Here is a 72,089-nt window from a genome sequence, read left to right as displayed (position 1 = left end):
CTCTCCCTGACACTCAATTTCTTGCTCCTGTCATTCACTCTCTCTTGCCTGACATCGTTGCTCACACTCTCTCTTTTTATCTCATTCCCTCTTTTTTTCTTGAAGCCCCCCCTCTTTCTGACTCCTCTCTTTTCGCTTCTTTCTCTTTTTTGCTGTCTCTTTCCTCGATACCCTCTTGTCTCTCACTTCACTCACTCTATCTTCTGCTCCAATAAGGGGCATTGTAGTGACAGAAGGGGGGTGGCTCTAATACATAATATCTGGTGGGAACCATAAACAGTGGAGTAGGACCCCAACTTTATAAAGTGAGGGTCCCCAGGACCCACATATTTTTTTCACTGAGTGCAATCACTGGTTGTGTATTCTTCAATGAATTAGGCCCAGAGTTTATTATATTGTGCCAGTGGAATGTAGTATTTATAATGTGGTACAAAATAAATGCTGCATGAACACAGGGCCTGATACTGGTTCACTTGCAAAAGCAAATTCTCCCTTAATGGCAAAAACCATATGCACTGCAGGTGGGGCTGATGTAACATGTGCAGAGTTAAATGTGGGTGGGGTTTGAACTTCAAAATGATATCTAAATTGCAGTGTAAAAATAAAGCCCCCATGGTGACATTTAATATGAGGTGATTTTTTTTCTTTTGCGATTTTTAGTTAAAAAAAACGGCCAAATTCGCACGTTTTCCACACCACATTGCACCATATAGCATTTTCCAGCCTCAAATTCGCATACCATTATATAGTTAATTTTTTTTTTATTGCAATTTGAAAAAAATGCAATAAGGTGCGATTTCAGAACTTTACAAAAAATTGCATCCTATTAAATGTCACTCCCAGTATTTACCCTGCAAAGAAACAAAATAACTCACCCAAATCTAACTCTCTCATCAGCCCCACCTGAAGTGCACATGGATTTGTCCGGAATCAGTCCCACTTTGTAAAACATCTTTTTTTCACCAGGGGAGGAATACATTAAAATGTCTGTTAATTAACACAACATCCTCTCATTTTCAGCTTGAGAACAGGACTAATGAGCGTTTTTCCAGTCTTAATCTCATGTGGAGTTGTCCTAGGAAAAGCGAATCCACTACAGTTGGTAGTTATGACTGTCCTGGAATTACCTGTATTCACTGCAAGCAGATACATTATGACAACATATCTTATGGTAAGAATGGTTAGAATCACAGAAAGAGCCATGCTGATAAAATACACCAAACTGAAATAGTTTATTTCAGTTGACAAAAGTCAAAACATTATTGGAAACCAATGTAATTTCTTTTAGAATTAAGTAACTGTTCAGTAGTACAGTATTATAATCCACCTATGTTACATACCTGGAATCTAGCTTAAGCAACGTACGCACTATGGAATAATCAGGCCTTACATAAAGTTTTCGTCTGTTTGGTCCGATCCATTGCACAGTGGACTTGATTTAGATGTGGTTGGAATGAACATTGCTGCTGCTTACTTGGAAGTTCAGATATGGTACTACAGATATGTTAATGCAGCAGAAGACATTTGCTATAAGTAGTAGCCTCCTGCATGCTTTTGTGATCCTGTGCTAAATCCTAGGATGTGACATTGGATCACTTGCAACACCAAAGACCAGCTGAGTGACTCATGGGGTCACCCATGACCGCCGCCACAGCTTTCTGGCCTCTGTACTCCCACCAGAAGTTGGCTGCCTACTCCCTGTCCTCAATATCTTAATTTTTGTTTGAAAATATGTCAGATCTGCTTATCTGATCTGGTCTACTGCATTACATTTGTTGGTACTGTAATGATGAGAACTTATTGGGCTGTAATTGTAGCATGTATGTGATTGGTCTGACTTTTATGCACAATGGTTCATTATAAAACATCACCTTTGAAGAGTAGAGCATACACTGGAAACTGGATGTTCTTGTTTCATCTTTCAGTAAAAATAAATTGTGGATAATTTCTCAAATCTTTCAGGTGCGTACCTAGTTTAAGAGAGAGCAGTACATACAGGTGTTTATACTACACTGATCACAACTGCTTTCCATCATCGTGCAAAATGGACTTTCAGACAAGGGAGTAAAGTTACTAAACATCAGTTCTGCAGGTGTTTGCAAACTGATAGATTGGCATTGGATACATATATATCAATGTTTTCCTTTGACCTTGTCAAAAGAATCAAGCTGATCCTTGTCCGTTTGTAATGCCCTGTACTTCCGTAATTCTACTAATATAATACAAAAATAAAAGGTATGAAAGCAAGAACAGGCCTCTAAGCTAAAGCTGGGACTGAAAAAATAAGTGGGACAAAGAGTGTAGGGTTATATATAAATATATATATATATATATATATATATATATATATATATGTGTGTGTGTGTATATATATATATATATATATATATATATATATAAAATATATATATATATATATTTATATATATATATATATATATATATATATATATCGAAAAGGCTGGAGATGCGCTAGTCTTTTTAGCTTGTAAATGTTTTTGTACCACTACACCTGAGTGTTAGGGAGAAGATAGAGGTCACAGTCCTTTTCAGGTATCTGCTCCGCGGGGCACACTAGATCCTTACAATCTTTAGGACCGCTGCTTTCCAACTAATATGGGAATCCCTGGATCCGTAGGGATTAAGACAATCTGTAGGAAAATGTAGAAGGAAGCGCTTCTTAGTGTATTAACGTTTTATTAAAAGGCAATCTGCCACTTTGTAAAAGTTTAAAAAGAATTACAAAGACTCGTACCACACAATACATCAGTGTGGGCTTAAATACCACATGATATAAAAACACAATTTCCAAACGACACACGTCACCGTCAAAGATGTGGGGCTGGGGAACTCTCGCTGGTCACAGCGCGCTGGATCTGTAGGCTGGCTGCCACGATTTTTTCAGGTCACAGCAGCTCTCCCTCTCCCGTGCAGTGATCAATGTGCAGGTAAGCGTCTGGTGAGGCACGCCCAAACGCGTTTCGTCATGGACTTCGTCAGTGGGCTGTCTCACCAGACGCAAGCTTCCCTTTTTATGCTACCCTCCTTCATTAATTAGTACAATTTAATACCAACAGCTGTTTCTAGTGTCTCACCCATTGAGGCACATCAGCTTCGTTACATTCCAGTCATTAGTCCTATTGCACGTATCAAAAGCACGCAAAGAGTACAAGCACTCACTATAATACATTAACAGTTATGGCACACAAAACACAACAAAAAACCTAAAAAAGATCATACATAAATATGAAAACGTTTATCGCAACTGTGCAGATAATGCGTCTCGGCAGATAGAAGGTGTACTCCTTTCTTTCTAAATGTCCGCCAATTGAGATTTTTAGTCAATTTAACACAGTAATTCAGTCTGTGAACGAGAGAGAATAATTAGTAGCAAGTCAATATTTTTACCGACATTCCGTTTTTAAGCAGATCAAAGCCTGGGTGTATCAATGGGTGAGATTCACACTTTATGTCACTCCACAAAAACCTTTCAAAGATCGCATCTCTCAAACAAATGATTGTATTAGAAAAACTTTTGTATAGTACTGCACAAAACCTACATACAACTCCCGTGTCCCAATTAGCTACAGGTCTTTTCTAACAGGAAACTATTTTTCTCTTTCCAATCACCCCGCAATAGGCATAATTAGTTATTAGATAATTTTAGACATCTCTGGTAGTTTTTAGGCTAGGGCATGCGGAGGCTGTAAAGAACAACTTTCAGGTAACATCCACAATTAATACGCTCTTTTTTATATAGCTTTGTCCACTATATCGACATCTCAGGGTTCTGTCAACATAGCGCATGTCGACCCTGAATCCCTATCACAGTTATGTGAATTGAAAGTGATATTCCAGTTTTCCATATGGCAAGGCATTTCCTAGAACATACAAAGTTGGTCCAAGCCGGCTTTTACTAATTTGAATGTGTATTAGACAGATCTTATTTCTCAACGATATTTTTTTCAAAATAACCACAATCGCCACTTTTTTAGTGCTATCAATACTAGGGGCTGTTTTGGTGACTTTTTTTAGGTGTTATTAATAAATGGGGTAATCTCAAAATTTTCATTTAACCCGTTCGGGATTACAGTGTCCAATGTCAGGATCCACTGTGTCTCCCTCCTGGTCAGCTGCTTTTCTCTATCACCACCCCTCTTATCCTGCGGGACAAACTCTATTCCCTTGAATCTAAGACCACTTGTATCTCCATTATGATGTTCCAGGAAATGTCTTGGAATGCTGTGATTAGAAATCTTGTTTTTTATGTTACGTGTATGTTCCAAAATCCTAAGTTTTAAAACTCGCTTTGTCTTTCCTATATACATGTAGCCACAAGGGCATGTTAACATGTATACAATATATTTGGAATTACAATTTATGAAGGTTTTTATCGGGAATTTTTTCCCTTTTTTGTCACTAAATTCTTTTGCTCCCTTTTCGCCTAGCGGACATATTTTACAGTTTCCACAGGGATAAAATCCTGTGATCCCTCCAGGTATTCTACTCGGTTCTCTAGATATTAGGGGTTCTAGTTTGCTTCGTGAGACCATAGATTTAAGGTTTTTCGCTCTTTTAAAAATCAAGTCTGGTCTATCTGGCAGTTCCTTACTTAGCACCGGATCGAGCTTTAGGATATGCCAATTTTTTCTAAGTACCTCTTTGATCTCTCTATCCGCAGCATTATATTGTGTAACAAACGGGCAAAATATTTTATTAGTGTCCTTATTCGGTTGCTGTTTATCTTTATATGTTAGGAGTTCTTCCCTTGGTCTGACCAGAGCTCGCCCTTTTGATGACTCTATAAGGGATTGGGGATAACCTCTCTCAGTGAATCTATTTTCGTAGATTTTTGATTGTTCTTCGAATTTGGTAACACTACTACAATTTCGTCTCAGACGTGAAAATTGAGAGAAAGGGATGTTATGTTTCCAGGAGGGGAGGTGGCAGCTGTTATATTCTAAGTAGCTATTAGCATCTACCGTTTTAAAATGGGTGCTTGTTTCAATTTGACCCTCCTCACTTTTAAGGCATAGGTCCAAAAATTCAAGACAGGTTTCATTTATCGTATAGGTGAATTCCAAATTATACACATTTTTGTTAATTTCACCCATAAATATCTCAAAATCTGCTGCAGTGCCATCCCACACCACCAGCATATCATCTATATAACGTCTGAGGGTAATGATGCGGGGATCCTTATGTCTCTCTAGCATCTCTGTCTCCCACTGGCCCATGTACAGGTTTGCGAGACTCGGAGCACATATACTGCCCATCGCAGTCCCGCAAACCTGCACATACCAGTCATCCAGGAACATGAAATAGTTACACTTCAAAACAAATTCTAAACACCTACAAATAAAATCAGTTTTCTCTTTGGTCACCTCCATATCTGCTTCAAGAATCCGCCTAATGGCGTCTATGCCTCTCTCGTGCGGAATAGCGGTATATAGAGATTTCACATCTATCGAACACCACTTATAGGTACATTTCCACTCCAATGTTTCCACAAACTGTAATACCTGCGTAGAGTCCTGTATATAAGACTTGAGCAGGGGAACATATTTTTTTATTTGACTATCTACATATTCCGAAATCCTGGCTGTCAGTGATCCAATACCACTGACAATTGGTCGACCTGGGGGGTGGGATACGTTCTTATGGATCTTGGGTATATGGTAGAATACTGCTATCCTCGGTGTTTTATTTAAGAGATAGGCGAATTCTTCCCTGGAAATAGATTTATCTTTTAGACCCACACAGAGTAGTTGTTCAAGAATTTTTACATATTCTTCTGTTGGGTCCCCCTCAAGTTTACGGTATGACACTCCGTCATGTAACAGGTTATACGCCTCTTTCTCATAATAATCCCGATCCATAAGAACTATCCCACCCCCCTTGTCAGCATTTTTTATTACCAACTCTTTATTGTCTGCCAGTCCCTTTAAAGCCCTGCGTTCAGCTAGGGTTAGATTTTGTTTAACATTGGTTGCATCTATTTTTTCAAAATCATTCTTCACCATTTTGGCGAAAGATTCTATAAATGGACCTTTTGACTCGATAGGGAAATATGTCGACTTTAATTTTAGCCCCGAGGTGTTGGGAGTGTTATTATTTTCCCAATTTTTCTCTATCGCATCTGATTTTCTCAAATAATGGCGCTTCAGTGTAAGATTGCGCACATATAGATTTAAATCGATGTATAGATTAACCTTATTCAGGGGTGCAGTCGGGGCATAGGATAAACCCTTATTTAGTACTCTAGTCTCTTCTTTGGACAGTGTAAACCTGGATAGATTGTAAATGCCTTTTTGGGGAACTACTATTTCATGGTCCTTAGTTTTGCCTCTCTGTTTGGAGCCTCGTTTTCCTCTCTGTCTTGTCGCCTTCTTTTTATTCCTAGGGGTGTTAGGTTTGGGTCCTGTGAGCCCCCCCCCCTGGGAGGTCCTCCTTGGTCTAAAAAAACCTCCTGGTCATTTTGCGATCTCAGCCTTTCATATCTATTAGTGTGTACATAATTCCTGTGTGTTTCCCTACTCTGATCTCTACGAAAGAATTTCTTTGGGTTTTGCCAGCCTGAGTTTTGGGGATTTTTTCTATTCTGAGAGTACGTGCGCCTATGGGCAGCAAAATTCTCTCTTCTATAATTATCACTTTCACGGATATGGGATTTCTTCCTCATCCTATATTGTTGGTCTGGTCCTTGATATTGTGTCTCAGTTTGGCGTGACCAATTGCGTATATTGCCACGTTCATAATCAATACGGTCCCTCTGGTATTTTCTCATTTTGGTATCTATAATTTTGTCCTCAACTTTTTGGACTTTATTATTAATTTCTTTAACCCGAACCTGAAAATTTTCTGTATCTTTGATAGCACTCAGATCTACCTCTAGTTTGTTGATAAGGGACTCTGTCTCTTTAAGGACTTTTTTCTTTTCTAGTATCAATAGCTTGATTAGTTCAAAAGAGCATTTGTCTAGGATCTTATCCCATGCCTCCTTGAACTCAGTATTATCCTGCCCTATGGTGGGGTTTTTTATAATCCTCAGACCCCTAGGGATACGTCCACATTTAAGGTAATTTTCGAGCCCCATCACATCCCACCAAGCTTTAGTTTCTTTTACCAGTAACCGTTCAAGTTTCTGGAACGCCTCCTCATTATTCGTTATTTCTATATTTTGTGCCATAGGTTGGGTATTTGCACTACTACTCTCTCCAAAGATCCTCGCACACTCCTGATCTCTCTTGCTGTGAAAATCACCGTTTCTAAACATAGTGACGCTTTTTAGCACAACACGTAGTCAAGCTAATCAGCTGGGTTCTAATCAGTGCGCAGACACCACAATTTCCCTAAAACCACAGAATGAATGGCCGGGGTATGCAATAGCACTAAAGGTCATACACAGATAAATATAAAATGACACTCAACAAAAATAATAAAATAAATAAACAATGTCCCAACTAATAGACAATGTTACAAACCACACAAAACATAATACACAATGACATAGATACTCCTTGAGCTGCGAATGAACAATGCAATATCACAATGACATGAAACTTATAAAATAAGCAAAGACCGAGCAGCAATCTCTCAAATGGATCCACATCAAAATAACATCGAAAAGGCTGGAGATGCGCTAGTCTTTTTAGCTTGTAAATGTTTTTGTACCACTACACCTGAGTGTTAGGGAGAAGATAGAGGTCACAGTCCTTTTCAGGTATCTGCTCCGCGGGGCACACTAGATCCTTACAATCTTTAGGACCGCTGCTTTCCAACTAATATGGGAATCCCTGGATCCGTAGGGATTAAGACAATCTGTAGGAAAATGTAGAAGGAAGCGCTTCTTAGTGTATTAACGTTTTATTAAAAGGCAATCTGCCACTTTGTAAAAGTTTAAAAAGAATTACCCAGGTCGACCAATTGTCAGTGGTATTGGATCACTGACAGCCAGGATTTCGGAATATGTAGATAGTCAAATAAAAAAATATGTTCCCCTGCTCAAGTCTTATATACAGGACTCTACGCAGGTATTACAGTTTGTGGAAACATTGGAGTGGAAATGTACCTATAAGTGGTGTTCGATAGATGTGAAATCTCTATATACCGCTATTCCGCACGAGAGAGGCATAGACGCCATTAGGCGGATTCTTGAAGCAGATATGGAGGTGACCAAAGAGAAAACTGATTTTATTTGTAGGTGTTTAGAATTTGTTTTGAAGTGTAACTATTTCATGTTCCTGGATGACTGGTATGTGCAGGTTTGCGGGACTGCGATGGGCAGTATATGTGCTCCGAGTCTCGCAAACCTGTACATGGGCCAGTGGGAGACAGAGATGCTAGAGAGACATAAGGATCCCCGCATCATTACCCTCAGACGTTATATAGATGATATGCTGGTGGTGTGGGATGGCACTGCAGCAGATTTTGAGATATTTATGGGTGAAATTAACAAAAATGTGTATAATTTGGAATTCACCTATACGATAAATGAAACCTGTCTTGAATTTTTGGACCTATGCCTTAAAAGTGAGGAGGGTCAAATTGAAACAAGCACCCATTTTAAAACGGTAGATGCTAATAGCTACTTAGAATATAACAGCTGCCACCTCCCCTCCTGGAAACATAACATCCCTTTCTCTCAATTTTCACGTCTGAGACGAAATTGTAGTAGTGTTACCAAATTCGAAGAACAATCAAAAATCTACGAAAATAGATTCACTGAGAGAGGTTATCCCCAATCCCTTATAGAGTCATCAAAAGGGCGAGCTCTGGTCAGACCAAGGGAAGAACTCCTAACATATAAAGATAAACAGCAACCGAATAAGGACACTAATAAAATATTTTGCCCGTTTGTTACACAATATAATGCTGCGGATAGAGAGATCAAAGAGGTACTTAGAAAAAATTGGCATATCCTAAAGCTCGATCCGGTGCTAAGTAAGGAACTGCCAGATAGACCAGACTTGATTTTAAAAAGAGCGAAAAACCTTAAATCTATGGTCTCACGAAGCAAACTAGAACCCCTAATATCTAGAGAACCGAGTAGAATACCTGGAGGGATCACAGGATTTTATCCCTGTGGAAACTGTAAAATATGTCCGCTAGGCGAAAAGGGAGCAAAAGAATTTAGTGACAAAAAAGGGAAAAAATTCCCGATAAAAACCTTCATAAATTGTAATTCCAAATATATTGTATACATGTTAACATGCCCTTGTGGCTACATGTATATAGGAAAGACAAAGCGAGTTTTAAAACTTAGGATTTTGGAACATACACGTAACATAAAAAACAAGATTTCTAATCACAGCATTCCAAGACATTTCCTGGAACATCATAATGGAGATACAAGTGGTCTTAGATTCAAGGGAATAGAGTTTGGTGATAGAATAGAGTTTGGTGATAGAGAAAAGCAGCTGACCAGGAGGGAGACACAGTGGATCCTGACATTGGACACTGTAATCCCGAACGGGTTAAATGAAAATTTTGAGATTACCCCATTTATTAATAACACCTAAAAAAAGTCACCAAAACAGCCCCTAGTATTGATAGCACTAAAAAAGTGGCGATTGTGGTTATTTTGAAAAAAATATCGTTGAGAAATAAGATCTGTCTAATACACATTCAAATTAGTAAAAGCCGGCTTGGACCAACTTTGTATGTTCTAGGAAATGCCTTGCCATATGGAAAACTGGAATATCACTTTCAATTCACATAACTGTGATAGGGATTCAGGGTCGACATGCGCTATGTTGACAGAACCCTGAGATGTCGATATAGTGGACAAAGCTATATAAAAAAGAGCGTATTAATTGTGGATGTTACCTGAAAGTTGTTCTTTACAGCCTCCGCATGCCCTAGCCTAAAAACTACCAGAGATGTCTAAAATTATCTAATAACTAATTATGCCTATTGCGGGGTGATTGGAAAGAGAAAAATAGTTTCCTGTTAGAAAAGACCTGTAGCTAATTGGGACACGGGAGTTGTATGTAGGTTTTGTGCAGTACTATACAAAAGTTTTTCTAATACAATCATTTGTTTGAGAGATGCGATCTTTGAAAGGTTTTTGTGGAGTGACATAAAGTGTGAATCTCACCCATTGATACACCCAGGCTTTGATCTGCTTAAAAACGGAATGTCGGTAAAAATATTGACTTGCTACTAATTATTCTCTCTCGTTCACAGACTGAATTACTGTGTTAAATTGACTAAAAATCTCAATTGGCGGACATTTAGAAAGAAAGGAGTACACCTTCTATCTGCCGAGACGCATTATCTGCACAGTTGCGATAAACGTTTTCATATTTATGTATGATCTTTTTTAGGTTTTTTGTTGTGTTTTGTGTGCCATAACTGTTAATGTATTATAGTGAGTGCTTGTACTCTTTGCGTGCTTTTGATACGTGCAATAGGACTAATGACTGGAATGTAACGAAGCTGATGTGCCTCAATGGGTGAGACACTAGAAACAGCTGTTGGTATTAAATTGTACTAATTAATGAAGGAGGGTAGCATAAAAAGGGAAGCTTGCGTCTGGTGAGACAGCCCACTGACGAAGTCCATGACGAAACGCGTTTGGGCGTGCCTCACCAGACGCTTACCTGCACATTGATCACTGCACGGGAGAGGGAGAGCTGCTGTGACCTGAAAAAATCGTGGCAGCCAGCCTACAGATCCAGCGCGCTGTGACCAGCGAGAGTTCCCCAGCCCCACATCTTTGACGGTGACGTGTGTCGTTTGGAAATTGTGTTTTTATATCATGTGGTATTTAAGCCCACACTGATGTATTGTGTGGTACGAGTCTTTGTAATTCTTTTTAAACTTTTACAAAGTGGCAGATTGCCTTTTAATAAAACGTTAATACACTAAGAAGCGCTTCCTTCTACATTTTCCTACAGATATATATATATATATATATATATATATATATATATATATATATATATATATATATATACAGGGCTATTTTTCAGTAGGCTCCAGCAGGAACTGAGTCCCTTATTCTAGTTCACTCTTTCTGACAAAATATTTCTTAGATGGACAAAACCATGTGCACTGCAGGTGGGGCAGGTGTAAAACCCCACACAAATCTAATTATCTCTGCACAAGTAATACCTGCATCAGCTGCAGTGCACGTGGTTTTGTCCATCTAAGAAATATTTTGTCAGAAAGAGTGAACTAGAATAAGGGCCTCAGTTCCTGCTGGAGCCTGCTGAAAAATAGCCGTGTATATATATATATATATATATAGCTGCAGGGAACGAGCCGGCACTCTCAAATATGTGTGTAGACTGCCCCGGGTGCCTTCTGATAATGATTAGGTAGAACGGAGTAGACAGCGTCACTCCAAGCGACTTTTCAATAAAGACTTTATAGTTACTTAGGTGGCAATACAACACCAACACATCTGCAAACCGACGTTTCCTCAAGGTGAGATGCTTGGTTAAATTGACAAACTAGATTTAATCACGCATCTAACCTTGAGGAAAATGTCAACGCACATTGAAACGTCGGTTTGCGGATGTGTTGGTGTTGTATTGCCACCTAAGTAACTATAAAGTCTTTATTGAAAAGTCGCTTGGAGTGACGCTGTCTATTCCCTTCTATATATTATATATATATATATAAACTACTCCTCACTTCTATGAGGTGAAATACTGCCAGTGACCACTAGAGGCCACTCGACAGTCAAATTACTCCTTTATGTTTTTAAAAATGTCATAACAGAAAGCAATTTTTGCAGGGACGCTGATCTGTTTCAAATTTGCTGGATATGGAGAGATGAAGCTGTGAACACTATAGGTAGGAGCAGATAGGGACTGGGGATGGGGTTGAGAGTTTGTAGGCAAACAGCTCAAAGTACATTGCAGAAGCCGTCATTTTGCATGTTACAACTAGTTACAACATAAAGTACACCTCACCAAACTGAAAAATACTGTAATAAAAAATAGCACCTCAAGCATTCACAAACTTGGCAACCCCCCCCCACACACACACACACAAATCATAAGACTCCACAATACCTCTGCCATGAACAGCTGGAGATGACAGTCAGGGCCCCCATTGTGATGGGGACAACTTTCCCGGCCGCTCTGACATAGAGGGGAGGGCCCAGGCTGCTCTATCACTGCATGGCAGCCAGCCCCCCTCACTAACAGCCTTAGGTTATCCCAAGCCCGAGGCCCTGCTCAAACATACAGCCAGCCCCCCTCAACAGGGGCAGCCCACGGGTTGTCCGCAGCCCATTGTACAGGCACAGCCCCCCCAACCAGAGCCTAATTCATTAGTCACTCAGCCTGGCGATGCTTACACAGGCAGTGCAGCAGGAAAGCTGGGAGCCACCACAGAAAGCCGCCACTACGGGCCATGCAACGTGATGCAATGATGGCAAGCCATGCCAGGTGAAGAGCCAAGAAGAGGGTTGTGTCTAGATCCACTTCAATACTTGTACAAGGATGTGACGTTTTGTGAGGGTGGAAGTTGCAGTTGCCCTTACAGCATTTTTTACTTTATCTCTAATTTCTGTAGGAAAAGGTTATTGTATTTTATTGCAGTAGGATTGTACCCTCGCGGGCTCGCTTCATTTGCCACGCTTCGGTCACGGTAGCTCACTTCACTCGCCACACTATTATATACCCCCTCCAGGTATACGTGGACCCAGGCATGATGGGAAATGTCACAAAACTTAAGTGGTTCTAGCCGCAACCCTGAGAAGAGGAGCTGGCGCCGCTTTCCTGAGTCAGGAGCAGGGAGGGAGAGCAGCGTGTGGCAGTGTGCTGGTAATTGTTTGTAACAATGGGGGGGAGGGGAGCCTGCCTATTTAGACAGTCCCGGGCCCCTCAGTTTCTGATGGTAGCCCTGATGACGGGACACTGCCTGTGCAATAAATATGAGCTCTCTGATTGGTCAGAGTGTATGTGCTACTAAGATATATCTGCTGAGATAAAAGATTGGTATTCTTATATCAGCATAGTAATATTATTAGGATTTTGTTACGTCCCTGTATTTAAATAGTTACTGAGTTTATTACTGTGTTTGTGTTTTGCAGATGAATGATCACGTTAGTATGATGTATGCTCATATCTTTGGGGCATATTTTGGACTGGCAGTATCATGGTCAATGATTCCACCTTTTTTGGGTAAAAGGGCTAGTGAGGAGAATGAGAAATCTGAAGCTACCTCAGATCTTTTGTCCATGTTAGGTGAGTGACTACCTAAATATAAGAATGGGCAAATACATAACAATATCAACCCAAGCAATTTCTGCAGGATGTGGATGCTCAAGGCTTCTTGTGAAATAAAGGCCCCTAAGGCTAACACTATATGTACATTATCCATGGTAGCTCTGCAGTTTCAGACTGTGTTGTGCTGTACATAATAGGCAGTATACAGGGGTGAATGGGTATAACATCATTCACAAAATGAAACAGTGGAGCTGATTCAGAGGTGGATGCTAATGGCACACTGTATACGCAGGAGCTGAAGGAGACGTACTACTGGCTTTTGTGATTCACTGCTACATCCAAACTCTCCTCATCACATTTCCATTCTGGTACTGTGGCTGCAGGGCTGTCTACATGTCTTCCCTCATGTATAATAGGGGTATGGTTCATAGGGTCAACACTATGAAGGTTGACCACTAAAGGTCGGCATGGCTCAGGTCGACACCTGAAATAGGTCGGCACGCATTAGGCCGACAATGCGAAGTGAGAATCCCCCGCACCCCAGTGCTGCAGAGTGGGAAATAGACTATTCAGAGAGGCAGAGGGGCTGGGGGCATAGGCAGCAGCTTACACAGCACTGGTCATGCCCCCAGTGTAAAGGTAAATGGGGGCATGGCCTGCAGCATTGCGAGCATCCTGATTTGTACAGTGGAAATGTTGGGAGGATTGTGAGTGCTCTAGATGGGGCACGGCCGGAGGAGGCTGCACGCGGGCCTCCTCCTCTCTTAAAACACCTCTAGTTGCAGTAAACTAGTTACTGTTGTAGTAAAATAAATAAAACATTCTACATCATTGACTGAATTTGCAGTAACATACTATTGTATAATACTGTGCTGTCTGATCTCCAGGAACGCTCTTCATGTGGATGTTTTGGCCGTCATATAACTCTGTATTGCTGAGTGATCATGCACAGTTAAGAAATGCTGTCTACAACACCTATTTTACACTGGCTGCTAGTACTGTTACTGTGTTTTCTGCATCCGCTTTCCTCAACCAGAAGGGGAACTTCAAAATGGTAAGCAGAGTTTCCAGAAATAGCACAAGATTTGATACCAGACAGGCATTGTATGTATTTATGTAGTTTACTGCAAAAGTGAAATCATACAAAAAAAAAGTAGTATCTGGTTGGTTGCTAAGGGCAACATTTGCACTTATATAAACCCGCACTAGTATAATAAACCCATCAGTCTGGACTAGAAGGGCTTATCATGGAGTATCAATATTTCAAAAGGCAGGCTGATAAAAAGCAGGCAGATTGGCAAGTGACACAAAAATGCCCACTGTCTACATGGAGACAGACGGCTACAGTACATCCAATCAGAGCTGAGCTCAGCATCGGTGAGGAGCCGCATGTGTAAACACACATGCGGCTCCTCAAGTCCGCTTGTGCACGTTGCTCATTTTGTTGTTTTAACCCCTGGATTTCCTACTAGAGAAGAGGACAGACCTGTTTTTGGATCCTGGTACTGGTTCCAAAATACAGGGGGACCCCTACTCTTCTTGTCCCCCATAGTTTTGGAACCAGGACCAGTCCAAGAGCCCTGTGCTGGTTTCTTAAATACGGGGGGACCCCAAGACTTTTTCCCCTGTATTTGTGGAACCAGGACCAGCTCAAAGAGCCCGGGCTGGTTATGCTCGAGGGAAGGGAGGGGGAGACCCCACACCATTTGTAAAAAAAAGTTTACTTTTAAACACTTTTACAGACAGAACCATGCACAGATCTCACTGATCTGTGCATGGTTGTGTTAAACTCATCTGCCAGGGCCAGGTCTTTTGTTCTGGTGATTTTTGGTAATGTTTGTGATTTTGATGTCTTCATTGAGAAAACATCTGGATGCGATTTTTGGGTACTTGTATATTATCACGGCGCCCCCGATTTCCATCGCAGGGCATTGTACAACCAAAAAATCGCGTTGGGTACTTGTTTCCTAGCACGGCCACAACGATTAGGATCTCGGGCATCGCAGGTAAAAAAATCGCGTCGGTCGCATCGCATGCGGCCAAAAAAATCGCAAGCGATGCGACCGACGCGATGCCCGCGATTTCCCATAGGGAACAATGGAAAATGCCTCAATTTACCCAAATCAACATAGGGAACAATGTTAAATGGCCCAGAGACACCCAAAAACCCCCCTGAACAGTGAAATGGCCCCCCAAAAATAGTTAACGCCACCCCACGATCAACGTGAACCCGAAGCGTGGCGGGCGCAGCGAGCCCGCGAGGGGCAGCGGTACGCGTCCTCCGACCTTTTCATACCCCCACTATCCACGTCGGCGTGGAGATGAGAATAGAAAGTGTGGCGAGCGCAGCGAGCCACTGAGCCCGAAGCGTGGCGAGCGGACGCGGATACCTTCACAGGTATCCGCGTCCCCTCGCGGGCTTCACAGGTATCCGCGTCCGCTCGCCACATTCGGGCTCGGTGGCTCGCTGCGCTCGCCACACTTTCTATTCTCAACTCCACGCCGACGTGGATAGTGGGGGAATGAAAAGGTCGGAGGACGCGTACCGCTGCGCTCGCCGCGCTTCGGGTTCACATTGATCGTGGGGTGGCATTAACTATTTTTGGGGGGCCATTTCACTGTTCAGGGGGGTATTTTGGGGTCTCTGGGCCATTTAACATTGTTCCCTATGTTGATTTGGGTAAATTGAGGCATTTTACATTGTTCCCTATGGGAAATCGCGGGCATCGCGTCGGTACCATTGCATGCTTTTTTTGGCCGCATGCGATGCGACCGACGCGATTTTGACTTCTTCAATGCATTTCAATGGGAAATAGCGGGCATCGCGTCGGTCGCATCGCAGACCATTATAAATGACCCGCGATGCCCGCGATTGTGGCCGTGCTAGGAAACAAGTACCTCGCGTTGCATCGCATGCGATTGGACCCGATTTTAAGTTGTACAAGCACCCAGATGCCTAATTCCCACTGTCAACGCCAACCCGAAGCGTGGCGAGCGCAGCGAGCCCGCGAGGGGTGGCGGTACGTGTCCTCCGACCTTTTCATACCCCCACTATCCACGTCGGCGTGGAGTTTATTTCATATAGTGTGGCGAGCGCAGCGAGCCACCGAGCCCGAAGCGTAGCGAGTGGACGCGGAATACGAGCACGAAACGTGGCAATCGTAGTGAGCCCCGCGAGGGGACGCGGAATACATGTTAAGTAATCCACGTCCCCTCGCAGGGCTCGCTGCGCCTGACGCGCTTCGGGTTCGTATTACGCGTCCGCTCGCCACCCTTCGGGCTCGGTGGCTCGCTGCGCTCGCCACACTATATAAAATCAACTCCACGCCGATGTGGATAGTGAGGTATGCGATGCGATGGGTGCCGTGATAATACACAAGTACCGTTTTTTAAAGTGCATTTTTTGGGGTCACGGCAAAACATGCAAATTTCACTGCAATTTGCACACTATTAAATACGATTTGTGGTAAACCGGCGATTTTGGATGTTTTAACAAAAAAATTGCACATCCAATTACATCTAGCCCCAGGTCTCATTTAGCTCAAAAATGGAATGGAAAAGCATTAGTAGTCAGTTTTTTAATTGATCAGAATGAACCTTATGACATAATGGAAAAATATAAAATATTCTGAAGATGAAGTTGTGATACTGTACCAAAATTGCAGAAAAACACCCATTTTTTAAAGTGATGAAAACTATATTTTAACCATACTTCATCATTTACTGGGTGTTCTACCAAAGTTTCCTTCACTCTCCACATTAAAACTACTTTTCAATCGTGCCACTTCCAGCTCCAAAACATTGCCAGAATTTTGCCCCAAAACTCTCATTCACACTTTGTTAAATTCCTGCATAGATTACTGTAACCTATTCTCCGGTCATCTTCTTTCTCACCTACCCCCCACTTCAGTTTATTCTAAATACTGCCTCTAGAAGTCATTCACTCGTCTAAATATATGCTCTGCTGGTTTCCACAGATTCAACTCACCCTTTAATTAGAGAATACCAGCCATTTGGATAACTCAATACTGTTTTAATCTGATCCTCCACTAATGCTCCTTTTAGGTTGCAAAAATAACCTGGGTATTACAGGGTTGCTGCAGGGTTGTGCTGCAGTCTGAAATCACCACACCCAATAAACCGGGTAACCAAACTGACAATTTGACCCGGCTTATAAGAATGGTTAAACCTGGGTCGCCCTCTGTATAATGGGTGACTCTGGACGGTTTAGCGTAAAAGTGCCTGACCCAATAATCCCAGGTCTGACCTGTCATTGTGATCTGAAATAACTGTGCTTCCCAGTTCACCCCTACAAATGTTCACCTTACTCAATTATAATGAATTGCATGTATTGTAGTGTTCCCAAGCACCATTCATGTCGCCATGTATACACCCTGTGCCACCTTATTAATAAAAATAAATAATATTTTTAGACTATTAAAGAACAATATAACAAAACAAATGATTTTGTAGCCATCAGTCATTATATATTTATGATTGCTTCTCTATATAAAACAGCAGTTTATGGTGCTGAGAGAAAAATAAAGTGGAGAGATAAAGTACCAACCAATCAGCTAATTTCATTTTCAAACACATCCGGTAACATGGCTGGTTGTGTGGCAGAGAAGCTCAAGCTCCACAGCTTAAGGTGCTAAAGAGGTTAGTGTGGGAGATACATCACAAAGTTCAGAATCCAGGTTTCCCTGGAATCAGGGTAGGTTGCATCCTTCACATTGCTCAGAGACATTTCCCTATTTAGCTGAGCTAGAGAGATTGGTCAGAGCTCCTGATTCCAGCAAGTGGCCAGGGGATAGGCTATGGAAAATTAGCGTTGGGGAGCTGTGTGAATAGCAAGGTAAATAACAGGACCTGCGGCAGCAGTAACCTTTAAGTTACGGTTGTCCACTATATGCAGCTGTGAGAGTAAACAGACCACTCTACCTTGCAAAACTGCAGGTGTTTGTTCTTCTTCCATCTCAAGTGCCTCACAGATGGTACTGTATCTCTCTTCGCTTTATCTTGTAGCTTTGATACATGTGAAAAATCCAGAAAAGTAAAAACATATGGATCTGAAATACTAATCTTTTGATAAAGTTTATAATACCTGTAGCAATTAATTAAATAAATAAATACATGTTTATTTAATGCATATAGTTATTTTTGTGGATTTTAGTTGAATGGTTATATAGATACGTTCAATAGATGAGGATGCGGCGACTAATTGCTCTTTAAATGTATAAAATATAGATAATGCAATCTGCACTTATTAAAACAAGGTATGCCGGTGTTAAGTAAGGACCTGGAACCACGATACGTGGCTTAATGCACTATAATTAGCAATAATAAAAAATATATATAAATATGCCAAAAAGTCACTGTATGTAGGTAAAAATATAAGTAAATTTATTTAGACAGTAAAAAAGGGATAATTAAAAACAGACAATTAAAGTAGCTCCTATCCTAAAAACAGAGATGAGGCACTCAGAATAAAAATAATCTAATAAATATATTCAAGGTGCAACAAAAACAAATAAGGTTCTTATCTTTAGATGAGGCAGGAGGGCTAGAGTTTCCAACGCGTTTCGTCCTTCTGACTTTATCAAGGTTATATAGATACACCTGCACTTCAGCTGCTCATTTTCTGAATTGTCACACATACTGGATGAAATGTCAGGTTCCAGTGTCTAGTATATTTTAACTAGAACATTTGGTTGGCTGATAAATTATAACAATAGTTTACTTAGGGCCTGATAACAGAGATAGACGCATTTTCTATGTTCCCACAGTTGAGAAACTTTTTGATACTGAGCATGCATGAAAAATCCTGAAAACTCCTTACTGTTCATGCACAGACCCTGGTACTTGTGTATTATAGCGGCGCCCCCGATGTACATCGTACGATGAACGTGTCGCATCGCATTGCATGCCATGTACCGGATGGCATGCGATGCGATGCGACGCGATTTTGACTCCCTATACGATGAAAAATCGTATAAGCACCCTAATGGGTGCTTACAATGATAAATGCACCCCCACGCCACCCCCCCACTATAAACGTGAACCCGATGCGTGGCGAACTCAGCGTGGCCGCGATGGGCGGCGGTACGCGTCCTACGACCTTTTCATACCCCAACTATCCACGTTGGAGTTGAGAATAGAATAGTGTGGCGAGGGGAAGCGGATACCTTCACGGGTAAACGCGTCCCTTCGCGGGCTTCACAGGTATCCGCGTGCGCTCGCCACGCTTCGGGCTCGGTGGCTCGCTGCGCTCGCCACACTATTCTATTCTCAACTCCACGCTGACGTGGATAGTGGGGGTATGAAAAGGTCGTAGGACGCGTACCGCCGCCCCACGCGGGCTCGCTGCGCTCGCCACGCTTCGGGTTCACGTTTATAGTGGGGGGGTGGCGTGGGGGTGCATTTAACATTGTAAGCACCCATTAGGGTGCTTAACATTGTATAAGCACCCATTAGGGTGCTTATACAATGTTTAATCGCATCGCATCGTATGGCATTGTATGCCATGTACAATGGCATACAATTTGAAAATTGTATGCCATTGCACACTATCGAACGATATCGCGTCGCATCGCATACCATCGTATGCGTTATGGTATGCGATGGGCGCTGCCAAAATACACAAGTACCCAGACCCTCTTGCCGGATGATGTTCACAATTATGTACAGCATTGCTTACACTCCAGAAGGAGTTTGTGATCCCTGGACAAGTCAATTAGGAGATTGGGAGGTGACTTGAAGGGAGTATGAAAAGGGGCCATTTCTTGGACATGTAATGGGGTGCCATAAGCATGTTTAGAAACACTGTAGTGTTACCAATCGCATATACTTGTATGTGATTTGGGGAGAGTAGCTTGAGCATACCTGCTAACTTGAATGCTTCCCTCTCTGCAGGTGGTTGGCGACATGGGTGGTGCCAGTCTAATTGTGTCATTAAGCCCCATATTGGTGCAGGTAAAAGGGGCAGGGCTAAAATGACACGATTAGCATACAATCTTGTTATTTGTCCCTGCCGCCTGCTCCAGACAGGCAGGATCTGGAAGAGTAGGCAAGTATGAGCTAGAGTAGACCTTAAGAAGACCCTAAGCTACCGCAAATGTCGATGATGTGACCGATGTTGTGTCGATGTTGGGGTGTTTACAATACTCATTATATCTGCACAGACATGGAGACAGAAAGTGGGTGTCCCAGCGCTCGTACATTCCACCAGATGGCGATACGCTTAGTAAACATTCTACCCTCCCTGTAATATTACCTTAATGGGTCTCTCATTTGGGAACTGATTATATCTTCCAATCATAGCTCATGTAAAACAGAACATTAATCAGAGGAGGCACAAAGGAAAGGGAATGATACATAAACAGGTGAAATCCAGCAGTTGCTGAGATTATTATGAGTTCAGATTGTAAGAGCTGACAATGATAAGTGCCTTTATAGGTTGTTGGAGCCATGTGTCATGAAAAGTAGAACATCTTGGTGATGCTAACAGCTGACAATGACCGATGAGTGACTGAGCCAAATGCCAGTCTTCCCCTGGTGTATAACACTTGCAGTTCTGTAACAGCGAGACAGAACTCTCTCATTTCTGCATGAAGCATTGCTCTTGTCATGTTTGAGAACACCAGGTCTGATTGACTGTATTCTGCAATGAAGTAGCTCACTTCCAAAGCAATTATTGCTGTTTATAGTCTAAAACTAGAATTTATAAATTATGAGCATATTATTCTACATATATTATTTACACATTTACAGTTGCATATTGTTATGCACTACAATATGCTGGAGCTATCTTGTGCTGAATGGTAGGTGTCAGACTCCTGCCGCTTAGCTGTTATCCCGATGTGATTCACAGATCGACATATGGACACTATCCAAATGTTCCATGTAATTATGTACTGCCTTTTCAGATACATGTCCGTAATGCAGTGTTGGCTGGAGGAGTTTCAGTTGGGCTTACAGCTTACATGCTTCAGAATCCCTGGATTGCACTGACACTAGGGTTACTGGCTGGAATCATTTCCACATATGGTTTTGTATACCTGCAGGTAATTTCTATGTTCATCTAATGGACAATAATGTATGTGGTAATAACAGTGTCCAATATAAGACCTTGATAAAACTATTATACATTCATATTCATACTGTATTTTTGTGGAAATTGAACGTTAAGGGGGTATTTTTCGAAGTATGTATATATATATATATATATATATATATATATAATCATGTAGCATAGAACCAGCACACACAATCCTCATTTCCAACTGCTGGGGTGCCAAACTCAAGCCGCAGTCCCAGGGGTACAGCCAAATATACAGTCTTTGTTTAGAGAGCACTCACCAGACTTCCAACTTTTTGATGCAGAATAAAACTTTTAATACATCACCAGAGTCTTCATAACAATGTTGACGTTCCAAGCCACGCCGGGCCCTTTGTCAACACCAAAATGAGAGTGGGTCACAGCCCCAGAAGATATCTCACCATAGACAACTACACCATTTAAATACCATGGAGGCAGGAAGTGCCCCCTGCAGATCGCTGCTTAGCTGTTAACCCGATGTGATTCGCAGGTCGACAAATGGACACTATCCAAATGTTCCATGTAATTATGTACTGCCTTTTCAGATACATGTCCGTAATGCAGTGTTGGCTGGAGGAGTTTCAGGTTTAACTGCTGTCCAATCCTTAAAGCGGGGAAATGCCAATATACCTACCATATTTCTTCCCCTAAGTTTCAACCACCTTGGTGAAGCTAAGCATTTTCAGGCGAGCTATCTGCCTTATATATATTTATTTGACATGTGCTCAGGATAACAACCCTCCACATCCTCCAGAGTTCCCATTCTTCACGCTCTTCCTTCTTTACCCCCTAACTTCACCACAGAGTTGTGAGGAAGATGGGGACCCACAAACTTCCTGGTATGGGCATTTGCATTTAATTGTTGCTTCCCTGGACTGTGCTGCACTTCAAACATATACACACCGTGATAATTCTTTTTATTTCTATACCATAAATATATATATATATTTATTTTATACACACATCAAATGTAGATTGGCACCCTAGACCTAGATAATCTTAATATTTAAGTAAGATATGCTTATCAGAAGTCTATAAAATTAATGATTATTAAACATCTCTTTTTCATATGGAGTTGTTGATGCAGTTTTTTGCACGGTACAGTTTTATCTTTCACTTATACCCTTGTACATAGTGTATTTCCGCATTGAAACGTAGAAGAACTTTTGTGGTATCTGAATTAACAAAGAAAAATCCCCAAAACATCAAGTTGACATTTTCATATGCCAACTTTTTGACCATGTTGACCATATGGTGTAGGCTGAAGGTCAACTTTGACAATATGTGTCAGCCATCTGGATACCTTTATCTCTGTTAGAAAATATAACTTTGTGTTTTCTAACTTTATTGAAGTAATTCTGTTCTCTTCCATGATCTGCTGTAGAGAGTGGTGGTTACAGAAAGCACAGATTGTATTGTATAGACTTCTTTCTCACTGTTGCACAGCAGGGGGGCAATGCGTCTCATCTCCTCACTGGGGATTAGACTAGCGGCTATGATGGCACAACCTCAGAGCAAAGAGAGAGGGAGGGAGGGTATCCGATACACTTAGCTGTCAAGTCAGTTTAGTAAGCACTAGTAAGACTCACAGTGTGAATCCATGGTCACTGGTGGCTGTGTTAAGGTGTGGGATGTTTCCAGCAGGTACACATTATGACCCTTGATATATCTGCTGACATCACTGACCAGCGGATACTACGTAACCATCTTTGTGGATCAGTTGCACCCGTTTATATTATACAGTCACTAACACAGGAGTGGGCGTTTTCATTAAATGTGCCACTGTACAGGTCCGTAGCCACCAGATGACGGCTGGGTGAGCATTCCTCTGAGGTTTAATTACTTTAAGTACTAAGTGCAAGACCTTTTGCAACTACTGGATATGCTGTAACCAAGATGCATTATGCTATTTTGCAGGGCACTTTGAATGTTACTGCACTAGTGCATGACACATGTGGCGTTCATTGTACTTTTGGGTTGCCAGGTCTTCTCGGTGGTATGGCCTATGCAATCATAATCCTTGTGGCAGACTACAGAAGCATTCACATGTAAGTATCATCTTTAACACGCAGAGATCTGCGAGTCATTTCTGTTTGTAGATATTGCATTTAAATTATCATGAATTATGAATTGTGATTTATAAATGATTGAAAATAAGAAACAATGTTGCAGGCTAATCTGCAAATCAACGTTCTCATTATTCTATGACTGGTCCTGTCCGATATCAGTCACCTCTGGAATAGTCTGTAATTGTAAGCTTGCTCTCTTGTCTTATTGGTCAGTTCCCACAGAATAACCTCTACAATATTAAATGCAGATCTTCTCTTTTGCTTTATTCATAGACTGAAATACCAAGCAGTTGTTGGTGTTGGATGTGTCCTTCTAACACTGACACTGAGTCTAGTTGGTGGGCTTCTGACAGGTCAGTATCATTTTCAGTTCTTATAACATCTAACATTAAAAGATGTCATACAAAGCTCCATAAATGGATTTACAGTACATGCAGTTTATTGAAAAATCTCTGCTTAACAAAACAATGATACATATAGCATTAATTGCTAAATAATTTACCTTGATTTAGAATATAAGTATGGCTGGTTCACAATGTTAATACCAAACACCTGCTATTCCTCCTGTACTTACCTGTAGACGAAAATGTTATGAAATCATGGTAAAAAAAAAAAAAAAAGGTTACCACACCATTTAGACCAGGCATGTCCAACGTTGGTCCTCCAGATGTTGTGAAACTACACATCCCAGCATGCTTTGCAATAGTTTTAGCATTCTCTAATAGAAAAACTGTGGCAAAGCATGCTGGGATGTGTAGTTTCACAACATCTGGAGGGCCAACGTTGGACATGCCTAATTTAGACACTACAGAATCTGATTGGTTGCTATGGGTAACATCCCATCTTCAATAGAACTCCCATCTTAGTAAATGTACCCATACATCTAATATTCCCATACAAATCTATGGTTCCCCATTGAGACATTAACCGAGATCAACAAGTAACAACAGATCCCCAGTGGCTTTATCCCCATCCCCCTAATAGCAATAGATCCTCCAGTGGTTTCACCACCACAACCTTATTGACTGTAGATCTCTACGGAAGTTCCCCCCTTTCCCCTGTGGCAAAAATCAGGAATTAATGCTAACCACCAATCCACCCCCCAGTGGCAATAATTCTCCATGTGGTATTTACACTCCACACCTTGGATCTATAAATCGCCCCCAGGTTCACATGGCATAACGGGGTGCAAAATTGGCAGTTTATGTTGGTATTCGTAGATTGTCAAATTAGCGCTGGGAAGGCAGGGCCAGCAGAGGGAAATCAGTTCTGCACTCGGGGACACAGAGAAGGACCCTCTCTTTATAACTAAATTAATGCAATCATGTGAGTACTTAAGGTGCCCACGTAGAAAAATCTGCGATCGTAAGATGTGCGCATAAATTAGCCTTGAAATCTTTTTTCCGTCCTGGACAAAAGATTTCAGACAAGCGCACATCTTTACCAAAGATTTTCTAAGATCCCGTGTGCGTTCCTATGGATCTTTTGTTAAATCTTCTGATCTTTTGTGCAGCACGTAAGATCAGAAGATTCAGCTAAAGATCCACGGGAGCGCGCATCGGACAAAATGGGCCGATTTTTGACCGATTATCGGTAAACATCGGACGATATATCGGCCGATTTATCGGAAATCGGCCCAAAAATCGTTCTAGTGTGTGGGCACCTTAACAAGATAGGTCTGACATTTGGGGTAACCTGGATCTTAAAACTTAAAGGCAAATGCACAGGTATATCTGTCACCATTGGATATAATCCGAATGGGATAGGTATAGTATTCTAGTCACTTACTATAATCATCCATGTTTGTTTGTTTTTTTCAAGTAATAGTAGTAACAATAGAACATATTAACCATGAGATCTTCTCAAACAGGTTTCCTGTTGAAATGTAAATTATTGAGGCCCCCCAAAGAATGGCATTTGTTTCATGATCAACCATACTGGGAGGTAAGATATATATTCTCTGTGTATGAAAAGATTACTGTAATGCTGGGTACACACTAGAGCTACCTCAGCCCAATATGTAGTTTCCTGCAGAATCAAAAGGCATTTCAGTTGGATCGGACAGTGTGCATGCTCAATCTGCACGTCGCATGTGGTGCTGCATGGCCAATGGGGCAATATAGCATGCAGCGCCATGCACTGTAATGAAGGACAGATGTTGCTTCGTCCTTCATTACATTGTTCTGCAATATACACACTCTACAATATAACGGCTCATTGACCAGTATATCATCCAGATACTCTAGATTCAGTTTGTAACCTGCTTTAACCCTTTGAGTGCCAAGTGAATTTGTCAAAATAGGTGTAAAATTTGGCAAGCAAACTGTTTTATTCATCATAATGACCTGTAATGTTTACCTTTTATAGAAAATATCATCTTTTTTGACACTATGGGTGAGATTTAATAGGATGAGAGATTCAGAAAGTGAGAGATTTAGTAAGAAAACTCCAGTTTTTTTAAAGGGGCAATCATTTACACTGCAAATCCAGTTTGATTTTGCAGTGTAAATGATCCTCCTGTCGCTATCTCCCAGCCCCACAGGTTGCAGAATAGATGCTTTGCGCATGCGTCTATTCTGCAGCTGGAGGGGCTGGGGACATAGCCAACCCAACAGCTCAGAGAACCGCTAGCTATGCCCCCGCAGTGGCGAAAATATTGCGTGACCTCACCGAAATAGGCCACGCCCTGTATCACTAGACCACTGATTCTGAGATTTATGCTAAAACTGCCACAGCTACTGTGCAAATTTATTAAAAATTTAGTCAGGATTTGTAGCAAGACGCCTGCTGGCAGCATCACCGAACCACTGCTTGTACACAAGGAGGTACTTGTGGAGTATCACGGCTCCCACGATGGCCATCGCACATCAAAAAATCGCATTGCATGCGATCGCATGCGATTTTTAACAGAAAAGCATCCAAATGCATTGAAATTAGTATAAAACATGTTCAATGGCCCCCAAATGTCATTTTTGAGGCTGTACCACCCCCACTATCAACGCGAACCCGAAGCGTGGCGAGCACAGCGGTACGCGTCCTACGACCTTTTCATACCCCCACTATCCACGTCGGCGTGGAGTTGAGAATAGAAAGTGTGGCGAGCGCAGCGAGCCACCGAGCCCGAAGCGTGGCGAGCGCAGCGAGCCCCGCGAGGTATATGCGAGGTATATTCACAGGTATATGCGTCCCCTCGCGGGCTTCACAGGTGTCCGCGGGGCGCGCTGCGCTCGCCACGCTTCGGGCTCGGTGGCTCGCTGCGCTCGCCACACTTTCTATTCTCAACTCCACGCCGACGTGGATAGTGGGAGTATGAAAAGGTCGTAGGACGCGTACCGCCGCGCTCGCCACGCTTCGGTTCGCGTTGATAGTGGGGGTGGTACAGCCTCAAAAATGACATTTGGGGACCATTGAACATGTTTGATACTAATTTCAATGCATTTGGATGCTTTTCTGTTAAAAAACGCATGCGATCGCATGCGATGCGATTTTGTAAAAAAAAACGTTAAAAACCGGCAAAAATCGCATCCCATCGCATGCCACTATATATGGCATGCGATGGGAGCCGTGATAATCCACAACTACCCACAAGGATGATATCATTGGATGTCAGTCAGTCAAACATTGACCTGGTGTAATCCTATGGTCATGCAACATGGCTGTCGGCAGTAAGATGCCGTGTGGGAAGCTGTGAGATGACCCGGAAATGGTGATGGCACACTGGCGCTTCACTCACCATTACTGGCAAGTCTATCATGATATGCAATGTGTAATTTATACGCATGCTGTAATTTATACGCATGCAGTGGCAATAAAAAATGCTCCACTGCATACAAAATGGACATTGCATCCAACCCTGAATCTCAAATGAGGAAGCTTGGGAAAATATTGGTGAACAGTTAAGTAGGAAAGGGAACAGACAGAGATGTGAGAAGTAGAGTCAGGTATTTGCTGTTTTATTACCCGTAACTGTTCTATTCGGAAAGATTAAGTAATCATGCCATTATCTTTCTTGTGCTAATCCCAAATCTGTCTGCATGCCCACCCCTGGGAAATTGAGGCTCTCTCCATGGTCCCATAATCTTCTCTCATTGTTCCTACAATCTGAGTACCAGGAGTAATGTGATTATGTGCAAGAGAACAGTTTGTTCACTGTCACCAGGGGATTCATTTTCAGTAATATATAGATGAGTGTTTTGTTTACTAGTCCAAAAAATTTAATTTCATTTTATTAAATGTATTAAAGAAATGTGTTTCACAGCAGCTTTACCATATTTAGATGATTGCTTTCTCTTTTATTACAGTTTCCTCATTTGGCCTCTCATATCTAGGAAAGCACAAGTGATGGATCCAGAGCTGGCTGTTTTACTCCTGGGATTATTCCTCTGTTTTATGTGCAATGTAACAATATATGCATTTGCTGTGATAAAATAATAATCCATTAAATATAGTGCACTATAGCCAATCAGTAATGTCATGTTCTGAGGGCATTATTGCAATTATAATTAAACAAATCAGTTAGATCTATGACTTATCCCACAATGATACAGCCCCCATTGTTCATAACTCCCAACTTGTTCATTATAGAATTGTGCCGCTCTAATAAGGGGCATTACCTGTGTCACAGGGGGTGTGGTCTCACAGGGATGCTATGGTGGCAGGCCATGCCCCCCATTTCCCGTTACTACGGGGGCATGGCTAGTGATGTGTAACACTCCTAGGGGCAGATGTATTAAGCTTTAACAAGAGATAAATGCAAGGGAGATAAGGAGAGATAAACGTCCAGCCAATCACCTGCTAACTGCCATGTTACAGGCTGTGTTTGAAAAAAGTCAGTAAGGAGGTGATTGGCTGGACGTTTATCTCTCCCGATCACCCTTGAATTTATCTCTTGTTAAGGCTTAATACATCGGCCCCTTTGTCACTAACCCCAAACACCAACAGCATGTCAACCATGCAACTTTGTTTGGGGTACTTTGAGTGACATCAAATCTCTAGATCAGCTCATTACAAAACAGTCTAATTACCATCCATCTCTAAATCATGCCCAATGTTTAGAAATAAGCTTGGAGAGCTGCATTAAATATAATCTGTTTATTCTGTAGACATTTAAATCTATAATGTATTCCACTGTTTTCGGATATTATTTTATGTGTTAGAAATCTGTAGGTTCCTGTATATACAATTGCATTTTGTTTATCTAATATATTTACATACATTACTTAACCCCTTACCGACACAGCCTGTTTTTGCCTTCCTGACAGAGCCCTTTTTTTCAAATCTGACATGTATCACTTAAGTGGGGATAACTTTTTTTTGCTTTTACTTATCCCAGTGATTTTGAGATTGTTTTCTCGTGACACATTGTACTTCAAGTTAGTGGTAAATTTTGGTCGATACAGTCTGTGTTTTTTTGTGAAAAATACCAAAATGTCGTAAAAAAATTGAAAATTTTGCAATTTGCAAAATGTTAAATTTTCTGCTTGTGAGACAAATAATCATACCACTCAAAATAGTTAATAACTAACATAGACCATATGTCTACTTTATGTTTCCATCATTATTTCAACATCCTTTTAATTTTTTTGGACACTAGGAGGCTTAAAATATGAATAGCAAATTCTCAAATTTTCAAGAAAATTTCAAACACTGATTTTTTTAGGGACCAGTTCAGTTCTGATGTGACTTTGAGGGACTTGTATGTGAGACACCCCCATAAATGATGCCATTTCAAAAACTGCACCCCTCACAGTATTCAAAACAGCATTTTGGAAGTTTGTTAACCCTTTAGGTGTTTCACAGGAATTAAAACAAAGTGTAGGTGAAATTTGAAAATTTCATTTTTTTTTGCAGATTTTCAATTTTAATACATTTTTCTAAGGAACACAGTAGATTTTACTAGAGAAATGTGACTAAAAATTGATTCCCCCAATTCTTTTGTTTTCATAAATATCCTATATGTGGCCCTAGTGTGCACGTTGACCAAACCACAGGCTTCATAATAGAAGGAGCACCTACTTGATTTTGGAGCCTCCTTTTTATGAGATTATTTTTTAGGCACCATGTAGGTTTCTAGGCACCATAAGATGCTAAAAGTTAGGAACCCCCCCCCACAAGTGACCCCATTTTGCAAACTACACCCCTCAGGGAATTCATCTAGTGGTATAGTGTACATTTCAAACCCCCAGGGGTTTCACCAATTGTGGTACAACTGGGCTGTGAAAATGAAAAATTACATTTTTTACACAAAAATGCAGTTCTGGCTCAAAATTTTTCATTTTCACAAGAAATGAAGGAGACAAAGCACCCCAAAATCTGTGCCCCAATTTCTCCCGAGTACGGCAATGCCTCATATGTGACCAAAAAATACCATTTGGGTGCATGGCAGGACTCAGAAGGGAAGGAGTGATATTTGGATTTTGCAGCACACATTCTGGTGGAATGAATGGTGGGTGCTATGTCTCATTAGCAAGACCCCCAAAGCACCAATACAGTGGAACCCCCCCACAAGTGACCCCATTTTGCAAACTACACCCCTCAGGGAATTCATCTAGGGGTATAGTGTACATTTCAAACCCCCAGGGGTTTCACCAATTTTGGTACAACTGGGCTGTGAAAATGAAAAATTACATTTTTTTACACAAAAATGCAGTTCTGGCTCAAAATTTTTCATTTTCACAAGGAATGAAGGAGACAAAGCACCCCAAAATCTGTGCCCCAATTTCTCCCGAGTACGGCAATGCCTCATATGTGACCAAAAAATACCATTTGGGTGCATGGCAGGACTCAGAAGGGAAGGAGTGATATTTGGATTTTGCCGCACAGATTCTGGTGGAATGAATGGTGGGTGCTATGTCGCATTAGCAAGACCCCCGAAGCACCAATACAGTGGAACCCCCCCACAAGTGACCCCATTTTGCAAACTACACCCCTCAGGGAATTCATCTAGGGGTATAGTGTACATTTCAAACCCCCAGGGGTTTCACCAATTGTGGTACAACTGGGCTGTGAAAATGAAAAATTACATTTTTTACACAAAAATGCAGTTCTGGCTCAAAATTTTTCATTTTCACAAGGAATGAAGGAGTCAAAGCACCCCAAAATCTGTGCCCCAATTTCTCCAGAGTACGGCAATGCCTCATATGTGACCAAAAAATACCATTTGGGTGCATGGCAGGACTCAGAAGGGAAGGAGTGATATTTGGATTTTGCCGCACAGATTCTGGTGGAATGAATGGTGGGTGCTATGTCGCATTAGCAAGACCCCCGAAGCACCAATACAGTGGAACCCCCCCACAAGTGACGCCATTTTGCAAACTACACCCCTCAGGGAATTCATCTAGGGGTATAGTGTACATTTCAAACCCCCAGGGGTTTCACCAATTGTGGTACAACTGGGCTGTGAAAATGAAAAATTACATTTTTTACACAAAAATGCAGTTCTGGCTCAAAATTTTTCATTTTCACAAGGAATGAAGGAGACAAAGCACCCCAAAATCTGTGCCCCAATTTCTCCCGAGTACGGCAATGCCTCATATGTGACCAAAAAATACCATTTGGGTGCATGGCAGGACTCAGAAGGGAAGGAGTGATATTTGGATTTTGCCGCACAGATTCTGGTGGAATGAATGGAGGGTGCTATGTCGCATTAGCAAGACCCCCAAAGCACCAATACAGTGGAACCCCCCCACAAGTGACCCCATTTTGCAAACTACACCCCTCAGGGAATTCATCTAGGGGTATAGTGTACATTTCAAACCCCCAGGGGTTTCACCAATTGTGGTACAACTGGGCTGTGAAAATGAAAAATTACATTTTTTTACACAAAAATGCAGTTCTGGCTCAAAATTTTTCATTTTCACAAGGAATGAAGGAGACAAAGCACCCCAAAATCTGTGCCCCAATTTCTCCCGAGTACGGCAATGCCTCATATGTGACCAAAAAATACCATTTGGGTGCATGGCAGGACTCAGAAGGGAAGGAGTGATATTTGGATTTTGCAGCACACATTCTGGTGGAATGAATGGTGGGTGCTATGTCGCATTACCCAAAGCACCAATACAGTGGAACCCCCCCACAAGTGACCCCATTTTGCAAACTACACCCCTCAGGGAATTCATCTAGGGGTATAGTGTACATTTCAAACCCCCAGGGGTTTCACCAATTTTGGTACAACTGGGCTGTGAAAATGAAAAATTACATTTTTTTACACAAAAATGCAGTTCTGGCTCAAAATTTTTCATTTTCACAAGGAATGAAGGAGGCAAAGCACCCCAAAATCTGTGCCCCAATTTCTCCCGAGTACGGCAATGCCTCATATGTGACCAAAAAATACCATTTGGGTGCATGGCAGGACTCAGAAGGGAAGGAGTGATATTTGGATTTTGCAGCACACATTCTGGTGGAATGAATGGTGGGTGCTATGTCGCATTACCCAAAGCACCAATACAGTGGAACCCCCCCACAAGTGACCCCATTTTGCAAACTACACCCCTCAGGGAATTCATCTAGGGGTATAGTGTACATTTCAAACCCCCAGGGGTTTCACCAATTTTGGTACAACTGGGCTGTGAAAATGAAAAATTACATTTTTTTACACAAAAATGCAGTTCTGGCTCAAAATTTTTCATTTTCACAAGGAATGAAGGAGACAAAGCACCCCAAAATCTGTGCCCCAATTTCTCCCGAGTACGGCAATGCCTCATATGTGACCAAAAAATACCATTTGGGTGCATGGCAGGACTCAGAAGGGAAGGAGTGATATTTGGATTTTGCCGCACAGATTCTGGTGGAATGAATGGAGGGTGCTATGTCGCATTAGCAAGACCCCCAAAGCACCAATACAGTGGAACCCCCCCACAAGTGACCCCATTTTGCAAACTACACCCCTCAGGGAATTCATCTAGGGGTATAGTGTACATTTCAAACCCCCAGGGGTTTCACCAATTGTGGTACAACTGGGCTGTGAAAATGAAAAATTACATTTTTTACACAAAAATGCAGTTCTGGCTCAAAATTTTTCATTTTCACAAGGAATGAAGGAGTCAAAGCACCCCAAAATCTGTGCCCCAATTTCTCCCGAGTACGGCAATGCCTCATATGTGACCAAAAAATACCATTTGGGTGCATGGCAGGACTCAGAAGGGAAGGAGTGATATTTGGATTTTGCCGCACAGATTCTGGTGGAATGAATGGTGGGTGCTATGTCGCATTAGCAAGACCCCCGAAGCACCAATACAGTGGAACCCCCTCACAAGTGACGCCATTTTGCAAACTACACCCCTCAGGGAATTCATCTAGGGGTATAGTGTACATTTCAAACCCCCAGGGGTTTCACCAATTGTGGTACAACTGGGCTGTGAAAATGAAAAATTACATTTTTTACACAAAAATGCAGTTCTGGCTCAAAATTTTTCATTTTCACAAGGTATGAAGGAGACAAAGCACCCCAAAATCTGTGCCCCAATTTCTCCCGAGTACGGCAATGCCTCATATGTGACCAAAAAATACCATTTGGGTGCATGGCAGGACTCAGAAGGGAAGGAGTGATATTTGGATTTTGCCGCACAGATTCTGGTGGAATGAATGGTGGGTGCTATGTCGCATTAGCAAGACCCCCAAAGCACCAATACAGTGGAACCCCCCGACAAGTGACCCCATTTTGCAAACTACACCCCTCAGGGAATTCATCTAGGGGTATAGTGTACATTTCAAACCCCCAGGGGTTTCACCAATTGTGGTACAACTGGGCTGTGAAAATGAAAAATTACATTTTTTTACTCAAAAATGCAGTTCTGGCTCAAAATTTTTCATTTTCACAAGGAATGAAGGAGACAAAGCACCCCAAAATCTGTGCCCCAATTTCTCCCGAGTACGGCAATGCCTCATATGTGACCAAAAAATGGCAGGACTCATAAGGGAAGGAGTGATATTTGGATTTTGCAGCACAGATTCTGGTGGAATGAATGGTGGGTTCTATGTCGCATTAGCAAGACCCCCGAAGCACCAATACAGTGGAACCCCCCCACAAGTGACCCCATTTTGCAAACTACACCCCTCAGGGAATTCATCTAGGGGTATAGTGTACATTTCAAACCCCCAGGGGTTTCACCAATTGTGGTACAACTGGGCTGTGAAAATGAAAAATTACATTTTTTACACAAAAATGCAGTTCTGGCTCAAAATTTTTCATTTTCACAAGGAATGAAGGAGACAAAGCACCCCAAAATCTGTGCCCCAATTTCTCCCGAGTACGGCAATGCCTCATATGTGACCAAAAAATACCATTTGGGTGCATGGCAGGACTCAGAAGGGAAGGAGTGATATTTGGATTTTGCCGCACAGATTCTGGTGGAATGAATGGTGGGTGCTATGTCGCATTAGCAAGACCCCCGAAGCACGGTGAAATGATGAACCTAATAATCCATAGATGTGTGGTATATTTTAAAGCACTCCTTCATACATAGGCCGGGTTTGTCGGGGCAAGTTTCACAGTGGAAAATAGTTTGCTTTCGTATTCCCTTTTTATAGCAAACTTTGCACCTTTTTTGTGTCCTAGCCTTTTTTCCAGTGGAGGGGATTTCGTTAGGAAAATGCTGCCCTGATACAATACGGGGGCCAGTACTAGAAGTACTGGGGCCGTCTGCCTGCTGGTTCCCAAATATTAGGCCCTTTATGACTTCCTCTTGAAAGTGCATAAATGTCCCCGTCTGGCTGGTAGAACGGAATAGTACGTAAGCGTTATACAGTGCCATCTGGATGATATACACGGCCAGCTTCTTATACCAGATTTTTGTTTTCCGCAGGGCACTGTACGGCTTCAGTACCTGATCTGAAAGATCCACTCCGCCCATGTACTTATTGTAATCAAGGATACAAATAGGTTTTGAGGTGTGGGTACTGGTACCTGGTACAGGGACGGAGGTGGTACTGTCTCCGTGAATTGTTGTCAGTATAAGGACATCCCTCTTGTCCTTATATTTGACCAACAACATATTTTCGGTGCATATTCCCCTGCTTTCACCCTTTCTCAGTAATTGGGCAACGTGCGTTTTTGGCAGGCCTCTTTGGTTCTTGCGCACAGTACCGCAAGCTGCTGTACCTCTTGAACCAAGGGCCTTAAACAGGGGGATGCTGGTGTAAAAGTTATCCACATAGAGGTGATAACCCTTATCCAGGAAGGGGTGCACTAAATCCCAGACAATCTTTCCACTAACACCTACGAGGGAGGGGGGGCATTCTGGCGGTTCAATTCTTGTGTCCTTCCCTTCATATACCCTAAACCTGTGGGTGTACCCTGAGGTACTTTCGCACAGCTTATACATTTTTATGCCATACCTTGCCCTCTTATTGGGAAGGTACTGGCGGAATTTAACCCTTCCTTTAAATGTATAAGTGACTCGTCTACACAAATTAATTTTTGGGGGATGTACATCTCAGCAAATTTGGCGCTGAAATGATCAATGACCGGCCTGACTTTGAATAGCCGGTCAAAGGTGGGATCATCTCTGGGTGGGCACTGTGCATTATCGTTGTAATGCAAAAGTTTAAGGATCGTCTCAAAACAAGTCTGGGTCATGGCCATACGATGAAGTGGGGTGCTGTACAGAACATCTGTACTCCAATATTGCCTAATTTCTGGCTTTTTAACTATGCCCATATGTAACACCAGACCCCAAAACGTCATCATCTCTACTGCATCTACAGGGGTCCACCTAGCAAATGATGATGTGGGGTTTTGGGCAATAAACTGCTGGGCATATAAATTACTTTGGTCCACCATTAAATTTATAAAATCATCAGAGAAAAAGACTTTGAAAAAGTCAATTTCTTTGAGGCCTGTACTATCAAATTGGATTCCTGGGTTGGCCAAAAACTCAGGAACCTGGGGCTCAAAATTGTCTGGTGGTGGGGTCCATACGAGATCAATCATTGGGGGGGGGGGGTCTCAGCTGCTCTACGGGGGCGTCTTTGAGGGGGTCCCTCATCACTAGAGGAGGAAGAGAAGCTTAAGACAAATGCCAATTCATCGCTTACTTCACTGGCTGTGTCAGTGTCAGAGGCAAGAAGGGCATATGCCTCCTCCGCTGAAAACAGTCTTTGCGATGATTGGGACATTTTTATTATTTTCAAGTGTAGTGTTTCAACACGTGTATAGTGTAGGGGGGGGGGGGGGGTTCAAACTTTATTTCAACACAGGGGGTATGTAGTGTGTATGTAGTGCTTTAACACGTGTAAGTTTAAAAGAAAAAAAAAAAAGCTCCTGCGCCAAAAATTGAGCACAGATGTTGGTCAGTAACGTCCGTCACTGATCAGCGCTCAGCGGGCACAGGACACCCACAAAAGCACCGTGGGTGTAAAAACAATTAAAAAAAAAAAGCCCACAGCACTCTCCAAAAAAAAAAAATTAAAAAAAACTGCTGAAAAAAAATTATATCAACCCTGTGCCAAAAATGCTGTTCAGTGATGTACGTCACTGATCAGCGCTCAGCGGCCACAGGACACCCACAAAAGCACCGTGGGTGTAAAAACAATTAAAAAAAAAAAGCCCACAGCACTCTCCCCAAAAAATAAATAAAAACAAACTGCTGAAAAAAAATTATATCAACCCTGTGCCAAAAATGCTGTTCAGTGATGTACGTCACTGATCAGCGCTCAGCGGCCACAGGACACCCACAAAAGCATCGTGGGTGTAAAAACAATTAAAAAAAAAAAGCCCACAGCACTCTCCAAAAAAAACAAAATTAAAAAAAACTGCTGAAAAAAAATTATATCAACCCTGTGCCAAAAATGCTGTTCAGTGATGTACGTCACTGATCAGCGCTCAGCGGCCACAGGACACCCACAAAAGCACCGTGGGTGTAAAAACAATTAAAAAAAAAAAGCCCACAGCACTCTCCCAAAAAAATAAATAAAAAAAAACTGCTGAAAAAAAATTATATCAACCCTGTGCCAAAAATGCTGTTCAGTGATGTACGTCACTGATCAGCGCTCAGCGGCCACAGGACACACAAAATCACCGTGGGTGTAAAAAAAATAAAAAAAAAAAAACCCACAACACCCTCAAAAAAAAAAAAAACTGCTGATCAGTGATGCACCACTGATTAGCAGTGATGCAACACTGATTAGCAGTGAGGGGCAGCAGGCACACAACTGTGGGTGCAACCTGACAGGGTATATATATATAAAAAAAAAAACCTGCACCCCAAAAAAGGTGGTGATCACTTAGTTTATAGCACAAAAGGGGGGCAGCAGGGGGCAGCAGATACAAAATTAAAGCACACAATTTAAATCACTGACACAATGACGCTGCTGCAGCAGCAGCAGCAGCAGCACAAGGAAGTCACACAAGGAAGTCACACCAGGAGCTGGCACCAACGCTGATCAGGTCAGTATAGGGCACGGAGACCACTCTGCACGCTGTTCCTGACCGGAATGGCGGCTGCAGGGCTGTCTCCGTTATTTCATCTGAGGTGAAATGGCTGTGATTGGTCCGTCGGTCCGACGGACCAATCACAGCCTTTGGGGGCAGGTGGGGTGACCACCAGTGTCACCCTTACACCCGGTGGTGATTGGTGCTGTACTTTACAGCACCAATCACCACCGATCCCTGTGTCACCGGCGAACGTTATTCGCCGGTACACAGAAAAACGCTGTAATTGGCTGTTCACATTGAACAGCCAATCACAGCGATCGCCGATGGGCGAGGGCATCGCTGCCCCCCCTGGGCAATGAGGGAAGATGTCTGCTGTCAGGGACAGCAGACATCGTCCCTCTGTCACCGCGTCTCTAGACGCGGTGACAGTTAAATGGCATGACGTACATTTATGCCATGTGTCGGGAAGTACATCCCGACCATGACGTAAATGTACGTCAAATGTCGGGAAGGGGTTAATGTATGTTTCCCAGCTGTAAATTCTACCAAAGCTTCTACTGTTTGTGTCCCTTTTATCCACATGCAATCTATACTAGATGTTTACTTTATGATACAACAAATCGAATATGTGTCATCTCTGTTTGGGACATACAAACAAGAATGGGATGTATTCTCAGGTCATATGTCTTTCCTGCTTGTAGTCATGACATAAATAACAAATAATTATCACACCTGTTTCAATTAAACATCCCAGATGAAATGACACAACAAATATGATGCAGAGGTTTTTGCCAACATGACCGGAATGTGTATAAAATAAATCACATTAGATAATGTAGCACTAAAGGGGTTTTCACACAGTGCGATTTTGCTCGAGATTCAATCGAATCGGGATCAAATCGTACGGCAAGCATAATGCATTCGATTTGGACTATATAGTACAGATCTGTACTATATAGTTTACATGCTTTTTTTGAGTGATATTTTTCTATTCGATTTCGATGACACGCTGCCATGCATCAGGATCAAATCAGCATCAAATGCAGCTGAAAACCGTTCGATGTCCATTCAATTTCGATTCGATTTTGCTTATATAACCAATAATCAAATAGAAAAATAAACCAAATCGAACAGTGTGTACAAGGCATAAGTGTTGCAGAAAGATAATTACCAGATATAAATTACATTTTATTATGTAGAAAAATTTTAATAGTGTAATCAATGTTTTAAAAAGGCCTTCTAATTACATATACTACAAGTAATACACACTGTATCCATTGTTATTTTATGGCCATTTATGTTATTTTGTTTCTCAGATGCATTGTTAATCCCGTCAATGACTGACTTATGTTATTAAAGTTCTAAGTTAAGCATTTTAGTGTGTACCTTTGTCTCTCAAGTTTTCTTCTATACTTCTCTGTGCAAATATACATTTCAATGTATTATGTCAAACATGAATAATGTAATTTATCTAGACATGTAATCATTAAAAAATATATGGATGGGCCTTTTGATATTTTACACATGCCCAGCTGTTCATTGTGCAAATGTTTAGCTAAATAAGTTGTAACATTTGGAAATAAAAATACTGTTTCTATAGAAATCAGGGTATGTGGGGAAAAGTTAAATCAATCTCGATATCCCAAACAAATCTGGTTTAAGCTAGAGATGAGCGGGTTCGAACCCCCTCGAACTTACCTGATCCGACGCCGGATCCGAGGAGTTCGCCGGTTCCCCCCATCTTTCCAAGTCCAAATCGAGGTTAAAACGTCATCATCCTGCTGCATAATTCATGGGGTGCTGCTAAGTGTGCCGTCACAGTCCAGGGGTGATGCTAAGTGTGCTGTATCAGTCCAGGGATGAGCCAAGTGTGCTGTATAATTTATGGGGTGCTGTTAAGTCTGCTGTATCAATCCAGGGGTGCTGCCATTTTTTTATTAAAAGAATAACTCTTTTTTTACTGCAGGAGTGTCACTGTGTGCCGTATAATTCCATGTGTGCTGTGTCAGTCCAGGGGTTCCGCCATCTGTGCCATATAATACCATGTGTGCCATCATGTGTGCTGTATCAGGTCAGAGGTGCCACCATCTGTGCCGTATAATTAATGGGGTGCTGCCAAGTGTGCTGTATTAGTCCAGGGGTGATGCTAAGTGTGCCATATCAGTCCTGGGGTGAGCCAAGTCTGCCGTATAATTCATGGGGTGCTGCCAAGTGTGCTGTATTAGTCCAGGGGTGATGCTTAGTGTGTCATATCAGTCCAGGGGTGATGCTAAGTGTGCCATATCAGTCCAGGGGTGATGCTAAGTGTGCCATATCAGTCCAGGGGTGCTGTTAGGTGTGCCATATCAGTCTAGTGTTTGTGCCGCCCACTTGTGTCGCTTATCATAGTTATCCAACTACTTCCGTGCAACTTTTTGGCCTAAAAACAATATTGTGAGGTGTTCAGAATAGACTGGAAATGAGTGGAGATGAATGCTATTGAGGTTAATAATAATAGTGTAGAAGCAAAAAAAAAATATAAACAAATTCTGCGATTTTAGCAGTTTTTATGCTTTAAAAAAAATAAAAAATCAGACCCCAAAACCCAAACACAAAACATTTAGGGGGTGTTTTGGCAAAACCCATTGGAACCCAAACCCTGAAGGTAATCAGAACCCAAAACACAAAAAGTGGCCAGTGCACATCCCTAGTTTAAGCTTGGCATACACTCGCCGATATATTGTGAGCCCATTGGCAAGCGCAAGTGTGTACCCCTGATATTTCTGTGAACATTGGCTGTGCAGCACAGCTGGTATATCTGCAGCTGAATCGGGACATCTGGCTGTGTGGATGTGTTTTGAGGATCTGCTGACATGAAACAGATGAAGGTATGACTTTAGCAATGATTATACCCTTGTATAATGATTATACCGTTGCCATTACTCATGCATATACATTTTTTTTTATTATACCATAAATGATTCACAATAAACGTATTTATAAGTAAAAAAGTTAATTAACAAGTTTAATAAAAGTAGTACAACTGATAATTAAAAAAATGCAAATGCAAGTCTATTAGCTAATTATATAAAGCATGGTCAAATAATTGGCAAATAACAAGTAGCCAAATCACGTCAGCTATGTACAAATCAATGACTTTGGGGGGTATTCAATGTGGGGGTCAAGGCAGTCAAGCATGCTCGACCACCGTGACCCAGTCCTGTTCTCGGTCAGCTCGACCGAGAACATGCAGGCGGGATTCGATGTCCCGCCTGCTGGGGAGTGAGAAGGCGGCATGGCCGCGAGCTGCAGCCGGGTAGAGGTGAGCTGCAGACGGCAGCTCGTCACTTCCCGGCTGTTCTCGGCAGAATGAGCCCGACAGCTTGTTGGTCTCGTTCTGCCAAGATACCCTGTTCAATGCTGTCGGGGAAGACAGCATTGAATAAGTCCCGACGGGAGATGCTCGCCGGTGACTGAATATCCCCCTTAAACGTGTTTACTGCTAAAGGTCAAGCTAAAATGAAGTCATGTGTAGCCGCTACTGTACAGGGGCCTTACTCAGCTTCACTCGCATGCATTCACTAGCACTGCAAATGCAGTGCAGTGTTCGGGCCAGCGGGAGTGGCAACTCTGCATTTGCGGGGTGGTGACGGCGCATTGCGCGGGGTGCATTCCGGACAATGCAGTGATGTCACAGGCAGCCAATGTGACCCAAAAGGTGGTGGCCCCGAAACTGGACTCAGAGCTAGGGTGCTCCTCCCAGGGGCTACCCTTTATGTGTGAGCACTTCACAATAGCGAGAAATTCCCAAATATTCCTAAGGGCAGCCTTAGTACATCAAATAATTAGGGAAATAGAAATAACAAAATCTTTATTTTGCGCATTTGTGGTAGAAACAAGTACCACAGCATCCAGTACAACAACCTGCACACATGTTTTGGGGTTAACTTTCCCCTCCACAAATGATCTTATCAAAGTATTATATCACTGCACAGAAGTCAATAGTGAAAGGAGGCGGATGTCAATCAGCAGAACCAGATATACGCAATATATGATGTGCACAATATAGTACAGTATATGTGTAACAGAATCTGCTCAGTTTTGATAGAGCAATATTAAATGTCTATCCCTAGGAGTGGGAGGCTCAGTGGCATAAGCACTGCAGGCAGATACTAAGAATCCTCACAGAGCAAGCCAAATGTGTAATATGTAATATGGTTGTTACCTACAAGGACCAGGTCCTCAATATGCTTACATGCTGGCCCTTTTGCTTACTCACAGACCATGTCAATTATGCATAATTATCAAAAGGTTTGAATTCGTAGTTTGAGAAAAGAGTTAACAATGACACATTTCACTCTCTGCTCGCACTAAAAATCTAAATAGCAGTTAAACAATAATCCAATGTAAGGACAATAATTCTATATCACCAAATTAATTCAAAAGGTGTTGTACACAAACAAAGATATACTGTACAGTAAGTGCATGACTAACAAGAGGCGCCCTCTGGTGGATAAATGTCCAAGTTATTACTGTATGCATGGGTCCTGTGTTCCCTAACCTTTCTTGGATCACTGCATCCTTTAATATCAGACTTTTTTCCCCGAACCCCTAGGCCAGAAGGTTATTACTGTAAAATTCAGCAAAAATGATTAAATAATGTAAATTGTGCTTACTGTAGCTTGTCATATTTCTTTTATGTTTTGCTGACAGGGTTGAGCACTTATTTTTGATTATAAATAATTTGATTTGATCATTACCTACTCAACACATAGTAACACTGTAAGTGCCCCTGGCATCTAGTTTAGGAGCCACTTCTAATTACTAGGAGGAATGCGCACTCCAAAAACACATGAGTATGTAGGTGAAAGATAACACTATACTAACCGCATCTGCAGAAGGAAGATAGCAGCATTCCTCTCCTACTGTACATTCTCACCTTAAGGCTTCATCAGTAGCATGTGCTGCTTCAGGGCAAAGGGAGTTTTTATACTACAGATGAAAATAGTGGCACCACTAACGAATGAAGAATCATTAGGACATATACCTATAAAATAGTATAACAATGTATCCCAGTGACATAGTAGCACATGTGATACAGATGTCATGTCACCAGTCAGAGCTGTACTGATAGTTGGCCACTCATGATTATTATTATTATTATTATTATTATAATTTTATTTATAAGGCGCCACAAGTGTTTCGCAGCGCCGTACAAAGGAACAATACAGGGAAACAAAACTTGGCATAACATTGAATAAATAACAAAAATACAGTACAAATAAAGAGCGCCACAGATCAATACACATTACAGCTTGGATATAAGTAGTGAGGACTCAATCAACATACAACTAGAGGCTTGAGGCCAATGATGGAGAGGAGTATGCAGATGAAGATGGTCACTGAGTGTTGGAGTAAAGGAGAGCTGTGAGTGAAATGTGAAGAGAAGTGGGCTTTGACAACAGGAGGGAAGAGGGCCCTACTCGGAGGAGCTTACAATCTAGTAGGAGAATTGATGGACTGTCCTGGACTAAGAGGTTATGCTCTGTCTAGGTATCGTGTGGACTTATATGCTATCACTGCTGTGGGGATTAAGTGATAGTTTGCCCTGTGGAACTGATCTGGGACTGTGACTATACAAGGACTGTCTGTTTGGGCCTGCTACCTGAATATCTTTCTACTCTGCAATTTACCTTTGCCACTGTTTATTGTCTATTTGTGCGTGCTGTGGAAAATAAACCATTCTTCTGGTTTCATCTGCTCGGTGTCTGAGTGATTGAGGAACTCGTACCCCTGCATGATGTCACAGGATGTATCTCAGGAACACAGCGAGCATGATCCTGTCAGTACAAGGGCCAGCCCCACTCAGCAGATAAGTCCCCGCTCCCATGTATTATTGTGGACTCGGTGGCTGCTTATTGGGAATTATGCTTTGTGTGCATGAGCATAATCCCAGATAACAGCATTATAGTGGGAAAAATGCTGACATGGGGGCTAATAGGATAGCCTCAACTGAACCTATTAGCGGTGGTGAATCACAGCAGCTAATTGGATACCCCCTAAGTCTATACTGACCACCAGAGGCGTAACTAGATCTTTGTGGGCCCCATAGCAATTTTTTTAAAGGGGCCCCCCCAACTCAGGTCTCATTCATTCTCAATCTTTTACACACACATTCTCTCACATACTATCTGTGTATTTCATTCTGTCTCTCATATATACATCCATACACTTCCGCTATCTCATACATACATTACATACATACATATACTCTGCCTCTCACATACATAAATTGCCTCTCATACATTACTGTATTTACATGCATTTAACCCCTGCTCTTATACTGTATATACATCCATTTATGTATCCATTCACTGCCTCCTACATACATACGTCCATACACAGCCACTAACATACATCCATACATATACATCCATACACTGCCACCCACATACATACATACATACATATATATATATATATATATATATATATACACGTCCATACACTGCCTCTAACATACATTCACATACGTCCATACACTGCCTCTAACATACATACATCCATACACTGCCTCCCTCATACATACATCCATCCATACATCGCCGCTCTCATATATATATATATATATATATATATATATATATATATATATATATATACTCTGCCTCTCACATACATAGCCTCTCTTATACTGTATATACATGCATACACCTCTGCTCTCATATATATATACCCATTTATATATCCATTCACTGCCTCCCACATAAATACATACATACGTCCATACACTGCCTCCCACATACATACATACATACATATGTCCATACATTGCCCCTAAAATAAATACATCCATACACACATCCATACACTGCTTCCCACATACATACTGTTCATACAGTATGTATGAACATACATACATACATACATACATACATGTATGAACATCATACTGTATATATATACACACACACACACACACACACACATACATCTATATACAGACTATATACACTTTACTTTGTAAGAGGAGTGACTCGAGGGAGCCACTGTTCCCGGCACCTCAACAAACAACAAAAGGGCAGCTTACCGCTGACAGGCTTGGTGCTGTTGCTGCCATCTCCCTGCTCCTGGTTAATGGACGGCCCTGTTTCTTGCCAATGAGTGCCGACACCTCAGCGCTGCTCCTGGTGGGGGCCCTACTGCAGAATCTGCTGGTAGGCAGCATTGCGCTGCTGCTCTTAGGGGGTGGGCTACTGGTCTCTGCTTGCCAGCACGCACCCCGTCCCCTCCTGGACATGCTTACATGAAGTGTCCATGGAGCTGCGCCGGAAGTGTTCCCCCGCCGAGCCGCGGTTGTAAGTGTGTCCCTGGAGCTGCGGCCGGGTAGTGTGTCCCAGAGCCGTGGCCGGGTAGTGTCCCTGTTGCCGTGGCCGGGTAGTGTCCCTGTTGCCGTGGCCGGGTAGTGTCCCGGGGCCTGCAGCAAAGTTTACCCTAGAGGTGGAGCAGGGGGTAGCTTGCTGGGCCCGCGGGCCCCCCCAACCCGCCGGGCCCCATAGCAAGTGCACCCCCTGCACCCTGTATAGTTACGCCACTGCTGACCACCTATTTTGGTGATCAGAATGAAAGCAAATAGGTTGTTAGAGGGGTAGGAGGATACTAGGAGCACAAGTAATTTAAGCTTTCTCCACTTGTAAAGTTTAGAGCATTACAGTACCTACTATAAATGCAGCCCTGATACCATGTAAGCTAGGGTGCCGGATGACCAACCCGCAGTTGGGATTCCAACAGTCATTACACCGATGTCGGAATCCCGACTGCTAAAAGCCCGACATACGGGCAACGGCTATTCTCCCTCATGGAGGTCCATGACCCCCATAGGGGGAGAATAAAATAGAAAAATATAGGTGGCGAGCGTAGCAAGCCACTGTGCCCGCAGCGAGCCTGCAAGGGGCTTCGTTGTGCTCCCCCTGATGTCCGGGGAGCAGTCAGGATTCCTATGTCGGGCTAATGACTGTCGGTGTATTATACTGTAGATAATGGGTACATAACAGAGGAATCTTGGTCCCATAGCTTTAAATATTTAAACGTTTCAATTAACCGAATTAACCAAACATTATAATTCAATAGTTTGTTTATGCATCAAGATCTGAAGCCAAGCAATGTTCTGGGACTCATCTGCCAGGTTTGTAGGGGAAGACAATTTTATTGTATATGCTGACAAATTTACTAAGATGGGAGTTCTATTGCAGATGGGATGTTGCCCATAGCATCCAATCAGATCCTATCCATTATCTTCTAGAACAGTGGTTCTCAACCTCAGTCCTCAGGACCCACCAACAGTGCACGTTTTCCAGGTCTCCACACAGAATCACAGGTGAAATAATTAGCTCCACCTGTGATCTTTTAAAATGTATCAGTGAATAATGAGTGCACCTGTGCACTTGGCGGGTGACCTGGAAAACATGCACTTTTGAGGTTGAGAATCACTGTTCTAGAAGGTGCTAAATAAAGAAGTAGAATCTGATAACTGCTATGGGCAACATCACCGCTTTTCATTTGTAGAAGCTTTAGTAAATTTACCACTGAATGAGCGACATTCTGACACTTATCCAGAGTTTTAGTTACCGCATCCTTGCACCCTAGGTGACCCCTAAGCTCGCCTAATGACAGCATCAGTCCCGCTAAATGAAGGTACTATAAAAACGGATATGAAGCTACAATCCATAAAGGAGGGAAGATGAAAAAACCCAGGCAACTTACAAGTACACAAGGGGGGTTATTGTGGTTGATTTGCAAGTCTGCCAAACCCCGCCTTGCGAATGGATGGCTGGCGCCACCCATTCGCAAGGGCGACTCACTCGCAGGGGGAACATTGAAAGATGTGGAAGGTGCATGCATATAAAACTGACTTTCAAGTCACTTACATATGCGTGCACGCTGGGAAGGAAATGGGCGGCAGTTGACATCCGGTGAGGTCAGCTGCCCACATGTCCGTCATGGCCTCATTAGAATGAGAATGCCCAGCGTTCTCATGGGAACGCCCATGAAATGCTTGGCGTTCCCATATGCTAATGGGGGCGCCCCATGCCCTGGGTGCACCAGTCTGTTCACCATGGGTGCGCGCACCCTGCCTATGCACATGCGCACAGCACCACCATTGGTCCCCGTGCGAATGCAGGACGGTTGAGAAGCAACCAGAACAAGGCCCCAGATGCGATGGATGCTACAGTTTTCCTCTTCTCACCCCAGTCTATACACTCTGAGCAGCGTAATGTCTCCAAAAAAAGATAGACATCTTGAGGTGGATTCAAAGTGACAGAGAAAATTAGCAACAATGCTGCTACTGCTGCTCTTTAGGATATTACACTGCGGTTCCATACTTTTCTCTATAAGGTTTGACAGTATACTGATGAGGTAATTTCATATAATTACATGTGATATTTGGAGACTTGCGAGACTGTAAAGGTCCCCATACCTTAGGACAACTTTTCTACTGAAAAACGGCAAACTCTCAATGCTTCTTTATTTCTGCCCAGTGCAGTTGCACATGCCAACCCTTTTTACCTTCAGGGTGTTTGGAAATACTCTAAAATCTCTGCTTACTTCCACAGATAAACACATCACTTCAAAGTACTACTGCTCCCCAGCTACCAACCTCTTCATTAATTTTACCTTTGAAATTTGTATTCTTATATAGAGCTTGGTTTAATTTAGCATTTATGTTGCACCTTCATGGTACATAGATAGCGTTATATACACACATACAGGGGTTAAAGTGAGGGGGAACTGGGGGGAACTGAGTTCCACCACCTCTAATGGTAGGGGGAACTGAGTTCCACCACCTCTAATGGTAGGGGAAACTACTTCCGCCTCCAGCACAGACCTGCACAGTAATTCCAACAGAAAAGACTGTCCCAGCAGCTTTCTTCTCTGGCACAGCATATGAGATTTCAAGCTGTCACATGGTACTATTGCTGTGGGCATTATGTGTAAGGAGCTGTACTACTATGGGCATTGTGTATAAGTAAAGAAACTGTGTTGCATACATGTATAAAGAGTACTACTGTGCAGCGTAACATGAAAAGTGAGTAAGGGGCATTGCATGTGGTGTAATGTGTATGCGATTGTGCTACTGTGTGAAATCATTTAAATTGGGGGTACAATTGTATGACCACTGTCCCTTCATAAAGAAGGGGAGGTAGGACATAAACTTATAGTTGCAGGTGGTGCCAAAAACTCTGGCACTGGCTCAAGTTTGCCTAAATTGGGAGGGGGGGTGGTTGATGTCAGGGGAAAGGAGTTCCACCACCTCTCAATGACCACTTTAAGCCCTGCACACATACATAGTTCCATGCAATAAAATCCCATATGTCTACCAATACCTCCTAACATTAATACTTGGGAGATCGGGATGCTCGCACGGTGTAGCCGCACACACACACACGGAAAAAAAAAAGTGTGTTTCCTTAGTTGAAGGGGCATGGCCTCACATGATGCCGTTGCCCTTGTATTTTTGTCACCTGCCCTCAGCTCATCTGCTTCATTGAATAGATGCTGTGGACATGTGCACAGCATCTAATACCTGCTGAGCAGAGCAGCAGCAGGCAGGAGGAACTGGACTGGACCCCAAAAATGGGACAGTTCCACGAATATCGGGAAATTTGGGAGGTACAGTCTAACCATCAGTAACTGTAATAAAATGACACTGACAGAGTGATAGATACTTTTCTTTAATCAGTGTGACAGGGACTTGGTACATTAAACAGCTTGTCTTCAAACAATATGGAGAAGCTGCAGTGCAGCTGTAAGAGACAAAATGAGAACGCCAAACAGCCCGATGTAGCCATAGCCTCCTCTCATTCTCTTTGCGGGGTCTGTAAATAATAATAAAAAAAAAAGCTCAGTGATATTAAATACATGTAAAAAAAACAGGACATCATTATAAGAAACGATGGTAATCACACTTGTGCAATGGTCATTATATCAATTAGGCATCAACTTATACAAATATGAAAACAAACAAAAAGATAACAATCTCACTTTGCGTTCTAGATTTTCCTAACGGCATACATACGGGCTGATTCAGACCCATTCTTTATGGGCCGAATTCGTCCCCATCCCATTCAGTGTTTCCGCATGCACAAACCACAGGAGCAAATGGCTTCGGGGAGTTTCACACTAGCTGGTCAAAATACCGACATTTAGAATGTACAGTCAACATGACTTTGTGTCGACAGGTGGCGAGGTCGACATGGGTTTTTTCACTGTTTTTTTACCCGAATGTCGACAAGGACACAGTTGGAAGTGAACCGCAGCTGGATTTCTGGATGCAATTATTTCACCTGTTCCCCTGAGTGACCCACATTTAGCAGTATTAAGCTATTGCTTGTTTTGTTTAATTTTGTTCATATGCATGGACAAGCTAGAGCACAAAATTATCTTTTTGCTTATGTTTATTTTTTGCTCTATGTCTGTAGATTATAAGCATGCAAGCAGGGCCTTCCTACCATTGTAAGGTCTTGTAATTACCCAGTGTGTTTCAGCACTGTTTCAAGTGGTAACGCACAATGGAACTCTCTGCGCTATATGCACATGCCTCGATGTTGGCTGACACGCCTCAGTGATAGGACACGGAAAGCCTCTGTAGAAATTTATAAAGGTGAGGACACATGAATGGATCTCCTGTAGTCCTCGCCCAGTACGTCCTGCACCCCCTTAGTGACGTCGCACAAGATACAGTATGCTCTAAAGCAGCCAGCAGCGTCATAGGGACATTGGCAGTCCCAATATTAGTACCCTCCAAGCAGCTAGACAGACTTCAGGGTGTGATCCTCCAGGCGGCACTACAGCAGCAATTCAAGGGCCATGGGGCAGCTTACGGGTACCTGTCATATGTGTGACTGACACTTGAGCAACACTAGTTATGGCAATGTCTGCAAGTCTGTATCAGACCACAAATATGCAAAACAATTCCACTCGTATCCAAACAGACAAATGCAACTGTAGATTAAGGTTCTTTTACCATATATTTTGGGAAGAGGAGGAACGGTGACCAGTGCTGTGTGGGTGTGGTCAATGCTACATGTTTGTTACCAGTGATTTGTGGGTGTGGCTAATTATATGTGGGTGTGGCCGATGATATGTTGTTATGTACTACTTATTTAATTTGTTTAGAACATGATGGAGGCTGGGTATTATACTACCATGATGATGGGCTTATTGTTATTTGGAGGCCCAGAGCTGTAGTGTCATCCACCACATTTTCAATATGCCCCTGGTGTGATGTCAGTGATTAATGATCTGTCTGAAACGTTTTATATGATTTCAACAGAGATATGATTGTTATTTCTAATATCATTTTACTGATTATCTTCTCAGAAAAAAACTTGGAATGTTACCAGCTAATGTTTTTTCATTTAATTGTTGTTGAATAATATTAATATGTAGAAGAGATGCACAAGTACTAAAGGCCCATACACACAGGGCGACTGACCTGAAAGAAGCTCAGTTTTGTGCTTTGAGGTGCTTTCAGCTCTAAAGCCGCCCAGTGTGTACGGGGCAGTGATGAGCGGTGAGTGCTGATGCGTTCTCCCACATCATCGCTGGTGGCCACTGCTCATCTGATGAGCGATGGGATGGACGGCTTTCCATAGCATACTGCTGGGAAAATCACTAAAATGGGCGAAAAATGCTCAGTGTGTATGCACTGAAAGATTTTCAGCCCAGTGATCTTCCCCATCATCGGTCACCATACACACTGGGCAAAATCGCCCAGTGTGCATGGACCATAATATATACTGCTTTTTCATTGAAAAAACGGATTATTATTTACTGTAATGCTAGATACCTATTTGCGTGATAGAGAAGAACACCCCTATATTGGGAAATCTGCAAATACATACCTCCTGTGTAGTATCCATGGGCATAAGACAAACGACTGGTCACCCAGATTACTCCAAGAACAGCGGCAGAAATCTAAATAAAGAATAATTATTATTATGAAATGTGTTTCAAATAATGTCCAGTTTCCTGTTATTTGGGCTCTTTTACATTTGCATCATAGAATGTCCACGGATTGGATCTGTTACCAACAGAAGCTTACATAGTAGATCCATTTAGATACAGAGAGCACTGGTTAAATAGATCCAATCTGGATCTCCACTATGGCTTCATAGGGGATCCCACTATGCATGGAAATCCTGGCATGTTCTCATGTCACACAGCACTCATTTAGCACCCTAAGCTATATTAGCGTTAGAAGCAAATGCAGCTGAAAGGTGCAAATTTGCATTGGGAGAAACCATGATGCTATGCAAAGCATGGAAGCACAGGGTTTTGAATGCATGGAAAATAATGCTTTTGCATGTAACAATATATTGAGCAGCATCTATTTATACTGTGATTTAGAGTTCAGCTACAATACTCCCCTTTCCAGCTCTAAATACTGGATGTCAACATGTTTTAACTTTGCTCCCCTCGCTCAACAATGTAGATTCAAAGTTACACATTTTAGCTGTATTTACTCCTTATTGTTCTCATTTTGCCCTGAGAGGTAGACCCTTCATACAACATTTCTGCATCTTCACCTGTCCGGTTAAAAGATAGTGGGCTGATTTATTTTGATCACATTGTAGAGAGGCCCACAGTAATGGTGTGTACACACGGTCAGATGTGCCTTCAGATACTATCCACGATCCAATCAGATCAGATCGTGGATAGTATCTGAAGGCACATCCGATTTGCATACAATCTTGACTATATAGTGCAGATATGCACTATATAGTCAAGGCAGACAAGACTTTCTACCTTGCGATATGTGAACGCGCATCGGAAACGGATCGGGATCTGAAGGGTTAAAACCCTTGCGATCTGCATCCGATTCCGATCCGATGTTGCATATATCGTCAACATCGGAAGGCAAAAAGTACTGTGTGTACACACCATAAATCTATCCTGGGCAATTTGAAAAAAAGGTTAAATGCGTTTCCACCTAGTTAAACCTTTGAGTGCCAAGTGAATTTGTCAAAATAGGTGTGCCAAGCAAACAGTTTTATTCATCCAAATCACCTGTGATGTTTACCTTATATAAGAAATACAATCGGTTTTACCCAATTTTATTTTTTTAATTTATAAAACAAATGTGAGTGACACTAAAATTGTTAGTAGATATTTTTACACATCTCTCAGAGAGGTTGGAACTCAAAGGGTTAATATATGTGTTACCCTGCAAAAGGATGCTCAAGACCAGCGGTTCTCAAATTATTTTGCTCTGGGACCCCATCAGACAAAAAAAATTTACTGTGGGACCCCATCAAGTTTCTGCAGAAGGTCATCACATCACATGTGTAGTCAGCAGACCGCACATACATGGCAGCATTGTGGAGGCACAACATGATGTGAGGAGTCTATAATAACAGACAATTCAACAGATGTTTCAGACTCCTTCAATCACTCACCGAGATTAGAAAAGTCTTCAGCCTGATGGTCAGCAACATGGAGTTGCGACCCCATGCTGAGAAGGCTGGGACCCATTTTGGGGTCAGGACCCACAGTTTGAGAACCCCTGCTCTAGACAGCTCTACAGGAGCACTACTGGCTGCAGCATGCACTGACAGCACATACAATACAAAACCTGTAATTGGTATCACAAGCATAAATAATACCCAAGTACCCAACTTTAGCTGCAAGTCCTGCAAAGTGATGTAGGTATAGATACATTTTGTCACAGATAATGTACCAACTTGGCACAGCTGTAGAACAAGAAACCACAAAAGCCCTGCACTGTAAAACTGAAAACTTTGGGGTCTAAAGGGGCATACACATGGTGCGAAATCAGCCCCTTTTGTAAGCGATCTGACTAGATCGCTTAGAAATGGAGTAATGATCGCTCTGTGTGTATGCCCGGCAGTGATGGCGATGAGTGGTCCCACAGGCAAAGCCAGGTTACTTTAGATCACCGAGCTTTGCCCATTGCAATGTTTTGACGCTGGGGGGGTTTGGCCAGCCCTCTGAGAACTCCTGACCATGCCCTCTGTCTATTCACTGCTGTAATGGGGGGAATCTCAACTTACCCAGCTCCCCGCGGCATTCGTGTGGGGTGTTAAAATTTGCCGCCATGGGCAGAGAGCCCCTGAGGCGTTGAATAGAGCGGGCGGGCGAATCTCCCTGAAGGGAGAATTGCGGCGAAAGTGCAGCGAATCCAACACAGGATTCGCTGCCAGCCGCGATCCTGGCCATTGAATACTGGCCAATATCATTAACAATGTGTAGGGCTAAGGGTCATTAATAACCCACCTCTGTAGATGCATCTCAATCCAACAATATCGTCAGTGACTGCATGTACAGAGCAGAGGGTGTTATACTATATGTATTCTGTATGGTTTTTGTTTTTTTTTGGCCTAGGGGTGCCATGAAAAAAATTCTGATACTATAGGGTGCTGTGATTAAAAAAAGATTGTGAACCCCTGATCTATTACAAGGACCAGAGGAATCTATTACAGCCCCTGAATAGAGTCAGTCCCATAGAAACACAGAAATACAATAAAGAAAGTAGTGGCAGAACAAAATAGTCAACCAATAGGAAATTAATACCAATATTTAATAGTGAAATCACATCACATTTATATATAAATATGCTGATGAATGCATGTACTGCTCAAGTGCACAAGTGGTACAATAAATAAAGTAGTGGTGCTGAGTCAACCAATTGGAAATTATATACCAATATTTCAGAAAATCAGTTAAATCACATATCAAGGCGCTTTACATATATAAAATGCTGATGAATGTACTGCTCTATTGATCCGTTCCAATAACATTGCCAATTCGCAAAAAAAGCTGTAGCACAAAACGCATAAGTCCCTGCTTTGAATGCCTTTCCACCACCCACCATTGCTATTTTATTGCTGCTATTGATCCGGAGCAGTCACCCCACATCTATCCACTGCCACTAGCATATGTGGACCCGTTCTGCTTGGTGAAAGATCCCTACATCTATCACACGATCTGAGGAAACACAAGCTGCGTTGCTTCCAGCTTGGACTCGTGCTTCTAGCGGTATCTGCAGTAAGTATAGCCTTAAAGGGACATATCATCATTTGGGAATCCTTATTGTAAACTCTTTTGAGAAATTACAGGAATGGATCAATAGAGCGGTAAATGCATTCATCAGCATATTTATATATAAATGTGATGTGATTTCACTATTAAATATTGGTATTAATTTCCTATTGGTTGACTATTTTGTTCTGCCACTACTTTCTTTATTGTATTTCTGTGTTTCTATGGGACTGACTCTATTCAGTGGCTGCTTCACAACACACCCCACGTTAATCCCAGATCTATACTTAGGTATACCATTTCTACACGCAAAAGTGGCAATTGTTCCACTAGACAGGCAGCAAGGTGTCCAGCAGTACTCAAAGGTGGATCTCTGGCTCATGACCCATTACCACCAGTTGCTGTCATCACTTTCAAGACTTTATAGTTTAGCACTGTCCTTGTTATTTAATATGTCCATCCTTGCCCAAATTCACCCTTTGCTGCCTGTTGTTATTTGTTATACTGTTGCTGATTGTGCTAAGGAGGAGATGTACAGCACCTATTGATGCATTGCAGGTGTTTGCAAGGATCCCTCGGGCCTGTGACACAGATACGCCAGAAATTGCTTGTAGCAGGAATAACAGCCTCAACTAAACAGACACTGAAACGCAGCTGTCCAGTTTAGCGCTGTACTATTCTAGAGTCCTTGTATAAGTCACTTGAAGACTGTAGCAAAACCAAAGTCAATATGAAATATATGTTATCTTTGTCATGTGGATTTACTTACTGGGAATGCAAGTCCTGCAATGAGCTGGAGGATCAGCCATCCAGGATACGCTTCCAGTGTATTTTGATGTGCTCTCTGAATACAATTAAAGACATTTTCTTTGTCTGAATACATCTGTGGATACTGTATTGAGAGAAGAGATCAGGTTTTAATCCCCAGGTTTCAAAATAAATTAAAATGGTAAATTTACAGCTCAACATTAGGCACTAGCATACATTTTATCTAGATCCTGGGGTTTTCCCAGCTCAGCCTTAAGTAACATTATAATTCACCTGGAAAATGTAAAAAAATATGTCAAGCAATTACTATGATATTCACTTTCAGATTCCTGTGTTTACAACATATTTCTAGACAAACTGGTCTTGTCACATCAATCTTACTGCACTGTCACACATGACTTGCACTATTCAAAGCTAGAGTTAAAACTTTTTACAAGCAATGTAGGGCAATGACTTTGCACCTTTTATGGCTCTTCCTATCAGAACCTAATACAAGCTGTTTATGCATGCGTGTGATAATTCAAGTACTAAGGGCGGGATGTTATAACATCCGCGGCCCCCCTTCGCCAGACATCGCATTTTTAATAACGGCATATGCTGTAACATATGCCGTTATTAACGCAAGGGACAGCTCTTGCGGTAAGAGCTGTCCCTTGCGATGCGGTGCCGGTGCTGGACTTCCGGGTCTGTGACCCGGGAGTCCATCTGCGCATGCGCAGACCCCGGCGCCGGCCGCAGGGCACGCTGGGAGGGATCCGTGACGGATCCCTCAAACAGCGCTGCGGTAAGAAGCCCATAGGCTTCTGCAGGGATTCGCCAGCTTTTGCTGGCGATTCCCTCCGCAGCGCTGACACTGCGGAGGCACAATATAGCATATAGAGATGCGGTAGAAACCCCGAAAACGGGGTTTTTACCGCGTCTCTGCTATATAGAATCTCGCCCTAAAGGTGAGCTGGTGTATAGATCTGTTATTAATTAAGTACATATTCAGTGTTTGTGGAGAGGGAGAGAGGTATATATGGAAAGAGGTACCATGTTTCCCCGATAATAAGACCTACTCTTCCTTCTGCAGAACTGTCCTAAATAAGCCCTACCCCAAAAATAAGACCTAGCTAAATCCCCATTTTGGCCGGTCCGGTGCTACACTACAATGCTCCCAACTCTGACACCAACCCCCCCCCCCCACACCCCACACACACACACATGAATTGATGCCGCTGTTAAAGATTTAACAGTGGTATCCAATCACAGCTGCCGCGTCCCGCTCTCCCCTCGTTTTCTGTGAATGACGCTGGCATGCGTGCATTTTTGAAACTGCGGTCAGTGTTAATTTTCCAGGAGGGACAGAATGCTCTGTTTCTGGACTTCCTTCTTAATTTATGATTACTATCACCTGTGTTGAAGCGCCTTTCTTACCAATTTCCCTGTTTAAAATAGGTGATGGCAAACACACATTAAGAGGGAAGTCCAGAAACAGAGCGTTGTGTCCCTCCTGAAGAGGGTCATTTTGAGAGGTATACACATGCAGAAACTGCAGTCCCTATATCATTTTAAAGAGAGCATTAGGATATTGTTAAAATAATCAATCATTACAACAAATATGTTTTATCAATTGGGGCGGGATGCAGTAACATCCACCGCCCCTCTCTGCCACACATCGCTGGCTACCGCATAGATAATAATCGCATATGCACTAACATATGCGATTATTATTGCAAAGGACAGCTCTTGTGTTGTGCCCGGTGATGTGTGAGCAGGTCACGGGTGGCTCTCCCTCCACCTCCTGCCCTGTAGCACCCTGCTCAGACGGCTGCAGGGGCTGCTGGGCTCCGCCTCCTCCTTCCTGCACCCGGTTCAGTGGTGCAGGGAGGAGGAGACCACTGGTCTGGGGCAAGGGGCAGGAAAGGAAGCCCATAGGCTTCTATGGGGTTACACCAGCTATAAGCTCAGCTTGAGAGGAAATCCGAAGGAGGGAACAAATCTATATCACATGGTCCTAATTGTGTATTTGTTGTTCAAGCATGCAGAATGACACAAGTACTACAGACTGATATTATTATGGAAAACACAGACTCAGGGGCTAGAACTGAAAAACATTTTAGATGTGTGAAAAGTGGACCATAATCGTCTTTCAACAGAACTCATCTTCCATGAATAAAAGTATATAGAACGATTTCAGAATGACTGGCTATTTCAGGAAACAGTGAAATAGGTATTATACAATGAATAGTTCAGTTCTGCATTTCACAGATAGTATCAAATGTTAGCAAAAAAGTATATATTGTAGAAACATATTACATGCACTTGCAATGCTTATTGTAGCCATACAGCATATTATACTAGCAGATATAGCTATAACAGCAGCAGCAGCAGCAAACAAGGGTGATTGATTACTGTACCTTGACGTTGTACTTCTTCCTTGCTCTTCCTACGTTTATACCGAGGTACATAAGAACAACAAAGCTGTAGATATAGGTTAGGATTACATATGCGAAATCCTGTGGTAGTATTTTATCTATGCTGGTGGATGTCATCTTTAAAAAATAGATGCGTGTCTGACTCCTGGGATTTCAGATCACACAGAACACGAGGAGCAAAATACTGGTTATACAACGCCCTTCCCCGTCTGCTGCTGCCCTGCTCTCTAGTAGTACTAATAATCTTTGTTCAAGGCAAGTACTCTATTAATTGCTGTAATCGTGACAGTGGGAGGAGCACTTCCTGGACTTTTGCCAGTTACACATACCTCTCTGTAACCTAAACTGTGTGTAGACACAGCAAGAACAATACTACCATTTTCATGTGTGCTATTTTTCTGATGCTTAAAAATTTTAGTAAATTGCAGAGCTCCACCAATAAAATTAATTATGTGGTAACACTGCCTCTCTACACCTAGCAGTGCAAAAAGGTCTTGGGGTCTCATTTATAATGGATTGCATATGCAATGCAATCTGGGTGGGTTCTACATAATGCAATATGTGATCCGATCAGCAGCATTATTTATTCTGCAGATGCAGGGACAAGGGGTGTTATTCTGTTTGGTACGGTGGGACCGTATACGGGCAGATCGGGCTTTTTTTTTCATCTGCGCATGCGTATCTTTCGCAATGCGCATGTGCGGCGACCTCACACCGCTCATGGACGGGTCTCTCCGTGCGAAAAAACCTGTCCGCAAGAACACGGTCATTGTGGGCGGCATGTGGGCATTTTTATGGGAGTGGCCGGAATAATGAGGAAAACTGGGAGTAAACATGGGCGTACACGGGGGTGTGCACACAAAATGCACGGTGCCACAAGAGCCTCGATCAGCGAACGCACCGTGCATTTTGGCCCAAAAACAGGCGGACGCCAAAGAGTGCTCCTGACCACCCCTAGAGCTACCGTATGAGAGCGGACGCCTGGGTCTGCTAATTAACGCTGATTACTAGTCACACTCATAAACCTGAATGTAATAAGCAATGCTGCAGCCTATTAAGTGAAAACCATTATTTCACTACCTGCAAGCCACACACAGCCCTCAAACGGAATCGGGACATCTGTCAGAATGAACTTAGGTCTACAGGCATTAGGTCTACCCCACTAGGTCGACTGGCAGGAAGGTCGACCTGACTTAAGGTCGACATGGGCCAAGGTCGACATAACTTAAGGTCGAATTTGCATAAAGGTCGACATGAGGAAGGTCGACTGGTCATAAGGTCGACATGGGTTTTTCACTGTTTTTTTATCCGAATGTCGACACAGTCGACATGGACACAGTTGGCAATGAGAATCGGACCCTCGCATCGCTCGCTTCGCTCGCAATGCTTTGGGCACGGTGCCTCGCTGCGCTCGGCACACTATTTTATTCTCCCACCACGCCCTAGTGGATGGTAGGGCATGAAATACCGCCTGTCGGCACATGTCGGCTAAAAAAATAGTGAAAAACCCATGTCGACCTTATGACCAGTCGACCTTCCTCATGTCGACCTTTACGCAAATTCGACCCTAAGTCATGTCGACCTTGGGCCATGTCGACCTTAAGTCAGGTCGACCTTCCTGCCAGTCGACCTAGTGGGGTAGACCTAATGACTGTAGACCTAAGTTCATTCTAATAGATGACCGCATCCCCCTCAAACACATTGGAACCTTATCTTTCTACACTTATCTACATGTAAAGGTTGGTTTAATTTTAGGTAATATTAATTCTAATACCTGGTTATATATGTCCAGGTAGTTATTTTATAACCATCTACACCCATTCAGAAAGTTTTTTTTATACTTTAAAAAGCAGGACACTCAATTCACAGGAGTCGACATGTGTCAACTTTTTCACTGTAACACAAACATACCATTTTTTTATTATGAAAAGACACATAAACCACGTCTAAGAGCAACAATGATGTTTTTGGACTCAATTTCTACTTGCAATGGTGGAGCAATGTCCTAAGGCCACGGCCACTATTTTGCACACAATCTGTATTTTTTTTCCCAAGAACATACATTATGCACTTTCATATCTGCTATGAACTTTATGTAGCACACTCTGTATGTAAGATGCCACCAAGCACATTATTGCAATCACATATCTCTAACAAAGGATCCCAACATCTGCCTATCACACTCTAAAGTCTTATTTTGAACAATATTAGAACATGTTTGCATGTGGCGTACGCTCAGATATATGGAAGGTGTCGGTGGGAAAACGGACAAGATCTGTCCGTGCACTATGGTGTACGCTCTGATGTACGCCAGGTATCGGTGGCTAAGAGTGAGATCCGTCCGTGCACGGTGGCGTACACTCAAGTGAACGCCACTCCCCATTGTCGGTGTCTGTGACAGTCCTTGTGCGGCTGTTCTGTGGGCGGACTTACGCTCACCGTGAGCGTACGGAAAACGCACGGTGTGACGGACCGTACGTACGTTTCACTGTACCAAACAGAATAACCCCCAAGGGCTCCATAGGGACTGGTGGTGGGCAGCCTCCCAGAATCGCTGGGAGGGTCCCGGAATTCATGTCCCCCTCCTGGCCCCCCGGAAAGGGGGGCAAGCTTCCTGGAATGCGGGCAGTCTCCCGTGACCCCCACTTAGCGGGAGCAATAATGCAAACTGCATCATTGTAGCTCTGCCTCACACTGTGCAATGCCTGAAATACCAGCATTGTACAGTAGGGGGCATGGCCACGAGGATGCAATTGCGCTCGTCGCATGTGCACGGGATTGCCATTTCTTTGCACCTGGCAATTGTACTGTGTATGGGCACCTTTACCGCAGGAGAGCTACCTACCTTTCTGGGGCTGCTTGGCACTACACAAAACAATTGTGAGCCTCCCACAGCTTCTGAAAGGGTAGGTTAATATGTTGTATTTTCTACAGGGTATTGCTGTTATTATTCTGGTGCATTATTATGATGCATTAGCAGTATTTAATATGCATGTAAGGCCAGGGCTGGATTAATGGGCCTGGATCTAGAAATGTTCAGAGGCCTGCTATGAGAAGTTTAGGAGGTAAGGCCAATGGGGTCTATTCAATGCCGTGGGCAAGCGATGACAGCGAGCAGGGCTTCCTGCACGCAGTCACCGCTCGCCCTGTCAGTATTCGACTCACCCCCCTCATACGCCAACACACCACCGAGCCCGAAGCAAGGTGAGCGCAGCGAGCCCCGCAAGGGGACGCGGAATACGAGCCCGAAGCATGCCGAGAGGACGCAGAATACATGTAAAGTAATCTGTGTCCGCTCACCATGCTTCGGGCTTGCCACACTATCTAACATCAACTCCACGCCGACGTGGATAGTGGGGGTATAAAAAGATCGAAGGACACATACCGCCGCCGCTCGCCACGCTTCGGGTTGGCGTAGATAGTGGGGGTGGTGTTGACAATGGGGGTGCATTTAACATTGTAAGCACACATTACGGTGCTTGTACAATTACAAATCGCATCGCATTGATGGCCAGATCGACAAGAGTACCAGAGAGGCTCTGTCTGTTACGTACCTTGTTGTCCCTGTCCTATACTCCATCCCCAAGATACATAAAAACCCTGTGAAACCCCCGGGTAGGCCCATCATCTCCGCCCGGGGGTCTCTGTATCAGATCGTTTCATGTTTTCTTGATGTCTTTCTGCAGCCTTGTGTCCAAGGGGACCAATTTTACCTAAAACAGGGGTGTCCAAACTTTTTGCAACGAGGGCCAGATTTGGTGAAGTGTAAATGTGTGTGGGCCGACCATTCAGCCTGAGATTCTTTGAATCATTAATCACATCAGAATGGGCCCCCATTCACTCTATGTCCCCCAGCCTGCCCCCATTCACTGTATGTTCCCCACTCTGCACCCATTCACTGTATGTCCCCCAGCCTGTCCCCCCTTCACTTAATGTCCATCAGTGCCCCCATTCATTGTATGTCCCCAAGCCTGACCCTCCTTCACTATATGACTCCCATTCACTGTATGACCCCCATTCACTATGTAACCCACTCTGCCCCCATTCACTGTATGTCCTCCAGCCTGCCCCTGCTACCCCTTCTCTGAATGGCCATCACTGCCTCCATTCACTGTATGTCCCCCAGCCTGACCCTCCTTCACTGTATGTCCCCCACTCTGCCCCCTCCCTTCTCTGTATGTTTCCCAGCCCCTTGTGTGAGCCAGAGGAAGGAGAGGCAAAGCAGGCACTGCAAGTACAGGAGATGCTTGGGCTCCCGCTGCTGCCCTCCTCCGCTCTGCATGTTACGGGAGCAAGCTTCCCCCTTCCTGCCCCCCTCCACAAACACTGCTGTCACTGTGATTGTGGAGTAGGGAGATATACAATTGCAGCAGCAGGGGTAGGACGCCAAACACATCTGACTGTGGCGGCCGGCACCTCCTCACTGCAGCAGACAGCAAGGTAAAAGCACGCTCGCCGGGGCCCCACCTTAGCGTCCTGTGCTGTGCTTCCCACATCTGATGCTCTGCCCACTTCCAGCTGGAGGCTGCGGGCCGCTTGAAATGAGAGCACGGGCCGCAATTGGCCCCCGGGCCTGACTTTGGACATGCCTGACCTAAAAGATACCAACATGTTATTGAATAAATTGATTGACCTGAACTGGTTCCAGTTGGTTGCCATTTATGCACTATAAACGTCACAAGCCTTTATATGTGCATTCCGCACGCGGGAGGCTTGGATGCAGTCAGGTCATTAATAACGGCTAATCTCCTAGATACTGGTCCTGAGGTAGACCTACTTATTCGGCTGTTGGAATTGACACTGAAACGCAACTACTTTGCCTTCAATGGCTAATTCTTTCTGCAATTAAGGGGTTGGACGATGGGGTCCTCAGTGGCCCCATCGTTTGCAAATTCCTATATGTTTATTGTGGAAAGGGAATTGTTTACCAACAGCCCGGTGACCAGGGGGTCACCGGGCTTATTGTTGTACACCCGCGGTACCTTGACGATCTCCTGGTCTTCTGGTCGGGTGATATTACCATTCTGCAGGGTTTGATAGAGAGGCATAATGGATCACCTTCCCCTATCAAATTCACATATGTTCCAGATACTTCCTCAATCCACTACTTGGATGTCAATATCCAGGTGGTGGAGGGGTGGATTAAGACATCTTTGTATAGCAAACCCACGGACAGGAACAATATCTTACTCAACTCCAGTTTCCATCCTGTTCCCCTCAAAAGATGCCTCCCATTCTTCCAGATGCTCTGGGCCTGGAGGATCACCAGTGATCAGGGTGACCTGTAGGCACCACTTTCCAAATTCAGCGATAGGACATACAGTTTGCCATTGTTATTAAATGACAAATCTAGAGTGCAGGCAATGTCCAGGGAAGAGGCATTGATCCCCCGAGCTTCTGTTAAAAATATAGATCAAAAATTTATTTGGGTTAATGCATTTCACCCTGAAAGCAATAAGATCACCAAGCTTTCAAAAAAACACTGGCCTATAGTGTCCACGGATCCCTCTCTCCCTTCGCTAAATGGTAAGTCTCTCATGAGTTCCTTTACCAGAAGAAGAAGCTTGAGAGACTTTTTGGTTAAAAATGAGGTGTCCTATCCTCCACCAAAATATTTTACTTTCTGGGGCAGCATTATGATATCAGGTGATTTGTTCCACCATCCGTTCTCGGGCAAAAAGTTTAAAATCAGACACTGTGTGGGTTGCAATACCCGATTTGTGGTATATCTTATCAGCTGTCCCTGCGGGAAACATTATATATTCTTCAAGATATCGGGTAATAGACCATGTATCACCTCTAAATCGGGGAGGTGATAGATTGATTCGACTTCTCCGGCTGGAAAGTCGATGGATCTTCAAACTCGATACTTTAAGTCCCCGTGGACTCAACGAAAATTTGGGTCTGTCATGTTTTTTATAACTTTGCTGAGTGTGAGCCAGGTTATTTATAACTTTGCTGAGTGCGAGCCAGGCAATCGAATTTCAATTTATCTGCGTGATATGTCTATGTAGTAGCATTCCATGTAGTTTAGGGTCCTTGCATTTAATATAGTTATTTTATGCCCAGAGATGGATTGGCAATAGTTAGCCAGTTATTATAGTAGCTAGGAAGCTACTAAACGTGTTATATCTGTAGGGCTTACAGTGGTAGGTGCACAAGAGTGCAGCATATGTTGGTATCCTTTTTTTTGTTGTTGTTTTTTACTTGTATATGTAGGTACAGACAGTCACATTTTGGGTGTTTTGTATAACATAGCATTGTTAATGTATTTCTGTAATGTAATTCCGTTTATATGTCTTATAGGTCCGCTGCCAGTGCACTGACAGCGCATGCTGGGGTTGCCAGGCAACGGCGCTACACAGGATCCTTCCGTGCATCCCGCCGCTATCCTATGCGTATGACGTCATCTTCAGACGCCCGCTGGGTGGGTGACGGGTGGCACGAAAGCCTGAGTAAGGTATTTAAATGTATGCATGTTTGTATTGTTCCATCTCTTCCTGCACCTTGATAAAAGTGCCGCTGGGCACAGAAACGTCGGTATCCACTGTGTGGTCTGATTTCATTCAGAGTGCTGCCACCCCCCCACCCCCACGTATATTACAGCATCTGAGGATAGCTATACTGGAAGGCACCGGCTTATGCACAAGCATCCATCTTTACTTTTGGGTATGTAGGAGTGCCTCCTATTACAAGAATTATATATATATATATATATATATATATATATAAAACATACAATGTGGTCAGGAATTGCGCTTAAAGTGGGTCTTTCGACCAGCTGCACCTCTGGAACGACTCTCCTGTTGGTGAGAGACAGAAGATAGAATGCAAAGAAGGGGGGGTTGTCCAGAGTGCGCTCTAATGGTACCACCTAGCCAGAAAGGGTATATAGTCCCAAATTGGTGTGATCCTGCAGTCACTTATATTCAGACGGAGTGTTCGTATACATCAAAATAATACCGAAGACTTCGAGTATGAAAAGCAGTTCTTTATTGGAATCCCAACGCGTTTCGTCTACACGACTTCATCAGGGGCAAAGGCAAGGCCTGATATGGCCAGAAATCCAGACAAAGGAAAAAATGGGCAGTGTCCCTTTACACGTACAGTTAAAATCAGTGTGGGTGGGTATGGAAGCTTAACGCCAAGGATAATAAATCCAAATATAACTCCTTCAGAGGACAGGAAGGTATATATAACCAAGGGGGTGGGATCCAAGGTGTGGGTTTAACCCACAGACTAGAGGGAAAGGGCTTCCTTTCTCACAATCAGCACAATAAAATCAAATATGATAGAATCCGCAGCAGGCGAATATGGATGCTTACTCCACTGCAAGTAAGCATCCATATTCGCCTGCTGCGGATTCTATCATATTTGATTTTATTGTGCTGATTGTGAGAAAGGAAGCCCTTTCCCTCTAGTCTGTGGGTTAAACCCACACCTTGGATCCCACCCCCTTGGTTATATATACCTTCCTGTCCTCTGAAGGAGTTATATTTGGATTTATTATCCTTGGCGTTAAGCTTCCATACCCACCCACACTGATTTTAACTGTACGTGTAAAGGGACACTGCCCATTTTTTCCTTTGTCTGGATTTCTGGCCATATCAGGCCTTGCCTTTGCCCCTGATGAAGTCGTGTAGACGAAACGCGTTGGGCTTCCAATAAAGAACTGCTTTTCATACTCGAAGTCTTCGGTATTATTTTGATGTATACGAACACTCCGTCTGAATATAAGTGACTGCAGGATCACACCAATTTGGGACTATATACCCTTTCTGGCTAGGTGGTACCATTAGAGCGCACTCTGGACAACCCCCCCTTCTTTACATATATATATATATATATATATAAAACAAATGGCAATTCTGCTCTCTGGACAATGTTAGTTGACTGGAAAAAAAGAAGGGTGATAAGCAGCGCTAAATTAATGATGGTGAATCAATTATGTTGAAAAAGAATACATTTATTGCAATACAAATGAATAAAATAATGATAAAAGATGTACATTAAAAATAGTGAAATAAGTATTTGATCCAGATCTCACGTGGTAGGGAATGTCCACACTCAAAAACTTGTACAGCCTGTATTGTCCTCACCGTCAATGGTCCCTGTGAAGGGCAAGGTCCAGAAAGGGGATGAAAACCCTTGTGGGGTGAGTGGGGTGGTTGAGGGAGTGGCTGATGTTTGGAGCCTAACTGCTACCTCACCATCATTTGTATCCAATTGGAGGAAAACGGTCCAGTTTATGGAGGTCCAGGACGGGAGGGTCAATTGTGTGGACAGGTACACCGATGAGGTTCACTAAAACAACACGGATCTGGAACAGGAGTAGCACCACCAACTCGTTTCACTGGGCTGCCGCCAGCTTTATCAAGGTGTAATGCTAGCTGTTCTGGGCTGGTATTTATGTCCAGTGTCATGTGGGGTTCATTTGCATAATGCATTGATTCACCATTATTTAACTTACACAAATTCATTGGAAACAGGAGACAGGAGACAGACCATCTATACTAAAAATGATACTCAATATGTATAAAACACAGAAAATATATATCGAAATACCTAAAAACTTGATTAGTGATATGTTCTTATGTTATTAACATGATTCACTTCCGGGTTAAGGAACCTCTATTTTGTATACCCGGAAGTGACGTCCCGCAACTTGCAAATAGAGGTTCCCTTATTATCCACTAGGAACCAAAGTTTCACTGCAGCAGGGAAACATATCAGTGCGGGACCCTATGTCTTGCACAAACTACTTTATGTTCTATACTAACTGCCCCAGCTTTCGCCATACATTAGACTTATGTGAATGACAGAAGGCGCACTCCTGTGATAGGAACGCCTATGATTATAAAAGGCTGTCACAGCCAAATATACCACTATTTCGCATATGTCATATTTATGATGGTCTAGAAAAGCACCAATGATTGGTGATAATCGGCACACGTGACTTGATCATGTGACCAAATTACCCATTAGAATTACACCAAGCTATCCCCTTAACCCGGAAGTGAATCATGTTAATAACATAAGAACATATCACTAATCAAGTTCTTAGGTCTTTCGATATATATTTTCTGTGTTTTATACATATTGAGTATCATTTTTAGTATAGATGGTCTGTCTCCTTGTAGTTTCCAATGAATTTGTGTAAGTTAAATAAGGGTGAATCAATGCATTATGCAAATGAACCCCACATGACACTGGACATAAATACCAGCCCAGAACAGCTAGCAGCACACCTTGATAAAGCTGGCGGCAGCCCAGTGAAACGCGTTGGTGGTGCTACTCCTGTTCCAGATCCGTGTTGTTTTAGTGGATCTCATCGGTGTACCTGTCCACACAATTGACCCTCCCGTCCTGGACCTCCATAAACTGGACCGTTTTCCTCCAATTGGATACAAATGATGGTGAGGTAGCAGTTAGGCTCCAAACATCAGCCACTCCCTCAACCATCCCACTCACCCCACAAGGGTTTTCATCCCCTTTCTGGACCTTGCCCTTCACAGGGACCATTGATGGTGAGGACAATACAGGTTGTACAAGTTTTTGAGTGTGGACATTCCCTACCACGTGAGATCTGGATCAACCCCTTATTTCACTATTTTTGGTACTTGTTTCCTAGCACGGCCACAATCTTAAGTAATCGTGTCCCTTAATTAAGGGACACGATTACCCCGATGGACCCGATTTCTTTTGAAATCAGGTCCATTTTGCCGGCTAGGAAACAAAAATCGGGGGCATCGCGTCGGTCGGGACCATTAACATTGGGCCCGACGCGACCGACGCGATGCCCCCGATATTTCCATTGACTTCAATGTTAAAAAAAATTTTAACATTGAAATCTTGTCGGGAAGTTAAAATATCGGGGGCATCGCGTCGGTCGGGACCATTAACATTGGTCCCGACGCGATGCGACGCGATGCACCCGATTTTTGCATAGGATTCAATGTTAAAAAATTTTTTAACATTGAAATGGTGTAAAAATGTCAAAAAATGTGAAATGGGTCAATATGACCCATTTCACATTATAAATGTCCCCGTTGTCGCCCCACGATACACGCCAACCCGAAGCGTGGCGAGCGCAGCGAGCCCGCGAGGGGCGGCGGTACGCGTCCTCCGACCTTTTCATGCCCTACTATCCACTAGGGCGTGGAGTGAGAATAGAATAGTGTGGCGAGCGCAGCGAGCCACCGAGCCCGAAGCGTGGCGAGGGGACGCGGATATCTTCACAGTTATACGCGTCCCTTCGCGGGCTTCACAGGTGTCCGTGGCGACGCGGACAGCTGTGAAGCCCGCGAAGGGACGCGTTTACCTGTGAAGGTATCCGCGTCCCCTCGCGGGGCTCGCTGCGCTCGCCACGCTTCGGGCTCGGTGGCTCGCTGCGCTCGCCACACTATTCTATTCTCACTCCACGCCCTAGTGTATAGTAGGGCATGAAAAGGTCGGAGGACGCGTACCGCCGCCCCTCGCGGGCTCGCTGCGCTCGCCACGCTTCGGGTTGCCGTCTATCGTGGGGTGGGGTTTACGCGCTTGAATTTGGGGGGGTTGGGAATTTTTTTCATTCAATCCAATGTAAAATTGGGTCCCAGGGACCCAATTTACATTGGATTTAATGAAAAAATCGGGTGAAAAATCGGTCGGTCGCGTCGATCGCATCGCATGCGACCAAATCGCATGCGATGCGATCGACCCGATTTTTTTCAGCACGATCACCCCGATCTTAATCGGTGTGGCCGTGCTAGGAAACAAGTACCCTATTTTTAATGTACATCTTTTATCATTATTGTATTAATTTGTATTGCAATAAATGTATTCTTTTTTAACAGAATTGATTCACCATCATTAATTTAGCGCTTCTTATCACCCTTCTTTTTTTCTGATTTCTTTGGGGACCGACTCACCCCACCTGAGCAGGTGCTATAAGGAAGCAACACAGATTAAAGCGCTCTTAGTCAGAGGCATTTTTGTCTCCGACTCTTTGCATTCTTCCAATGTTAGTCGACTACCTGGGGTGCCATGCTGGATGGTTGGAGGAGTGCCGACTATTATTTCTGCTTGTTGCATAAATACTTTGTATATATATATATATATATATATATATATATATATATATATATATATATATATATATATATATTACAGACTAGTAAGCCCTCTCAAATCTAATGCTTCGAAAGCTAGTATGCTACCTTGTACAAACATGCACAAACACTTGCCTTTGTGTTTGTGCATGTGTGAGAATAAGATGTAGTTTTGCTGGCTGCTAAAAGATGGAAGTGTTTCCTAGACACATGGACACTAGACATATGCATAGATGATACTTGTCTTTCAAATAGGTGTAGCTATAAACAGTACCCAATCATTATTAAACTACATAAGTCATACCTCCCAACATTACCCATTTCAGGAGGGACAAAATCCTGATTGCAATTACCTGTGTTGAACTTCCTTTATTACAAATTACTTATTTCGACACATATGACTCCAATCATTTTGTTAAGGATGCCACCAAGGTGGTATAGGTGGCACTGTTGCACTTGCGCATCATTCCTTGAAGCCTTCTGCTGGCTAAAGGTCCATACACACTGGGCGACTATGCCCAGCGTGTATGGACAGCGATGATGACAATCACCGCTGCGGGGAAAGCCGCTCAGTGCATACACACTGAGCGGCTTTCCCCCTGCCCGGCGCCGACGGAGGGGGGAGGACGGTGTTGCATAGCGCAAATCTATGCAAAGCCGTCCTCAAAGCCGCTCATCTGCTGGTATAACCAGCAGATGAACGGCTTTCCCGGCGATGATGCGGGAGTGCACAGCAGTGATCATCGCTGGGGCATACACACTGGGCGGCTGTGAACTGAAAGCCGCTCAAACAGGCTGTTTTGAGTGGCTTTCAGCTCAAAGTTGCCCAGTGTGTATGGGCCTTAAGGCTTCACCTATAAAACAGCCATGTTAAAGGGGTAAATTAGGTTCACCCCAACGTTGGTGCTGCAAATCGCATGCAAAACGTATGCATTGCGATGCCATGCGATCCAGCCCATAACGGATGTGATCATTGCACCGTGTATGGGCACCTTTAGGCAAGTATATGCCCGGGTCGTCAAAAACCTTAAAATTCTAAATAGTTGCCGTCTCGTCCTCCCCCCGCTGCAACCCCAACCCATAAAAGATTTTCATGTAGTATGTAAGTCTATATTACCATTCTCCCTCTAATTACAAATGGATTGGATTGGAGGATTATTTGAAGCTAATTGCGCCATATACCATGATGAGTTTTTTAGGCTTACATGTATTTGTGTTTTCGAAGGAGTTGATAGGTTGGCTATATAAGTTTCCCACATAAGAAAAAAAATGTCTCTACTTTGATTTCTCTATCCAAAATTACACTGGTTTATATTTTAATTATATTTAAAAAAATGTCAATATTTATGGGATATTTTTTAAAGCTTGATGAGAGATAAAGTGGAGAGAGAAAAAGTCTCAGCCAATCACTTTTAACAGTGATCAAATGGCAGCGAATTAGCTGCGCTATGTGATCACTATGCAAATAGTTAGTCGCCACCTTGCCAGGGTGTAATCCCACCCCCAAAGATGTAGCTACCGAGTCACAGGCTTGCAAAGGGTGGGATTACACTCTGGCAACCCTGTGAATGGGTAGCGAAGATGTCACAACCCCAGCGAAAAGCTGTATATCCATTTGCAGCTTACTCACCATTGATTGATTTTCCCACTATGCACAGTCTCGGAGTAGCCCAGGACTTACTCGATGGCTGCGATGGAATCAGCCTGAGTGTGGCCGGAGCTGACATCACACAACCTCCCTGAAAATGATTGGGTATGCCTGCGTTTTCCCTGACACTTCCAAAAAATGACAGCGTGTTTCCCAGAAACAGTATCTTCCTATCAATCAACTTGCAAACAGCCAAAGAGGAAATTAAGTAGTAGGATTTAATTGTGCAGAGGCCTCGCACTTGCATTCTGCGACCCACACACATGTGCAGTCATTCGATATTCTGCCACTGTGCAAATTCAATCAGGTCTGAATCAGTCCCTTCATGTGCAGAAAAAAACCCAGTGGGAAACCAACGTTGCAGAGGGTATTATGATGTTTTAATCACAAGTGTGCACCAAATTAGCAATACATTGGCATATATATGCCTTTCTTAAATAAGAGGATGATGTTGAAACAACCATTTTCCCAGTAAATAAAAAAATTGCTACAACAGATGATTGTGAAGACCAATTTAGTTCCTGCAGCCAATGTATGGGAGATTAGCGGGCTGTTTGTACACACAGCAATACATGCAGATATATACGTAAGATATATCAGCTGTGCTGCATTACTGATACAATATGTCTCTGATCGATGTTGTTCCCTGGCATATCATGTAGAGTTTGACCTCAACCATCGACATCTACTAAACATTGATGGCTAACCAAAAAGTATACTTTTACCATTGACAGTAGAGAACCAAAGTTTTGCCACTATTGGTAGTAGAGCCCACTAATGGTTCAGCTTTTTTCGACTTGTTGCGGCACACAAAGCCTAGCTCCGCCCCATCGTCTCCCCTGCAAAACGCTGCACTCAAGTTTTGTAAGGCCCACAGCTGAGTGATTAATAGAGCAGGCATAACGATCAGTGGGTGAAATTATGGTTCTTCTGCGAATGCTTTTATACCAGCAAGTTTAACCATCAATGGTACCATTGATTATAGCCATCCCTAATATCAGGTTGATACGCTCACCAAATAACTTATATATCACCTGATCAACAGATATATCACCTGTTTGACGGAGTCGTTGCTATATCGATCAGTGTGTAACCTCCTCCTATTATGTATCATTGACATTGGTCACAGTAGGAGGGGGTTCCGAGTACCCAGAAACTCCCCTGATGGACCAAATATTGTTTTGGAGACATAATTGTCTCTGCAATAACCGCAGATCACCCGCAGTCAGAGTTGCCCGGCTACTGCCATGGAGCACTAACAGGTACAGGCAGTTGCCAGGCAGCATAATTACAAGCCTAGGAGGTCCCTTCTATAATGCAAGCAGAAATTCACTAGTCAGACTTAGCAGCACAATCACTTGAGCAGCCCTGGGAGGTCTTTTATGGCAATATCCACCATATACTGAATTTAACTGACCCCAAAAAGGGTGTTGGGGGGAGAGATATAGAGAAGTAGGGAGGGGTGATCAGGGAAAAAGGGGACGCTTTATGGAAAACAAAGGTTTCAGAGAAAGAAAGGGGGAGGAGCAGGATTGAGAGAATATCAGAGGAAGGGAGAAAGAGAGTGCCAGGGAGTGAGAGTGCCAGGGAGTGGGAGAGGGTTCCAGCAAGGGGGAGAGACAGAATAGAGTAAGGAAGAGAGGCATCAGTTAGAGACGGTCAGAAACATGTGATGGAGCGGGAGGAAACAGAGAGGAGAGGAATGGGGAAAGAGGGAGGGGGAGGTAGAGGAGAGAGAGAGAGTGATTGGGGTCAGAAAGATAGAGGTTAGACAGAGGAGGAGTGTGAGAGAGGGTTGAGAGAAATAAAGGGGGCAGGTGGAAAATAGAGAATAGAAAATAGAGAGGAGAAATAGAAAATAGATAGCAGAGGGGGTGAGTAAAGGTAGAGGGGGCAGGGAGTAGAGGAGGAGAGAGGGAGAGTAGAAGTCGAAGGGGAAGTAGGGGGGGAAGAGGGGGAGTAGAGGTTGGGGGGGCCGAGTAGAGGTTGAGAGAGGGATAGATAGGGTGGGAGTAAAGGCCAAGGGGCGGGGGATAGAGGATGAGAGGGGTAATATAGGATGAGAGCAATGGTAGAGGATGGGGGAGGGGGGGCTGCGGTGGTAGATTACCAGAGAGGGGGTGGTAGAGGATGAGAAGGGTGATAGCGGACCGTTGGTGAGTGGGGGGTTATATAGGACCAAAGGGGGCTGCGGTGGTACATACCTCCCAACTGTCACGATTACAGCGGGACAGTCCCGATTTTCGGGTCCTGTCCCGCTGTCCTACCCGCGGCAGGCATTGTCCCGCTGCGGGGGGTGGCAGTTGGGAGACCCCCCAATCTAGTAGAATAGACGCTGTGCGCATGCGCACAGTGTCTATTCTCGTATGAAAATGAGGTAGTGGCTAATTAGCATAAGCCACGCCCTCATATGCATATGCCCCACCCCCTTTTTGGGCGCTCGTCATTATTTCCCCAACACAGAAGTTGGGAGGTATGGTGGTAGATTACCAGGTTCAGCAGCGGTTTGAAATTAATTGTGACTCTGAATGTTTAGTGTACCTTGTTCTGCCCCTCTCAGCACCTCATTCCATTTTCCAGCAGCACAGGTTCCACTCCATCGTCTCCACTGCGCTGAATCTCCTTCTCCCCCTTGCCAGCATGCAGGATTCCTCTCATTTGCGCCGTCTCCCTCTCTCCTGCAGTGCAGGACTTCCTCTTCCTTCCCAGCGCTGGGTCTCCCTGTCTCCGCACCCGGCGCCGACTCTCCTTCTCTCTGCCAGTGCAGGGCTTCTCCTTCCTGGTGCTGGGTCTTCCTCTCCAGTGCTAGCGGTGCAGGGTTCCCCCTGCCCTGCGACAGGTCTCCTTCAGCGCAGGGCTTCTTATAATCGGCGCTGTGTCTTTTGCTCCGTATCATAAGCGCTGCATCCACCTTAATTGCACCTCTGAAGGTGGGTTGGGGGCACGATCAACGGCGCAGCCATAGTATTTAATAAAAAGGTGAAAGTCAAAAGGGTGCAGGGGATTGCCTTTGGGCCCCCACCCTGCCGGGCCCCATAGTAGCTGCACCCTCCATAGTTACACCACTGCCTGGATCCATGGTGGCCCACACCACACATCTTGGGAACGAATACACAAATCACTCGGAAAACGTCCGCCACAGCCATTTCCGAGTGATGCGCATGCACACTTGATATGTCCCTGGGAACAATGCGTGGGCGCCATGTTCCTAGAGAACTGCACAGTAGACTCTGGCATAATGTCAGAGTCTACTCACCATCACAGGGAAGGGGGCCTGAAACGGAGGTTGCACGTGGGTCATTTCCTCTCTTAAAATACCCCAGGCCTATGTATTAATTGCAGTTATCAGTGGTCCATATTATGGAAGATGTTTTTAGTTTTAATGAAAATATCTCCGCT

At 43.3% G+C, this 72,089-nt stretch overlaps 2 protein-coding genes across 2 annotated transcripts in view; one reads left to right on the top strand and one right to left on the bottom strand.

The window, feature by feature from the left end:
- Positions 1-28,111, top strand: part of LOC146060436 (blood group Rh(D) polypeptide-like) — a 40,954-nt gene extending 12,843 nt beyond the window's left edge. Inside the window, exons 3-10 of the mRNA XM_083173636.1 lie at positions 1,021-1,171; positions 13,052-13,205; positions 14,075-14,241; positions 21,113-21,250; positions 23,203-23,333; positions 23,628-23,707; positions 25,225-25,298; positions 27,656-28,111. Of these exons, the coding sequence (XP_083029762.1) occupies positions 1,021-1,171; positions 13,052-13,205; positions 14,075-14,241; positions 21,113-21,250; positions 23,203-23,333; positions 23,628-23,707; positions 25,225-25,298; positions 27,656-27,682 (922 nt within the window). The 3' untranslated portion in view covers positions 27,683-28,111. The remainder of the gene's footprint in view (positions 1-1,020; positions 1,172-13,051; positions 13,206-14,074; positions 14,242-21,112; positions 21,251-23,202; positions 23,334-23,627; positions 23,708-25,224; positions 25,299-27,655) is intronic.
- A 19,308-nt stretch (positions 28,112-47,419) lies between these two features.
- LOC146060435 (glutathione S-transferase 3, mitochondrial-like) lies at positions 47,420-56,207 on the bottom strand. The gene is made up of 4 exons (XM_083173635.1): positions 55,935-56,207; positions 53,537-53,659; positions 49,611-49,683; positions 47,420-47,582 (listed from the first exon to the last, which is right to left on the bottom strand). Exons 1-4 carry the CDS (start codon positions 56,067-56,069, stop codon positions 47,482-47,484), a joined length of 432 nt encoding a protein of 143 aa, XP_083029761.1. The 5' UTR covers positions 56,070-56,207; the 3' UTR covers positions 47,420-47,481.
- Positions 56,208-72,089: the final 15,882 nt, after the last annotated feature.

Source organism: Crinia signifera, chromosome 2 (genome assembly GCF_055691185.1).
Source record: "Crinia signifera chromosome 2, ASM5569118v1, whole genome shotgun sequence".
NCBI classification, from domain to species: domain Eukaryota; kingdom Metazoa; phylum Chordata; class Amphibia; order Anura; family Myobatrachidae; genus Crinia; species Crinia signifera.
This window is presented reverse-complemented; position numbering and strand designations above follow the sequence as displayed.

Excerpts from the sequence above, each read along its gene's own strand:
- LOC146060435 (XM_083173635.1), bottom strand. The coding sequence starts at position 56,069 with ATGACATCCACCAGCATAGATAAAATACTACCACAGGATTTCGCATAT. Across the intron at positions 53,660-55,934 it reads GGAAGAAGTACAACGTCAAG|TATCCACAGATGTATTCAGA; the intron begins GTACAGTAATCA and ends CTCTCAATACAG. Across the intron at positions 47,583-49,610 it reads CCATGGATACTACACAGGAG|ACCCCGCAAAGAGAATGAGA; the intron begins GTATGTATTTGC and ends TATTATTTACAG.